Raw genomic sequence first — 72,089 nt, forward strand, 5'->3', positions numbered from 1 at the left:
TCACTGTTGATGCTACTGAAACTGAAGAATGAAGACATTTAAAGACTATAAATCAGATACCAATCAAAAATCTCTCATATTATTTAATAATAGACAATAACTGAAGGAAGCTGCTTCTATATTAAGAAGTCCAGAGCAATATGTGAAAGAGATGTCTTCACTAATCTAATTTACGTATAGCAGAAAGTGACATTGCCATAGCAGATATACTGAGTTCCATTACACTTTCATACCATCAGATTTATTTAATATAGGCATGCGACATTTTCTCTAATAGTACCACAACGATTCAAATAAAATAAATCAATTTATAAATTAACTAGAGAACTGGAAATAAGAAACCAGTATAGTTGGAAGCTTAATTATACATCTCTGAACTGTTTTTCTCCACAAATCCCTGTCTAGATGCCAAACGCTGATGAAATTTATAAGCTTCTTCAACATTCAACTGCATATAGCAGAGGAAAAAACATATTACAAAGAAGAAACAGTATTTAAAAAGTAAAGTTATAATAAAGATATAAAATATGTTGGAAAGAATAAAAGCAAATACATAAATATTCAATTATGTAAATGGAGAGAATTTTGCTATAGAGTTACTATCAGAATGTGCTGTATGAAGTTCTTAAATTTACACTTAAAATTTTGGCAAAGAAAGGTAGAAATGAGAGTGTTTGCAAATGTGTACTTTAAATCTATCCAAAAATATAAATAATAATAACAACAATAAATCAGCAAAACAGAACTGAGGTCAAAATAATAAACTAGTATGAATGTATTGGAGGTTTCTTAACATATTATAGTCATAAAGTTTTATGTAACAGACAAAACCGCAGTAAATGCATACGTCTAGAATTACAAAGATTATGCAAATAAGTAAATAATAGTGGAAAATTTGCTTGTAGCTCTCCAAGAATTTTTGAGATAAAATTAACAAAATGGAACTGAAAGTTGAGGATTAGAAAAATATAAATTACAAACTTGTATGTTTACACTAAGGAGTGTAAATTGTAAGTCTATCCTGTGATGCAATCAGCATTATAATAATATATACACACATTCATAAAACAAAATTATAAGCAATTTCAAGTACTTAAAAGAACAATCAAAAATAGATTACCTATAAATATATAAGTGATAAAATATAGGGAGAAAACAGGATACTATTTATAGATATTATAAAAGATAATTAGAAAGGCATAATTACAAGATGAAACCTGAATTTATTTTAAAAACAACTAGAAGAAAATAATGCAAAATTACAATCTCTTTGAAAGTAACATAAATTAGAATTAAATATCTATTAAATGAGGTGATTGGGAAAAAAAATGTTTGACTAGAATGGCAACATATAGCAGAAAATAATTATAAATGAAACATTATTTCAGAAGTAGTCAATACTTGATAGATTACATTGGTGATTAAATATGATGGAAAAAAGTCTTCAAGATGAAAAATAGAAAAATGTAAAAATCAAAAGGAAAAAAGAAACAAAGTACTTTCTGATAAAAATATATATACAGAAGAAAAGCAAAAGAAATGCAAAATATGGAAAAAGGATTACACAGAAATAAGCCAAATCAATGAAATAGAATCAATAACAAAATTTATTTTTGACAAAACTTTCTTTTAATTAGGTATGTGACACAGATCTTCACATTTTCTATATACCTTCACAAAACAACCTAATGGCCCAACCTGATGTATATTATGGTAAAACTTTCTGGAATTTTTAGAAACCAGACAAAATATTAAAGAATATCCATGTCCTCAGACTTTTGCGTCATAATTATGTATATCCCCCCAAAAATTAACCTAGTAAATATTTCAAGGGTATAAAATATGACAAACAGTATTGTTTGCAGCCATACTCATATATATATGTGTGTGTTTATATATATATGTATATTCATACACATATATACCTATATATATGAGGCCCACCTACATTAGGGAGACAATCTTTACTCAGACAATCTTTACCAATTCATGTGTTAATCTCAGCTAGAAACACCCTTACAGGCATACCTAGATTAGTGTTTCATCAGATGTCTAGATATCCTATGGCTCAGTCAAATGGACACAGAAAATTAACCATCTCAATAGCCAAACAAAAAAAGAAGAAATATTCATGTTATGAAACTTCCCTCAAATATCTACTTAAGAACATGCTTTAGACATAGAAAGAAGCAAAAAATAAAGAAACAACAGGATACTGACTGATGGGGAACATTAAATATAAATTATATATATTTAATATATAAATGTATTTTATATATTTTAAATATACTTAAATATATGTTTAAATATATAAATTTATATATAAAGATACATATATTTCTTATAGCATAAAGCTAAATTATATTCATGAGTTATAATGTATAGTTTTTAACAGACAAGAACTCTGGTAATGTTACTTTCAAAAGTTTCAATTCAGGCAGGTCAAATTGCTTATTATCTTGCAAAAATTATTTGGAAGCAAGTCATCTAATTATAAATTAGATGGCATGGATAAAGAAGAAAATGGGTTAGAAAAAATTATTAGCTAAGTTTTACCCTGTTCTAGTAGGCAAGCAGTAGACAATATTATTTCTCTAATCCCCCAAAAAGTAGATTAAGTGTATTAGGTAATATTATTATCACAAAAACAATTAGAGCAAAAATAATAACCTTCCTAAATAATAAAATTTGTATTAAAATTGAGAAAGGATAAAGACATGATGAAAAAGTCTAATGTAAAATATAAAGATATATCTTAAAACAATATGAAATAAGTAAAACCAAAATATCAATAATATTAATAAATATACATGAATTTATAAAGAGAAAACATTCAGATTGACTAAAACTGAAAGGTTCAAGACTTTCTGTGTAAAAGATACTTATCCCAAGGGAAGGGTGTCAGAAATTTTTTTTTAATTAAAAAAAAAATAGTTTTAAAATGCAAACTCAGGATAACCCTTTATCCCACATTTTTAGTGTTATACTTTGAAAATAAAAACACATCATAACCCTTTTTAAAATAAAAACTCATTATAACTCCTTTCTCCCACTTACTGCAACTAAAACCTCTTATCAAACTATAAAAAATAAGTTCCCTGGTGATTACGAAAATTAGATAATACCAACCGTATTGCGGTGAAATTCAAACTTAGGAAAAGAATCTCATAGATCTTTTTCCTTTTGAGTTGTGACAACAATCCACACTAGTAGATCCCCCGGGAAAGCTTCAGTGAAAGGGAAATCCTGTCTATCTGGCCAGAACAGCCAGAATATAGAGCCTTTCGGGTTGGAGAATGCAGAAAAAAATCCACAAGGGAGATACCTAAATAAAGAAAAACACTAGTTTTGTGTAGTAACTTATACAGGTCTCAGGCTCACCCCAAGCTGTACAAGAATTGGTAGTCTCAAATCAGCAGCACAAAGGTTTAGAAACTGAATTGAGATTTAAATCAACATCCTAGTCTCAAATCACTGAGTGTTTCATATGCATAACAGACCAAAAGGGTAGAGCAGTTGAGCTTTGAGAATTGAATGGCTATATGAGCCACAGGCAGAAGAAATGAGGCAAACATCTCAACCTACTTTTCTGGCTGTCACCTGAAACTAAGAAAAAAATAAAAAATTAAAAAAGAAAAAGTAACCTTTTCCAAAGGATCGTAACAAGCCTAGAGTCTACATACATGTGGTAACATTCAATTTGCTCAAGACAAAATTTAATTAAAACAAGCAAAGACCTGTTAGTATGTAATTAATTACCTTTGGATAAAACAGCAGTGGTGCACATCCAAATATGTCCAAGATGTTGACATTACCAAAGATTTTAAAGCAGCTATTGTGACTATGTTCAACATGGTAAAGAATAACACCCATGGGCCGGGCGCGGTGGCTCAAGCCTGTAATCCCAGCACTTTGGGAGGCCGAGACAGGCGGATCACGAGGTCAGGAGATGGAGACCATCCTGGATAACATGGTGAAACCCCGTCTCTACTAAAAAAAAAAAAAAAAAAAACTAGCCGGGCGAGGTGGCGGGCGCCTGTAGTCCCAGCTACACGGGAGGTTGAGGCAGGAGAATGGCGTAAACCCGGGAGGCGGAGCTTGCAGTGAGCTGAGATCCGGCCACTGCACTCCAGCCTGGGTGACAGCGAGACTCCGTCTCAAAAAAAAAAAAAAAAAAAAAAACAAACAAAAAAAGAATAACACCCATGAAGTAAACAGAAAGGTAAGATTCATAGAGATTTTTTGAAGTTAAAGAAGCATCTAATAAAATTATAATAGTGAAAAAATCTGAAACACAAAACCAGTGGATGTATACAATAGCAAAATGGAGATGTTAAAATACAAAATGAAGATGTTAAAATACAAAATGAAGATGTTAAAATACAAAATGAACTTAAAGGAGTGAACTTGAAAATAAATGAATAGAAATTATGCATTTGGAGAATAGAGAAAAATATATTGAAAAAGGAAAGCAGATCCTTCAAGATAAGTGGAATTATAGCAGAAAGCTTAACAAATGAATCATTGAAGCTTCAAAATTATTTTAGGGGGTATAAAACAGGAAGATAAAACAATAGAGCAAAAAGTATTTAAATGTATCATAAACATAGCTCTCCAGAAATTAATGATATAAATGATCAAGAACTCAGCAAATTTCAAATATAATAAAATAAAATAAAGCAATGCCTAGACATATCAAAGTAAAGCTGCTGATTACCAAAGATGAAGAAAAAAATCTTGAAAGTCACTAGAAGAAAATAAAACACTGAATATAGGGAAACAATGATTGGAAAGTTTATCAATTAATTATCAGAAATCATGATTGTCAGAAAGTGAACCGCTATCTATAAAGTGGTACTGAAGAGAATGCAAAAAAATATACAATAAGACACTAAAAACTCAGGAATTTTTCTAAGAATACAGAGTTTATTCAATAGTAAGAAACTCTAAAACATCCATAATTTTAGTTGAAGCATAAAGAAAATTAATCTCTTCAAAGATGGGGAGAATAATTTAATAAAATAGGATGCAGATTCAGGTTAAATCTTTAAAATCTTTAAATGTAATTGGGACAAGTATATAATCTCTAAATTTAATAAAATCTTCTCTGTATGATGTAATACATATTGAATACCTGTATCAATACTTCAGCCTCCAAACCAACATTTTATGTAACGGAGAAACACTTGAAACCTTTGCACTAACGTCAAAAACAGAAAAAACATGGCTACTATATCTCTTGCAGTTTACAGCTTTACTGGATATTTAAAATAATGCAATTACAAAAGAGAAAACAATAAAATATTTAAACAATGAAAAGGACAACATAAGTAAAATGTTTTCTATTTTCATTGTACATAAATATCTATCTGGAAAACTCCAAAGAGTTAACTATGAAATTATTAAAATTATCAAGAAATTTGGTAAAAGAACAGATTATAGATTTAACACATGCAAAAAAAAAAAAAAAAAATACATCCAGCATCCAAATACAAAAACAGTACATATATGTAATAATACATAACAGAAGATAAAATCCAATATTTTATAGCAAGTAAAGAAATTATATGCTTAGTCATAAGCCTGACAGGAAACCTCTAATATATATAGAAAAATCTACAAAATACTAATAAAATATACTGGATTGGACCTGAAGAAATGAAGACACACACGAGTGCTTCAATTCTCAACATCTTAGGTATGTCGGCTCTCCTAGGTACATTGAGTGCAGTGCCAAAATGAGAAGCATTAAGTATTTTTATGAAGCTTCTGTAGCTATTTATAAAGTTCATTTCAAAAAGAAGTCAAAAAGGAAAGATGGATATTTTATTAAGTGGTAATAGAATAGTCTTATTTTTAAAATGGAATTATTCTTTCGAATTATATAGCTCAAATGGAACATATATACTATTTAAGTTTTAAAGTATAAGAGGAAATATCAAAAAATATCTTATAATATCAAAACAGAAGAAAAAATATAATCACGTATCAAAACCTAGAAACATATAAATAAAATAGTTAAAAATAAAAAAAAATAGATACAACAGAGGATAAATTGTTTCCCTTTCAAAAATTCTGTAATGGCATATAGAATTTCAAATTTCAGAGGGATACTTTAGTCATCTTTGGATAATGCAAGATAATTGACTTTTTGTTATCTTCTTAGTAAAAATTTTTTTAAAAATCAGTTTGTTTTTCTACTTTTCCCAGGTGATCTCTACTTCAGAGTAACCAAAGTTTAACAGAATTAAACTTTTTCTTTACTGAAGTGGTTCAAATACAATCATGCTTAACTTAATGACAAGATTACAATCTGAAAATACCTTGTTAAACATTTTTATCATTGTGTGACTATCATAGAGTGTGCTTACACAAAGCTAGATGAGATAGCCTACGACACTTCTAGGCTATATGATGTAGGCTATTGCTCCTAGGCTACAAACCTGTACAACATGTTAATGTACTGAATAATGTAAGCAATTATAACACAATAAGTATTTATGTATCTAAAAATAGATAAGGTACAGTAAAGTATGGTATAAAATATAGAAAATGGAAGACCTGTCTAGAGCATATACCAGAAATGGAGCTTGCAGGACAGGAAGTTGCTCTGGGTGAATCAGGAAGTGGTGAGTGAATGAGAAAGACTGGGAAAACACTGTACACTGCTGTAGATTTTATGAACACCATACACATTGTCTACACTAAATGTATGTTTTCAAATTTCTTTTTTCACTGATAAATTAATCTTAGCTTACCATAATTTTTACTCTATAACTTTTCAACCATGTCTGGCTAAATTTTTATTTTTATTTTTTTTAAGATGGGGATTTCACTACATTCCTGGGCTGGTCTCAAACTCCTGGCCTCAAGTGGTGTCCCACCTCTGCCTCCCAAGTAGCTGAGATTATAGGCACAAGTCGCTATGCCTGGGTCTCTTTTTATTTTTATTTTTTTAACTTTTTTATTCTTTGGTAATAATCTTACAGTAACAGGGTTCCAACCCAGACTCCAAAAGAGGGTTCTTGGATTTCACGCAAGAAAGATTCAAGGCAAGATCACAATGCAAAGTGAAAGCAAGTTTATTAACAACGTAAAGGAATGAAAAAATGGCCACTCCATAGACAGAGCAGCCCTGAGGGCTGCTGATTGCCCATTTTTATGGTTATTTCTTGATTACATGCAAAACAAGGGGGGAATTATTCAGGTCTCTCCTTTTTAGACCATATAGGGTAACATCCTAAGGTTGCCATGGCATTTATAAACTCTCATGACACTGGTGGGAGTGTAGACGTGAGGACGACCAGAGATCACTCTTTGTCACCATTTTGGTTTTCGTGGGTTTTGGCCAGCTCCTTTACTGCAACCTGTTTTATCACCAAGGTCTTTACGACCTGTATTTTGTGCTGACCTCCTATCTCATCCAGTGACTTAGAAAGCCTTAACCATCTGGAAATACAATCCAGTAGGTTTTGCCTCGTTCTACCCAGCTCCTGTTTAAGATGGAGTTGCTCTGGTTCACATGCCTCTGGCAATAAAACCCAGCTTAAAACATGAACAGTTTACAGCTAGAGAAAAATATTTTCTTTATATACTTATTCTGTAAGTTTCTACTTTTAATTTTTTCATTTTTATTGTTTACCTTTTAAACATTTTTGTTACAAATTAAGTCACGAATACACTCATTGTTCACCTAGACCTACACAGGGTTAGAATCTTCAATATCATTGTCTTCCACCTCCACATCTTATCCCACTGGAAGGTTTGCAGGAGCAATAACACACACATGGAACTGTCATCTCTTGTTATAAAAGCATCTTCTTCCAGGCTACCTTCTGAAGGACTTGCCTGAGTCTGTTTTCCCATTCAGTTTCTTTTTTTAAAAAGGAGTATGCTCTAACATAACAATAAAAAGTATAGTAATTGCATACACTGGTATCATAGTTATTATCAAGTATTATGTACTGTACGTAACAGTATATACTTTTATAAGACTGGCGATGGCTTCAGTTTATTTATACCAGCATCACCAGAAGTATGTGAATAATGAGTTGAACTCTACCATTAAGACTGTTACAACATCACTGAGCAAATGGAATTTTTCAGCTCCATTATAAACTTATAGGACCACTGTTGTATATGTGGTTTGTCATTGGCTAAAATATGTGCATGTGGCACATAACTCTAATTGAAAAAAAAAAACAGGTTAACTAATAATGTTACCATTTTAAACTCCTAGTGAGTTCAAGAATTTAAGAAATACTCTCCAGTAGCTAACATCATTATAAAATTATAAGCAACAAGGTATCATAATATTATACTCTCTTGATGCATACACATAACATTTATGCATTTGTGTTGCCAGGACAAGATTAAACTTGAATCTGATGAACCTTCTAGATCCAACTTCACTTTATAGGAAGTACATTAATGGCTATGTTAGATGGCATGTCTTTTAGTTACAGGTTTCTAATGACACAAAGATCTATATCTAGGCAGCAGTGAGAGCTGCACATCCCCTAGAGATCCTAAGATTTGACCAGCTGCAGAATTTGTACAGAAGTTTGTCATCATCTTCCTTGAGAGATGGCTGGGTGTGTTTTAAATGTGGGAAGAAAGGTACATACGGATATTTGGAGGTTAAAGAAAAGCACTATGACAGAGAATGTTGGCTAATTTCTTAGTGATAGGAGCCCTAATTTCCTAGTGGACATATGATCACTCAATAGGTAGTACATTATGCAGATTCTTTAGTATTTGTTATGACCATGTCATTAAATTCTGGTCAACATAGGTATATGTAAATGTATTGTGTAATTATATGAGAGTGGAGATCTTAACTAGAGAAGTTGCTTTCTTACATTTCGATTTTTTTTCCGATGTGGTTAGTATCAATGGCTGCAGTTTTAATATCCATTTTGAACCATGACCTTGAAGCCACATTTAGAGGATGGTTAAGCAGGATTTCTTGATTTTCTTATTTATCTTAAAATAATAAATACATCCAGCACAATCTTCATGCTGAAACCTTTTAAAGATAGTACTGAAATAAAAATATGAAGGATATATCTTTTTTTTTTTTTTTTTTTTTTTTTTTGAGTCGGAGTCTCTCTCTGTCGTCCCGGACTGGAGTGCAGTGGCCAGATCTCAGCTCACTGCAAGCTCCGCCTCCCAGGTTTACGCCATTCTCCTGCCTCAGCCTCCCGAGTAGCTGGGACTACAGGCGCCCGCCACCTCGCCCGGCTAGTTTTTTTTGTATTTTTAGTAGAGACGGGGTTTCACCGTGTTAGCCAGGATGGTCTCGATCTCCTGACCTCGTGATCCGCCGTCTTGGCCTCCCAAAGTGCTGGGATTACAGGCTTGAGCCACCGCACCCGGCCACGGATATATCTTATATACAATGATTCAAACATCTTATTAGCACATATAACAAAAGATCTAAAAATCAGCAATTCAAATAGTGCTTATTTTAGGAATTCATAAATTCAACATTAGGAAATCTACTTATTATATTCAGAAAAATAAAAGGAAAATTATGAATACATTAAAATATGTAGCTTACTACAAATGCAAATATGATGCCACATACTTACAAAATCTTTCTCTGCCAAATTAATTATTAAATAATATGTTGCTAAAACATTTTTATTAAAATAATGTAATAAACAAGGATGACTTTTGCTTTGAGAATTATTAAAGATTTTAGAGGTTTTGGAACATAAAATATTGCAGAAAACATTATCAACTGGAAAATGAAATGGCACAATTACATTCCATTTAATTGATATTTTGATTGTGTAGCTGAATACAAGGTGATTTTTAATAATTTTTGTGATTAGTAGTAAAATGAACTACTAATTAATAACAGTTTAATAAAATAAACATAAAGTTTCATAAACGACTCTGATTGCTTGCTTTTACCAGTTATATATAGAAAGTTAATATAATACAAATATAGCATTTTTATATATTTGTGTACTTATATATATAAACACATATAATATAGGTATATAATTTACAATAGATATGAAAACTATAAAAATGTCATAAAAAGCTTAAAATAGTACACATGACATACAAAAAATTACATTTGATGTAAGGCATGAATAAATGAAAACTACCCTCTTTTGAATTAAAAAAACAGATGTCATAAAACATCAATCTTTTCCAAACTAATGTACTAATTTATTTCACTTAAATGCAAATCTCATTGAGGTCTACTTTTGGATTTTGGAAAAATGAATTTTATACTAATATGATGAAGAAGTATCTGAAATAGTCAAGACTAATGCAATAGCAGAGACTATCTGGGAGAATTTGCCTGCTCAGGTATTACATATTATGACAAATATAGTCCTTTTAAAACACTATGATTTTGACAACATAACAGAGAAGTCAATCAGTAGACTAAATAATCCATTAATATATCCAAGTATGTATGAAAACTTAATACATGACAGAAGTGGCATTTCAATTTAGTTGGAAAATAATGGCTTAACAGTTGGTGTTAGCATATAAAGTCATTCATTGGATTTAGGAGTCTCCTAAATCCGGGATGATTTCATCTTGATATCATTAACTAATTATATCTGCAAAAACCCTATTTCAAATAAGGTCAAATTCACAAGTACTATGGGCTAGTGTTTTAAAATATATTTTGGGGGACAAACTTCAACCCATAACAGTCTGTCCTCTGGCTCCCCAAATTTTTCATACATTTCTCACACACAATATGGATTCACCCAATCCCAACATCCCCCTGAATCTTTACTCATCATTAAATATAATCTAAAATCTCACCTGGATATAATCATCTGAAAATGTCCCAGGCCTCATCATCTAAATCAATTATGAATGAGCCCACCGTGGAGAAAATTTCTTCTCCATTTGTGGACCTGTAAAAAAAGAAAACAAGTTATCTGATTTTTAAATAAAAATACAATGGTGGAACAGGAATAAGAAAGACATTCTTATTCCCACAGGAAGAAATTTAATAAAAAATAAAAGGTTGTCAGTCCTAAGCAAGTCCCTAAGCCAGCAAGACAAGCTGAACCAAATATCAGTCCCTGAGAACAGTCCATTATGGTTTGATGCCCCTCCCTTTGGGACTGAAGCCAGCAGCCACCCCCACCTGGGCACTGGAAAGCAGTTCTGCCTTCTCCAACACCTACCTCTCTATGAGTAGCTGTGCCCACTAAGTCATTGTGACTAATCTTTAAATGTTAGGTGGAATATAAATGGAAATACCAGGGTGTAATATATATTGATTGAGAGTTTTATCTCAGACATATTGAACAAAGAATTGGAAGTATAAAAAAATATTAAAGAGAAGAAAGTGATCTATGTTTTAATTTGCATTGGCTTTTCCCTTGCAGTCACCTCATGCTTTTCCACATAGGTCTTTCCTGTGTTATTGTCATTATTCTCCTCAATTGTAAATTCTTTCTAACAGTGTCTACACACGTTTGAAAGAAAATCCATTTTACTCTCAATGTCTAAATTTTCAGTGCTTATAATCAAATGAAAATTATTGAATTAGGCAATATTTACTGTGATTTTGTCAAAATCGTTTGTCGAAACCATGAATCTTTGTTATAATTCCTTGTCAAACCAAATGATTAGTGTTCTCCTGACTACATTCTACATTTACTGCTGGCACTGCAGACTAGCCCTGTATAGAAATTTGGCTCTGAGCTTACTCTCTAACCATATGCTTTGCTCTTGTAAACCTCTTTTCTTTGGTTTTAGGAGCAGAGTTTGTTACAGGATCCAGTCCTTCATTTTCTCAGCCATTGGATTAGATATGTTCAATATTTTAGAACATCAGAGACTACAACACTGCTATTCACATGTTTTCAAGAGTTCTTTTGGAAATGCCCATTATTGTCACTCAGCAGATTTTTAACCTTTTAAGTAAACGTGCTTGACTTACTGCTGCAAAGACTGTCATAACTATTTAATATTTGAAATTGAATATTTAGCCCTTGCTGTTAAAGGCATAATAAGTTCTCCCATAGCTGGATCTAATTGTTTCTTTTTCAATAGACAACATGTTGAAGTTTCTAGCATTTTAAGCCAAATTGATATGGAATATAATACAGAATTATAACTGATATCTTACCATTTTCCGTTCTGTTATTTTCCTCACACTATTTCAATGTTTCTATTGACTAACAGGAAGCATGAGTTAGAAAGGAGAGACGAAAAAGAGAGAATTTCTTGCTTCATATAATTTTGACAGTTAGAAAAATTATATGAAAGCCCATTGTTGTTAGATAAATTGTCCTGCAATACATTGGTATACAAACACCAGTTTTGAGGAACAGCACAAATATGTTTTCCCTAAAATACTTAAAATATGTGCCATTGCCTTTATTTTTAATATAGCGTTAGAATGAATGTTAGCTATTCTTATAAAGACATCCTTTTCACTCAAATGTATTCCAGTGCTGTTTTGTGAGGGATAGAATGTGTTTTAGCTATGAAAGATTGTTACTCTTAGTTGATTTAATCTCTGCAACAACCTGTGAACTGGGAAATTCTATTCATCGTGTCCTTTTTAAAAATGACAACTACTGTTTTTGCAATGAGTGGGAAAAAATGTTAAGAAATTTTGCCTTTTTTAAAATATAAAAACGCTTTGATGTGAAATACATTAGTTGTAAAACTCTACAGTTAAAAAAGTATTCAAAGTAAAATGTATATAAAGTATTAGAAAATTATTGTCAAATATTTACTGTGGCTCAATCACATGTGAGGCACTCAGCGATTTTAAGCAATGTAAACACAAACACACTACAAAAAGAAAAAAAAATACCCTAAAAATTATAAGTAGTATTCACAAAATATAAGATATATAATGCTAGTACAAAAAAAAAAAAATAAGTCAAATAGCCCTATTATTATCATGGTCTGAAATTATATTCTGTATGATAAAAAATCGGTTCAGTTTTCAAAGTAAGTTCAGTAGTTATGAAGAAATAAAAATATGTTTTTAAAGTAGCATGAAAATTATTGAAACTTTATATTGGTTTGCATTGTCTGTTTTTTACCACATACATAGTGAAGTCTCTCTACTTCCACATTCATATTACTAAAAATGAATGCATAAATAGAAAGTAAAATATGAAGGTATTTGGACCAGATCAATTAAATAGGCAAGGAAAACTTTATTCAAGACTACTGCAATAGGAAAGGAAGGTTTTTTTCAACTCCATTGAATAAAAGAAAGAAAATTGTTAAACACTGGGGTAAACTAGCAGAAAAGTACTGGCGGAAATTAGAGGGCTGTTAGTCAATATGATTAGGCCATCTGTGTTTGCTAATTGGTACTCTTTGAAAGTTAGGCTCCTGCCATCCCACAGAAACTGGGAGATAGAGGTGCTATTTTACTAAATGATTACATTTCAAAGGAATGGCTCCCAGGTCCTGGAGAAAGACATTCCTGGCTTGTAGAAAATTTACATTTCAAAGGTCCAAAGAAATAATTTACAATTGCAAGTTTTCTATAGCAAATGCTCTAAGAAAAGGAAGGTCAAGACCTGTAGTCAGAAAGAAACTTTTATAAAATTTAATCAAGTCGAGGGGATCATTAAGGTCATCTTGGTTAGTCATTGAATAGAGTAAGGTATGAAGCGAATAATATTGCAATACAATTTCACTGTTTAGCTCTAAGTTTTGTTTGACCTTGATCATCCTCCAGTCAGAACAACCTTATTCTCAGGCTCCTATTTCTATATATATTTTTAATTCCAGTCAAAACTTTTCTAGTTAAGACTTTAATTTTTGTTGACAATGTTTTCCTATAAGTATCTTTTTCTTCACTAACTGGTCCAGGTGTATTAATTTGGGTTCTAATTTCATAACTATTTTTCTTATTGTTATAGTAATCAGTCATGTGAGGCACATTTTTGTAATGTGACTTAGGCCCTTAGCCCTTGTATTTGCATTATTTTATAAACCAAGTAAACATTCCAAGTAGATGTCCATCTTCAATAATTTTAACACATTAGGAACAAAATATAGAAAGCAAAAGTTTTTATGACCCAAATCCCTGGTCAGGAATGCAGGATTAGAAAATTTTTAACATCTTTATTAAAATCAAGTTTATTCATATAGAAGAGAACTTTGCCTCATTAAATTATTCAACAGGTGTTTACCAATAACCTCTTATGTGTCAGTCACTGCTATAATAATGGGTATTTATTTTAGCAGGAATAAAAACAAGCTAAGGCATAAATGAGATAAATAAGTAAATAAACTACTCATTTAATAAAATATAATTTATCAGGAAAACATAGCAAATTCGGTAATATATGCTATGGAAAAAGATAATGGAAAGAATGAGAAGAAATATGTTCTGGGAGCCCCCAGCTAAACTGGGATTCTAGTACCACAGCGGCTAGTAGTTAGCAACTCTGTCCTAATAGGAAATAAAGGGGAGCTGGACGGTGTTTACAATGCCTTTTATGGGACACTTTTTTTTTTTTTTTTTTTTTTTTTTTTTGAGACAGGATCTCACCCTCTCGCCCAGACATGTAGTGGCCCAATCTCTGATCGCTGCTCACTGCAACCTCTGCCTCTCAGACTCAAGGGATTCTCCCGCCTCAGCTTCCTGAGTAGTTGGGATTATAGGCGCACGCCACCACCACCCAGCTAATTTTTGTGTTTTTAGTACAGATGGAGTTTCACCATGTTGGCTAGGCTGGTCTCGACCTCAAATGATCCACCTACTTCAACCTTCCAAAGTGCTGGGATTACAGATGTGAGCCACCGTACCTGGCTGGGATACTTCTTTCACCTGATAGTCAGCCTGATGCCTACCTGTCAAACCTATGACCAACCGGTCAGGGGTGGGAGTGGTAAGGGAGTGTTTGTCACAGGGGAAGCATCTTTATGCAAATGTCTTATTTGAACTTGTGGTTCTTGTCTGACCAGCGTCCACTTTATGTTTGTCTAACTATTGCCCTGGTACTGGAGCCTGACCTAGCATTCCCCCAGGCATCCCACGGCAAACCTGTCCCAAGGTAACCCTTGGCTCTTTATATAGAAAGTACCAATTCAGTACACCACCGCAATAGGAAATGAGGTCAAAGATTTCTACTTACAGATTCTAGGCAAGGAGGAGATGATGATTCAGGAGGGTAATTGTCTGTTTCCAAGTCAAAGGAGGAAGGAATGACGTGTCAGGCAGAAAGGGACAGTATTGCCTAGCAAATAGCAGAGTATATGGTGAATTAGAGTGTGGGTCACTTTAAGTTTGAGGGCAAGTGCCTAAATGGTTCATTTAAAGGAAGCATTGAAAAAGTGGGAACCCAGTCTCCTAGGCCGAGGGATCACTCTAAATTCTGAGATCTGGCCACAGGCTTGAGCCATTTAGGTGTGTTGTGGAAATGGATAATCTGTCATGGGTGACTGAGTCCTGCTTCTGGTATAAAAAAATTAAACTTGCATTGAAAGTGGATGATGAGGCAACATAAAATTATGAGAAATTACTACAGGGCAGCTGAAAGGATATATTGACATTTTAATCAGTTTCGTGGGAAGATCTTGCTGATAGTTAAAATTTGGTGTAAGCCATGTGGTTATTTGAAGGATGCGAGCTCCAGACAAAGAAGCAACAAGTACAAAAAATCTGAGGTAAGAGACCTAGATGCATAAAAAGAACGTGTGGTGCAGGGTGAGGTGGCAGAGAAGAAAAAAAAAGGGAATGATGTTCTGATGATAACAGAAAACAGGAATATATAAGCCTATGTTTGGCATGGGAAAACTTTTGATTTGACTGAGATGGGCCATGAGGGCAGAGTTTTGACCTGAGATAAAATACATATCAAAAGGAATATTCTGGTGACTCTGTAAACAGGAAAGTAAGAAATTAGGTACTGTTTTTACAGTATTTTTTCAATAATTCAGGTGGGAAAGGAGAGTGGCTTTCTCATATTGATCACGGCAGTAGGAAGTGGCAGGATTCTGAATTTGGAACAGAAGATACAAGGCGAGAAAAATTCCAAAATGGCTCAAACGATTTGGACTTCTGGATCTAGAAAGAAGGAATTTATACTTACTGAGATTGGAAAATCTCTGGGAAGAGAAGATTTGAAAGAGGTTTCATATGTATTAGGTTTGGATACCTTATCAAAATCTAATCAGAGACAGTAAGTAGGTAGTAGACTATGACTCAAAAGCTTAGGAAAGACCTCCTGGCCGGGGAGATATATTTGGTATTAGTAGCATATACATGGTGTTTAAGGAAAATAAAGCATGATTTGTAAGAAATTCCATTTGTCTTCATCTCCACTATCTACCCATTTTTTAGAAAATTTCATAATATTGACATTGATAATATTGATTATCCAAAAGATGATTAGAAATTTTAGTGTTTTACATCTTTACTTTCATTAAAAGAACCGTGCTATTTATAATAACACAGTTATTTATAATAACACGGTTAAGTGTTATTTACACTTAAGCTGAAATTATAAAATCCAGACAGGTTAACTAACTGACCTGTGGGTTTCAGCAAATAGGAAACTTTTTACTGAAACATATAGTCAGATTACACACTTTGATATTTCCAAAGCAACCTATGAAACATTTTACTTCATAGCCCTGGCAGGAGAAATAAGCATTTCCTCTATTTATCTATGATTGCATGATAATTATGACACTGCTATTATGATTGTCTTGCTTAAAATTGCTAGAGATTAAGCTTCTTAAATAAAATGTATGTACATCAAAATGTGTGTATATATATGAGTGTGCCTGTATATGTACACATACATATAATCAGTGATCCAGAACAACAGTTTAAATATTGTCTGAGAAAGGAATTTTGATGTATCCAGCTATCATTGTGATTTTTTTCTATTCGTTTTTAGATATTACAGTTTTTACTTTACTTATTTTTAAGCTCAGTTGTTAGATGTATATGCATTTAGGATATTTATGTCCTTTTGGAAATCACTATATATATTCCCCTTTAAATATGAAAATATTCTGTGTTCTGATGTCACTTTGTCTGAAATTAAGAGAGTTATTTTAGTTTCCTTTTTGTTACATATATATATGATATATGGCATATATAATATATAGATATTAAACTCAAATTCATCTTCAAATTATAAATTAGCTCATGGACTACAGACATTACTTCCTCTCATAGCAACATGATGAGTACTGGCTAGCCAAACTAAATCTAGCCTTACCACTAACTATCAACCTGACTGGAAAACTATTGGTAGTTACAGAATTCTTTTCATTACCTAACTTTACCTTTCTCCTAATAGGACTTAATGTACTAATTACAGCCTTATAGAACCTCTATATATAAATAACACAATGAGGAAAATTTGCATATTACATTAATAATATAAGACCATCATTTACACAAGAAAATGCTCTTATATTTATTCAGATTCTACTCCTAATATCACTTAAATCCCAAATTATCAAAGGACTCATATATTGTAAATATATTTTAAATAAATAAACATTAGATTGTGAATCTAATAATATAACTTTAGAAACTTCTATTATTGTGAGAAACTATCTAGGAATTGCTAACTCAAGTCTCCAAATTAGCAATATGCTTTTGACAACTTTTATAGAACGGAAGAAAACCATTGGCCTTAGGAGCCAAAAAATTGGGTGCAATTCCAAATAACAATAATAAATTTATTATTTTCATCTATCGCAATGTCACTGGCCATTTTAATCTAACCAATTGCCGTAACTATTAACAATGTACAAAAATACTACTTATCTACACTACATAAAGCCTTCTGTATTATAAGTTTTCTTTCTGGTGCCCACAATTTCATCAGGTTCTAAGGATGGTATTTAAATAGAGACTGTTATCTTTTGTTGTAACTTGTTATCTTGTTCAGGACTCTTTTCTCTCCTATCTTCCATGTGGATGATGTCAAAACATATGTCCAGGCCCTCCTCCCAACTCTCCTTTATTTTTTATTTATTTATTTTTGAGAGGGAGTCTTGCTCTCTCGCCCAGGCTGGAGTGCAGTGGCCAGATCTCAGCTCACTGCAAGCTCCACCTCCCGGGTTTACTCCATTCTCCTTCCTCAGCCTCCCGAATAGCTGGGACTACAGGGGCCTGCCACCTCGCCCTACTACCAACTCTCCTTCAATCTAGCAGCTTTCAGATAAGAAAGAAGGACATGGTTTTTGTAAGTAGGCCAGTTCTGTCTTGTGGGGAAAAACAGTATTTTTCCTTGAGTTATGGGAAATATTGTTATTATTACTATTGTTGCAATCAGAGGTTCTAGAAGGGACATGGAACCAGTGAAAATATGACAAAGAGGCCATTTGTCCTGATTCATTTTGTTTCATTTAACCCACTTTGTTACTCTAGGAGATACAGATTAACTACCCGTGTCCTAGTGATGGAATATTTTTTACTTCTTAGCTAGGTCAGGGTTCTTGTCTCATGACCTGGAAGAAACAGGAAGGCAGACATCGAAGAGTGAGTGGAGAAGCTCTCAGGGGAGAGAGGGGTCCTGACAGCAGGTTCCCGGTTGCCCCCTTCACAGTGAATTCCAGGGCTTTTACATACAAGGCCGATGGGACTGGTTTCCATTTTTGTACAATGCGTGAATTCCTGGTGGCATGACCTCATCCGCCAGTGCGCATGGGAGCCCTTAGTCAGCTGCGGACACATTTAAGCAACCCCCGCTGTGCAAGTTCCCTTATCTGCACAAAACGTCTGGTGTAAGCGCTTGTGGGGTAGGTCCAGGGTTCTCCAGGGGACCCTTCCCTTACTGTCTGCCTAAAGCAAGCTGGCTAACTGCTTTCACTAGCAAACAACAAGGTATGGATTTCCTTGATTTTACTGTGACTGTACATATTTCTCAGGGAGAATGTTAATAAAAGCAATACAGAAATTCTCTCATGGCAACATAATTATAATGATTGCTAAAGTATAGTTAACCTATAATATGTCCCATGCTCAGTGCTAAGAACTTTGCGTGAATTATGTGGTTTATTCTTCACTCCAAACCTAGGAAATGGGTATTAGTAGACACATAGAAAGGAAGAAACTGAGCCTTGGAAGAAATAAATATGTTGTCCATGTTTACACAAATAAGAAGCTGTGGATCTGGGATTCAAATCTATAAAGCTTGATTATGGAAAGCGTATTTTTAGCTCATTTATAAAATACATACATCTGTACAAATACCTACACATATATTTGTGTCAACATCTTTCAACAGCTAGATAGACAAATACGTATATGTGTATTTATGTGACATAACATAAAGACAACTGTTTGTTAGTAATGTCCTTTGTACCATTATGCAAGTTATCTTGTGAGGAAAATAAAATTCTAATATTTAGTTTTTAAAAGAAAAGAGTACAGTGAAATGAAATTCCAGAATTAAATAAATGAAGTTTTCAGAATTTCACACAAAGTTACAGAAAACCATAACTTTGCTTTTGAAGGGAAATCAGTTTCAATCACTTCATTTGAAATATGCTATTGTTGTGACTGCAACAATTACATGATTCATCTAGTTTTGAACCCTTAATTAGTGATAATTAATTGCTAGTTTTCTGAGCCATGTTTCAAACCGTTTTGATTATTAGTAGTAGGCCATTTTTATCTTGTTTTATCACAAAGGTAACTACATTTTCTAATAAATTTTACTGGGAATATTGAATTACAGATGGACAAGCTGTAACTAAGCTACTAGTAGTTGAGCACACTGTTTAAACTGCATTGTAATCAAACACAAACAATACGAGGAAATGGTTTGATTCTACACCTAATAGTCATGAAGAAAAATTTTTCCTCACTAAAGGACCAGTGCTAAAATATACAGGAGTGATAAGCTTTGAAGAAATAAATGATGAAATGTAAGTGACTGATCTAAACCATGTCTTTATGTGTGCATATCATTTCAGATAGCTTTCCAAGTAAAATAAGGTTTTGTTTTTTTTTGTTTTTTTTTTTAGACAGGTAAGTATTAAAGTAATAAAACCATTAATAGGAATGGGATATAAAACATGTGATTTTGTATTTTTACATACAATTAATTAACATGTTTTCTAGATTGTACAAAGAAGTTTTAGAATAAAATATATGTCTAATTTTTGATGGTTGATTTTTAAATGGTAACATCTGCTAACATTCCCTTACAATCACCCTTTTCAAACTGCTAAAGAAAAAATTAATTTGAAATTGAACTGCAAAGAAAATATCTAAATAACACAGCTATGACATATTTAGGAAAGTCTTCTCAGTCAATAAGGTACTCTGTAACGGTATGAGCTATTTAGACAAAAGGAATTAATTCTTTCATGACATTAGGGAACCAATAATTAATTAATGCTTGATTTAATAATTGACTTTGAGATTGTTAAAAGGTCCATAATATGTTTGATTTTAACAAACATATCTGTTGTCTAAGAATAAACTTCAACCATCTTAAAAAATAATGTGGCCTAAAAAGGTGAAAATTTTAGTCAGACAGAAAAACAATACATTTCACACTTCCTTAAGATTTTATAGCAAGAGAAGACGTACATGCAGCCAACAATCACATGAAAATAAAAGCTCAACATCACTGATCATTAGAGAAATGCAAATCAAAACCACAATGATATACCACCTCACACCAGTCAGAATACCTAGTATTCTTTCAAAGTCCAAAAATAACAGATGCTGGAGAAGTTGTGGAGAAACAAAATGCTAATACATTGTCAGTGTCAATAGTCCCAACTATTGTGGAAGAGAGTGTAGCAATTCCTCAAAGAGCTAAAAGCAGAACTACCATTCAATCTAGCAATCCCATTACTGGGTATATATCCAAAGGAATATAAATCATTCTATTATGAAGACACATGCATGCATGTTTATTGTAGTGCTATTCACAATAGCAAAGACATAGAATCAACCTAAATGCTCATCAGTGTTAAACTGGATAAAGAAAATGCAGTATATCTATACCATAGAATACTATGCAGCCATAAAAAAAGAACAAGGTCATGTCCTTCACAGCAACTTGGATGGAACTGGAAGCAATTATCATTAGCAAACTAACATAGGAACAGAAAACTAAACACCACATATTCTTACTTGTAAGCGGGAGCTAAATGATGAGAGCTCATGGACACATAGAGAAGAAAAACACACACTGGGGCCTACCAGAGGATGGAGGGTTAGAGGAGGAAGAGTATCAGGAAAATAACTAATGGATACTAGGCTTAACACTTGGATGATGAAATAACCTGTACAATAAGTCCCCATTACACAAGTTTATCTATATAACAAACCTGCACATGTACCCCTGAACATAAAATAAAAGTTTTTTAAAAAAGATTTTATAGCAAGAAATTAAATTGCAAACAAGATGGAATGAGTCCATCCATGGTAATCTAACGTGTTTGGATAAACTTAATTTTGATTCTATTTCTTCATATAACTCAACAAATAATGGGAGGGCTCTGCTGTTCAATGTCTTCCTTCCAAGCTATATGGAGGTAGAGGTTGAAGGGTGTCTATAAAAGCAGAGGGATGTACAGACACATCCTACTGTATCTGTGTGTTATTTCAAGTTATGTATTAGTTCTTGGTTCAGGTTGACATCAGAAGGATGTGTGCAAGTAAAGAAAAAAAATGATAAACAATATAGCCAACATTTGCTCTAAAAAGTAATAATGTTTATGTAAATGGTATATGAGAAGTAAAAAATAATATAAGAGTACCATAATTGCTTTGCACGTTTCCTTTCACCATAAATATTTTCTTGGGCTCAAGAACACAACTAGACTACTTTCCTCACTGTCTGTCACAACTGTTTACTTAAGTTATGTCTTATTGAATTTGTTTTTGTATTGATTATAAATTATCTTAATTTTCTTATTTCCTAAATCCTGTGTGGAATTCAAGAGAAACCTCAAGAGAATTGTGACTCTGATTTTTGTTAAATTCACTAGGTCCTCAATAATTTTTTTTGTTTAATCTTGTGAAAACTTAAGAGTTGTATAACTGAAAATTATTGTATTTTTAGTGCATTTATATTTTATTTATTTTCAGCTTTATTGAGGTATAATTGACAAAAATAATCTGTATACATCTAAGATATACAACTTGATTATTCTATATATATATGTAGAATACCACTATCAAGTTAATACACCTATTACCTCACATGGTAAATTAGTGTAACTCTTTTGGCAAATTTCAAGTACATAATACAATATTATTAACTATAGTTACCTTGCTGTTTATTAGATCCCCACAAGTTATTCATCTCATAACTAAAAATTTAACTTTAACCACCCTCTCTTCATGTCTCTAGTCATGGCAAGTACCATTGTATACTCTATTTCTATGAGTTCAAATTTTTTAGATTTTACATATAATGATATCACACAGTATTTTTCTCTGTGTATCTCACTTATTTCACTTAGTATAATGTCCTTTGGGTTCTTCAAAGTTGTGTAAATGGCAAGACTTCCCTCTTTTTTATGACTGAATAATATTCCATTGTATGTGTATGCCACATTTTTGTTATCTATTCCTCTATTGATGCACCCATAGATTTTTTTTTTTTTTTTTCATATCTTGGCTATTGTGAATAAATTCTGCAGTGAAGTCAAGTGTACAGCTGTGTCTTTGAGATAGGGATTTTATTTCTTTAGATATATATTCAGTAATGGAATTGTTGGATCATATGGTAGATCTATATTTTTGATAAATGTCCTTCATACTGTTTTTCATAATAGATTATCAATCAACATTCCTGCCAACAGTGTGCAAAGATTTCCTATTTCTTTTTTTTTTTTCTAAACTCTGGCCAAGACTTGCTATCTTTTTAATAAATAATATCATTTCTTACCCTGTGAGGTATTATCTCACAGTGGTTTTTATTTGCATTTAATTGATGATTAATGAATATGAAAACTTTTCATGTACCTACTGGCTAATTGTATGTCTACTTTGCAAAAATATCTATTCAGATATTTTGCCCATTTAAAATTTGGGTTATTTATTTTCTAGCTATTGAATTATCTGACTTTGTAAAATACATTTTGCATATAACCCTTTATCAGCTGTATGGTTTGCCAGTAGTTTCTTGTATCCTCTAGATTGCCTTTTAATCTTGTTCATTGTTTCATCTGCCATGTGGATACTTTTTAGTTTCATGTAGTCCCACTTGTTTACATTTAAATCTTTAATCCATTGTGAGTTAATTTTTGTGTGTGATGCATGATAAGAATCCATTTTTATTCTCTTGCATGTGATATGCATTTCCCTTAATGCAATTTACTGAAGAGACTATCTTTTTTCCCATTATTCATACTTGGTGCCATTTTCAAAAGTTAGTTGACCATATATGCGTGGGTTTTTTTCTGCGCTCTGTATTTTGTTTCATTGGTCTATGGTCTGTTTTATGCAAATAACATATTGTTTTGATTACTACAGTTTTGCAATATAGTTTGAAATCAGGAAGTTTGATATCTCCAGTTTTGTTCCTAAACAAGATTTCTGTGGTTATTCAGGGTCTATTTTGTTCTACACAAATTTTAAGATTTTTTTTTTTTTTTATTTCTGTAAAAGATGCCATTGGAATTTTGTAGGAATTGGATTGAATCTGTAGATTGCTTTGGGTAGTATAAATATTTAAATAAGTATAATTGTTTTAATTCATGAACATGTGATATCTTTTCATTCGTGTCATTTTTTCATCAATGCTTTACAGTTTTCAGTGTGCTAATCATTAATTTCCTTGATTAAATTTATTCCTCATTATCTGTTTTTTCTAGTGCAATTGTAAATGATATATTTATAACATTTTGTTTTCAATAGTCTGTCCTAAATGAAACTGTTTTCTTAAAGATTGATTTTGCATCTTACACCTTTAATGAATATTGTAATAGTGTTTACAGTTGTTTTTTGGTGCAGTCTTTCAATTTTACTATACATGGGATTATTTTGTATGCAAGCAGGGACAATTTCATTTTTTCTTTCCAATTTGGATGCCTTTATTTCTTTCTCTTGTTTAATTATTCTTGCTGCTACTTCCAGTACTATGTTGAATAGAAATCATGAGAGTGTGCACGTTTTTCTTCTTCATTATCTTAGAGGAAAAGCTTTCAGCTTGAGCAAGAGGTAAGCTGCGAGATTGACATGTATGGCCTTTATTGTGTTGAGGTACATTCCTTCAATACTTAATTTTTTCAGAGTTTCACCATGAGAAGATATTAGATGATTTTTCTGCATCTGTTGAGATTATTGTATGACTTTTTTATTCTTTATCCTGTTAACATAGTGGATCACATTTATTGATTTGCATATGCTGAAGCGTTCTTTCACTTCAGGAACAAATCCTAGTGTATGATACTTTAAAAATGCTGTTGAATTCAGTTTGCTAATATTTTGTTGAAGATTTTTGCATCTATGCTCATCAAAGATATTCAGGTGTATTTTGTTTTCTTGTAGTGTCCTTGTCTGGTTTTAGCATAAGGATAATACCGACCTCATTAAATTAGTTTAGAAGTGTTTCTTTCTCACAATTTTTAAAGAAAAGTCCTAGAAGGATTAGCATGAATTCTTTCAATGCTTGGCACAATCAATCTCTGAAGCCAACTGGTTCTAGATTTTTCTTTGTAGATATTTTGATTACTACTTGAATATTCTTATTATTGGACTGGTTATATTTTCAACTTCTTCAAGATTCAGTTTTAGTAGGTTGTTTGTTTCCAGGAATTTATTCATTTCTGTTAAGTTATTCAATTTGATGGTGTGTAATTGTTCACACTAGTCTTGAGATTCTTTGCATTTCTGTGGTATCATTTGTAATATCTCATCTTTCAGATCTATTTTTATTTATCTGAGTGCTCCCTTGTTTTCTTGGTTACTGTAACTAAATTTTTTTTTTTTAGTTTTACTCATTTTTAAAAAAACTTACTTTTTTATCTTTTCTATTGTCTTTGTAGTATCTATTACACATTACTGCTCTGATTATTATTATTATTATTATTATTATTATTATTATTATTTTCTTATTATTAACTTTGGGCTTAGTTTGTTCTTCTAACTGGCTACTTTTAAATATATCTGTCTTTAAGTTAACTCATTATTTTTTCTGTTTTATTAATTTTGCAAATAAACTCTCTATTGAATTTTTCATTTATTGTATTCTTCAGCTCCAAGGTAACTGTTTGTTTCTTTTTCATGGTTTTAATTTTCTTAGTAAATTATTCATTTTGCTTGTAGCTGTTTAAAAATATTTCATCTAATTTTCTGTGTTTCATTGAGCTTCTTTAAGGTTTATTTTGAATTCTTATTCAGACAATCCGTAGATCTCCATTATTTGGAGGGAGTGATTACTGTGACTTTATTGGTGTCCATTCATGGTGTTGTGTTTTCCTGATTCTGAGTGATACATGGAGGCTTTTGTTGAGACCTGTGCATCTGTGCATTGGAAGGAGCTAACACTTCTTTCAGTCTTTAAATAGTAATTTCAATAGGTAAAGGTCTTCTCTTGCTGAGTCCAAAGGCTTATGGACTTGTCTCCAGCATTACAGTTAAGCAGGGTTGTGGATTGATTACATGGTTGCTGTTGGGTCCACAGTGAGATCCACATATGGGGTAGCCTGTTATCATGGGCTTAGGCCAGCATGAATTCTTTTTGTCCCTGAGCACACAAAATTGACTCTAGAACCCTGGTCACTAGGGTTGACAACAGGACAATGTTCTGTTTCAGAGTCTCTAGTTAGGTTTGCAGACTGTATGCTTGTTACCAGGTGCATGCATGGGTTTGGCTTCTGCTGCGACCATGGAAGGACTCCTGCTGGGTCACTGGATGGGTCTGTGAGAAGGCTGACTGACCCTAGAATGCAAATGAGAAGGGTTGGAACTAAGTCACAAGGCTGCTTCAGGTCCCTCAGCCAAGAGAGCAGTCTGCATGCCTGCCTCTGTTGCATGGACAGGCACGCCTAGTACTGGTTCCTGAGCAGAAAAGACTGCTTCTGGCTCATAGCTCAAAGGGCTTGTTGTGGGTTATAGGGCTGCTTCAAGCTCCAGCTCCACAGTTGGACCCAGGTTAGCATGCTTGCCTCTGGGGGAATGATTTCAATTTTCAAGATCACCAATAGAAATATTTAGCCTAAAAACTGTAACAGATCAGAATTTCAAATGCTTAAATATACAAAGATTGTTTTCAAATGTAAATATTTTTGTATTTATGCCATTTACATTTTTAGCCAATCAATTTTATTGTTATTTAATAATTATTTTACATTTATAGGGTTTTGATCACATTATTATTGACTACAAATAATATTAGAATGCAGACTTTTGCCTTTCTAATATATAGGCAGATTTTGTGAGCTATTACATAAAATATATTTTATTTGTTGGTAATAGAAAATGATGTATAATAACCAATTATTGCCTGGGATGAAATTCTGAAATTTTTGCTTTATATGCTATAAGAAAAATTCATTGATTGTACTGTGCTTTGGCATTTTTTTAATCTTTTGTTAAATTTTTTCTCTTTAAAAATAATCACTATTGGCCTAAAATATTCTTTCTATGAGTTCACTTTTTAAACTTTATTTAAAAATTTTTGTGTATACCAATAGTTAAGTATTTGTCAAAGTTATTCCATCCCATAAACTTTCTTTAAGTTTTGAATTTGTTTCTTGTAAACAGATATAAATAATGTTGTTATCTAATGCAAGATTACAACCTCTTCATTTAACCTAACATATTCATCTCTATCCATTTTTCTGCATTAGTGATATATTTGCATTTGTTGCTACATCTAATTTTGTGCTTTTTACTCATCATATTTTCTTTTTAGTGTTGCTGTGTCTACTTTTCTACATGCAATTCAATACACAATGTGAATATCCCAAATTTCAATACAATTTAATTGATACTCATAGGACTGGGACTTCTGGGAATGTAGTGGCTTATAAAAACTTTATTCAACATATTCAAATGTCTATACATAAAAGGAAATGTCTACTATAACCTACATACAGCTATTTATGAAAGAAGGCTCTTGTGTTTCTTCAAGAGAACTTGTGCATCTTTTTAAACATTCTTCATATATATGCAAACATTTGAGAAACTCAGGAACGATTTGGAAATAGGCTGACACTTAGATGTATGGGACATGAAAATAGGAATTATAAACTTGGATGTGCCTGAGTAAAGAGTTGTTTGAAACACAAAAGACTAAGAATAAACAGAACATGTTGTCCAAATAATTCTCCATTCAGATATTATTAAAGCAAAAAAAGATGAGGAAGAAATCTTCTAATGGGTTCCAATTTATTGACAAAAATCTAATTAATTGACAATGGATGATTTTTTATTACCTGAGTTATGAAATAATTTGTACACCAAATCCCTGCAACATACTATTTACATATATAACAAACCTATACATGTGTCCCTGAAACTAAAATAAAAGTTTCTTTTAAAAAATACACTTTAAGTAATGAAGAAAATCTTAAGATTAAATTTGCTTTTATATCTAAAAATTAAAGAAATTGACAGAAGATATATATATATATATATATGAATATGAATATGTTATATACATTTCTCAGGGAAGCAGTCACATTTGTGGCAGCATATAATATATAAAGACTTATTTTATTATAGTATAGAAAACATTTATTTTATTATATTATTAGCATAAAATTTACCACTAGGACAATTACAACAATAAAATTACCAAAAGAAATACCAAAGAAAAGAGATACCTCTATTTTCAGGGATTTTTTGGAATCCACTTAAACTGTTAGCATCTAGAAGTGAACTTTTGCACTAAACTAGAAAGTCTTTGATCTATAATTGGTGTAAAACGCAGTGAGAAATTGAACTCTTCCAAAGGGGAGATTCTAAAATGTATATCTGATGTCTATTTTTCCTAAAGAGGAACTGTTCAAGAAGGTAGCTTGAATTGCTTCATTTGAAGTGGCTAGTAATTTGGCTAAATGACTGGAGGTTTAGAGAAAACAAGACTAGAGGGTTGCATAAGCGTGCATCTTGGTAAATGAAATACGTAAGTGATCAGTGTCCCATCTGGGTGTTCACTCAACAACTATGAGGCCATCGATAATCAGGTGAGAAAGATGACTTATTCTGTGGAAGTCAGTTAGCCTCTTTCTCTGTAACCTAGCATATGCTCAGTAAACTCAAAACCAAAGTCAATATGTTGTTAGGAGTGGAAATATTTGTATAGATTCAACTGAATACATTTTTCTTCTCAAAGCCTGAAGTGATCCCAGTATCCAAAAGCAGAGATCAATGCTGAAGGTCCAAAATGGAGTCATTTCTCAGAGGAGCAGCCATATAGGTGGCAGGGACTTACTTATATGGCTTTCATCATAGATGATTTTGTTTCACTGAAAAAGACACTTACATTGGACATAGATGTGTGTCCTTTGTGAAAGTGGTCTGATAACCCTTCCTTCTGCTGACTTATGAAAGCTTTATTTATATGGAGACCATAGGGAGAGGCATGGAAAAAATTCTCCTTCACAGCTTTCAGAAGGAAACAAGTGTGATGAGCCTCGATCTTGAAATTTTAGCCTCCAGAACTAGGAAACAATGAACTTCTGTTGTTTAAGCAACCCAGTTTGTGATACTTTGTTACAGGAGCCCCAGGAACCCAGTACAATAAGCAAAGATTTGAGGCACTACTAATCTTCTTTTACATTTAATTATGAGTGGAAGGGTATTTAGAAATGCTGAGTGGCAGGTTATTGCCTCTTGGTGCTCATGACAATTTCCTCCCTTATAAGCATTTCACTATATTACAGGGACTGGAAAGCTCTTTTGCTTGAAAGTTTCCAGTTTAAATTCTGCCATTAAAAGACACTTGTGTAAAGAATTGGAAAGTGAAATAGAAGCCAGGTTTGCCCCTGCAGCCGTAGTGAGTAAGCACATATGCTTTGACAGATGACAGATGTGAGGTTTTGCTGGTAGCTTATGGGCATCTTCTTCAAATCCCCCAGCTGGAGACTGCAGGCAGCTCATCCTATTCAGCGACTCCTGGTGATATCTGCACTTCCTGATTACTTGAACAGTGGTTATGGATTCCTTGACCTTCTTACCCCAACGTTTCTGATATTATTTTAAGACTGTAAAATATATTACATCCCTGACAGTTTGAAATACCTAAAACCTTATCAGTTTTCCTAAACCAAATACACATACCTTCAAACTTTATAAAATAAATTAGAATTTAGAAATAGGAATCCTCACATAATCCAAAAATAATGAAAAACTTTACAGAATATTACTATGAAGGCAAAATTGTATGACCTTTAGGATGAAACACCTATTTTATTCTCCAAAGACAAATAACTAATTGATGCTTTGATTATTTTAGCTTCACATTGTACTATACAATTTTGTGAAATGACACATATCATAAAGTATCAATGTGAGTGTCTTGTCAACTATGGGTTGATAGTTCACAGAGTCCCATTAATTAAGCGCAGTGGCAGGTTTTTATGTCTCCAAAGTGATGCTGACTTATAAGTGACAAAAGTTAAAAGCAGAACCCTAGCTGGCTAGAAAATATTTTACATGTTAGATTATTTCATGCGAAACAAACTGAGACTGCTGTCAAACTGATTTTATCTTCTAGAAAATTATGCTACATTTTCTATCACAATACAGACATCTATTATAGAAGCAAAGTGAATCGAGTACATAGTTGTCATAAGATAATAACTACTCATGGGAATTAGAGATACTCGGTTAAGTTTAGTATCTCTTCCTGCCTTAGGGATGGGGTTATATTATGACAAACATAGCCCTCATCATTTCTTTTTAAAATATATTATTAGTATAGTATTTTAACACTGTTGTATTGTAGGTTGAAATTTCCACAATGGAGAATTCTAGCTATTCAAACATTTTAAAATGATTCCTAAGCCGTTTATTTCTGCATTACTACTATGCTTTTCATAAATTGAGCATTACAGGGGCATTTTTGTTAGCCTATACTCTCGCCCAGGTGGCTATGTTTTCCTTGAACTTCAGGATGTTAACGTTGAAATTTATTTGGATAATTATGTTCAGGATAAATCCTTAGGCAGTGCATATATTCAGGATTAGAAATAGCTGCTATTAAAAATTCATTTCCAAATAATTCCAAATTGATGATGCCAGGACATACCTGAGTGAGCCTGGGTGCTGCATTGTTCAGACCCCCATTAAGTCTATATTCTCTCACGAACAAGTACTCAGTTATCTTTAGGGCTTCGTATAATGTAGAATATGTAGAATAAGTCCATGGGTTGGCATATTTATAATTAAGACTGTTTTGTTTTAATCTCTGGCACAGAGACTCCGGTATCAAACTAGCATGCTTAGTGATGCTGTAAAAATATACTAATTAGGTAGGTTCTAAGTTAAGAAACCTTTAAGATCAAGTAAACACAGTACATCCCTTCTCTCCCACTGAATGCAGAGAAAAATACTAAACACAGCACGTGGGGGAGCTACTTAAGGACTGAAAAACAGAGTGGCAGGCTGTTTGAAAAGATCAGAATCTGAAATATCATGGGCCAGGCACCATGACTCATACCTGCAATCCCAGCACTTTGGGAGGCCGAGGCGGGTGGATCCCCTGAGGTCAGGAGTTTGAGACCAGTCTGACCAACATGGAGAAATGCCATCTCTACCAAAAACACAAAATTAGACAGACATGGTGGCACCTGCCTGTAATCCCAGCTACTCGGGAGGCTGAGGCAGGAGAATTGCTTGAACCCAGGAGGCAGAGGTTGTAATGAGGTGAGGTCATGCCATTGCACTCCAGCTTGGGCAACAAGAGTAAAACTCTGTCTCAAAAAGAAAACAAAAAGAAATATCACTATCACTATATAGCAGTGAGTTTCCTCCCCAGCCAACCACCCTCACCAGTATTTCTGAACATGATGTCAAGGCAATCCAAAATCTTGGAATTGGACATCACAGCAGTCAGAGAGAGTGCCAGAAGTAAGCTCTGGTTCAAGCTCTTGGTTGGAGAAAAGGATTCTTCTGGCAATGGTGAAAGTGGCAATAAGAATGTGTAGAACAGAAAACTGTGAGTTAGAGGGAAAATCCTCCTCCGCTGAAAATGCTGTACTGCCTGAAATTAGTACAAAACCTATTGAAGTTTTTCTCTTTGTGTCTTCCTGCCGTTTGCTCCAGGATGAAGATGTGATAAAGAAAATTGTGTGTTAATTGAAGAGGGGCTGAATAGGGCCACACCTTTTTAGCTGAAGGACCTAAAAAAGGATTTAAATAGTATCAGGGAGATGACAGACAGAGAGGACCTAAGGAGAATAAACTCTTGGATTCACTCCCAACGGAGCATGTATAAATCCACTTCTAAAAAAGCACAAAAGCACTTAAGAGACAAACCAGTGCTCAGTCCCCAAAGTAGCTACTGACTGATGCACATGTGGAGGTCAGAATAGCACTTCAAAGTATTTGAAACTTAAACATTGAAACCAAACATCAGAAAATCCTGGAAAGAAAGTGCCAGCTAAATTTAACTATGTAGACTGCCTGATAAAACAAAAATGTTAACATTTTCCACAGAAACTAAACAAGGATCAGAATCTTATATCACAGTATTCTAAGTGGACATGGTAAAACCAAAAATGCATACCAAAACTAGAACCAATCTTTACAAATATCACAAAAGACAATCAGCAGACATGAATGACAAGATGACACTGATGTTGGAATTTTATAAATAGCTTAAACATAGCTATTTATAAAAATGTCCAAATATTACTGGAGAAGACTCTTGAAGTAAATACAGAGGAAAATTATCTCAGCACAAAAAAATATATCTATGTATATTTATTGAATATATTGAAAAATAATTAGAGCATTAGAGACCTGTGGGGCAATAACAAAATATCTAACTTTAGTGTCACTGAACTCCAAGAAGGAAAGGAGAAAAAAATGTGTTGCAAAAGAAAGGTTAAGAAATTAAGGGCTAAAAACACCCCATATTTGGTGAGAGACACAAACTTATTCATAAATGACATTCAGGAAAGACAAAAATAAGCTCATTAGTTGGAATGATATAACACACTTCTGAATTGTTCAAAAAGGAACATTTCTAAGGCAAATTAGAAAATATTTTGGATGGGACGAAAATACAAACCCAGCATATTAAACTGTAGAATGCTGCTAAACTATGATTTTGAGGAAAATACATACCATTAAGTGATTATAAAAGAAAAGATAGAAGGTCTCCTAAGAGTTATGTTATATTCAATCTAAATCAATACCAAAAAAAGAAAAGAGGAAGACAAACAAGATGTAGAAATGATGAAATTGAAAACAGAAAGCAATAGAGAAAAATGAATGAAACTAAATGCTTATTTAATGGATAAATTGGATAAACTTTTAGGAAGGCTGACTGAAAAAGAAATATACATATAACCAGTATCAAGAATGACAGTGGGGATGCCACTACAGACATCACAAGAGTTAAAAGCATTATAAGGAATCGGGAGTGGCAACGCATTCCTGTAATCCCAACTATTTGGGGGATTGAGGCAGGAGGAGAATTGCTTGAGTCCAGGAATTCTGGCCTGTAATGCTGCATGCTGATCCAATGTCTGTGCTAAATTTGACAATATACTGCCAGGTTGCCTAACAAGGAGTGAAGGCTCAGATTGAAAGCAGCACAAGTCAAAACTCTCATAATGATCCGTAGTGGTATTGTTCCTGTGAAGAGCCACTGCACTTCAGCCTGGGCAACATAGTGAGACCCCATCTTAAAAAACATAGAAGAGAAGGAATGTTACAGACAACTCTATGCAAATTTATTTGATGACTTAGATTAAATGAACCAATTCCTCACATCAATACTATTCAATATTATACTGATATACTGAAACTTCAGGTGTATAAAATAACAAGAAAAATAAGTAAATCACGTAACAGTTGGAATGGAAGAATAAAACTGTCTCTATTTATAGAAAATATTATCTACAAAGAAAACACTAGAAATATACAAAGAAACTCCCAGAACTAATAAGTTCATTAAACTTATAGAAAACCAGTTCAACAATTTAACGTACATATATTCATCATATTCCTATATACTAGCAGTGACCAATGAGAATCCAGCCTAAATACATCATTTGAGCCAACCAGCTTAGTTTAAAAGTTTTAATGTTAAACATACTTAAGTACATTTTTTAAATAATAAAATAAATAAACAAATGATATAAATTAATAGAGAGTCTGAGCGTATTGATTGATTCAAACATTCAACATAGTAAAGAGGTCAGTCCTCTCAAATTGGTCTACAGACTGAAATACAATATCAACCAAAATCCAAGCAGGATTGCATTGTAAGTACAGGTAAGCTGATTCTAACTTATTTAATAGAAAAACAGAGATACTAAGATAGCAAAGTAGTTTTAAAATACAAGAATTTGGAACTATTTGAATTTATATTGCAATATAATGTTACACTAAACAAGATAGCATGGTATTGATGAAGGGAGAGACACATAGATCAATAGAACAAAACGAAGATTTCTGAGACTGCCACTCAAAGATGACTAATTGATTTATGACCAAGGTTTGAAAACAAAAGACTACCGAGGTGGTCATCTTTGTAACAGCATGATGTTGGAACAAGTGGACATCTATGTGTATGCATTTGAAACTTAATAGCACTCTCATATTTTTTACAAAAATCAACCACAAAAATAATGGCTACAAAGATAAAACATAAAATTATAAAAATATTAGAAGAAATCATAGGAGACATTTTTTATGATCAGAAGTTAGGCAAAGAATTCATAAATATGACACCAATAGACAAATTATGAAAATTATATAAATTAAAATTCACCAAAAATTTAAACCTTTTTATGTGAAGAATCTATTAAAAGAATGAAGAGATAAGCTTTAGAGTGGATAAAAAGTATTTTTCTGTTACGTATCTGAAAAGGAACTTGCACCTGCCAAAAATTGGGACGACTCAAAAATAAATGCTGAAGAGATAACTAGCAATCCAATGGGAAAATGCTGGGAGGAGTCGAGGCAAAGCATGTGAACAGACTTTAATCAACGAAGGTGTGTGTATATGTGGAAGGTAAAGAAATGCATTTCTCCACTAGGGAAGTAAATTCACAGTGCGATTCTACAACACAGTTATTAGAAGGGCTTAAAAGTAAGAACTGAGCCGGGCGCGATGGCTCAAGCCTGTAATCCCAGCACTTTGGGAGGCTGAGACGGGCGGATCACAAGGTCAGGAGATCGAGACCATCCTGGCTAACATGGTGAAACCCCGTCTCTACTAAAAATACAAAAAACTAGCCGGGCGAGGTGGCGGGCGTCTGTAGTCCCAGCTACTCGGGAGGCTGAGGCAGGAGAATGGCCTAAAACCCGGGAGGCGGAGCTTGCAGTGAGCTGAGATCCGGCCACTGCACTCCAGCCCCAGCGACAGAGCAAGACTCCGTCTCAAAAAAAAAAAAAAAAAAAAAAAAGTAAGAACTGTGATAATAACAAGTGCTAATGAGGATGCACAGGAAATGGAACTTACACACAGAGCTTACTGGGTGGCAACACTTACAGCCACTCAGGAAAATGGTTTGTCAATTTTTAATAAAGTTATACATACACATATCATGTGACTCAGCAATTCTACTTGTTAGATTCACCCTAGAGAAGTGAAAAGTTGTGTTTACAGAAAAACTTGTACACAAATGTTTTCAGAAGTTCTATTTACAAGATTGAAAAGTTGGAAACTACTTAAGTGTCCCTCAGATGAGTGAATTTATACAATTAAATAATAAGATCAAAAAAGATATGCACCAAGACACTTGCCCTAAGACAGGTTCTGGTGATGTAGACAACAGCTTGGATGGACCTTAAAGGCTACGTATCAGAAGCTAGTTCCAAAAGGTTACTTATTGTTGTAACATTTATATGACTTTCTGAAACAGAGAAAACTATAATGACATAGCGGATCAGTGCCTGTCAGGAACTAGGAATAGGGCAAGTGTGTGGCTACTAAAGGATAACAAGAGAACATCTTTCAGATGAGTAAACTGTTCTTTCTCTATCTCGATTATGGTGGTGCTTAATGAAATTACACATATGTAAAAATTTATAAAATTATATCATAAAGTCAATTTTACTGTATGTTAATTAGAAAAATAATATTAACTATAGTGTTCTAAATAGTAATATGATTTTATTACTTAAGTAACATAAAGGCTGTCTGTCTCCAAATTCCTCCGAGATACAGTTTCTAAATTCCATACCTGAATAACAAATTACCTGTTGAACATCTCTGGGTGTTACAGGACTGAGGTGTCTCATAATCATTCAAATAGAACATACGAACTCCCAATTTTCAATCTACACTCCCCATTTATGAACTTGCTCCTCTCTTCTCTCATTCAAAAAAGAACACTATCTACTACCCAAAGTTACATTGCAGAAACAGTAATTTCATCTTCAAATCTCTCTCTCATCGAACATTGAACCAATCACCACATCACATTAGCTGTGTTTTCATCACACACACACACACACACACACAGAGAGAGAGAGAGAGACAGAGAGAGAGACATTTAATTTCTTTTCAACCACCAGTACTTACTTTAAGCTACGGCACTTGACTAATGCCTTGTAAGAAGCATTTTAACAGATTTTTGTTTGGATTGGGTTTGGAATTTTTTTTTTTTTTTAATCTGCTAATCTCTTTAAATCTACTTAGTAACCAATAGGCTGATGAATGACTTCATGTTTTTACTTGGCTCTCAGCACCTAACTGCTTAAAGCCTTTTAATAAATTTGTAGTGGATTTGTAAGAAAATGCAAAAACAACAAAGGAAGCTGTGAGCCTTTATATGATCTGATTCCTGCCCACTCATTTTGCGCAGCTCTCTTGGTAACTACTTACTACACTCTCTCTTTAATTACCTTCTTTCATTTTCCTGATTAAGGGAAGCTCTTACTCTCTATTAACCCAAGTGTCCCCACCATGTTGATCTCTGCCCATTATACTCCTCCACACCTACCCCATGACTCTAATGACTATTTATCACACAGATTGTTGCCTAGATAATATCTTCAGGAAAAAGCCTTGATTCCCATCTTCCAGAGAAGCAACTAATTATGTTCTTTATGTTACCAGTCTTTCCTTTAAAGCACTATGACATTACATAATTACATGTAATGTTGTTGGTTTTTAAATATCTGAATTATTAGTGGCTAGTGAGTTCCAATAAGACAAGAACTAATGTCTGTTTTACTCATAGGTGGCCACAGTGCCTAAAACTACCTGCATATAATAAGCTCTAGTATTAATAATAATTCATATTTGTATCTTAAAACATCTGACTCTTTTTGTTCAGATTATTAATAGCGTGTTTCTCTGAGAATGGCAAATTGGATGGGGGTATAGTTTGGCATTTACTTAATGTAATTTTGTTGACAAGCTGATTTTATACATAAATTAAAGCATGCATTTAATTATGTTAATACTCTTGCCAATAGTAGAGTTGCTGAGTGGCCATACCAATTTGCAATGAGTAAAATGTTTTGTGCCTGCAGTTTATTTAAATAAAATAATCTAACTGCATTATAATCTAAAAATATTCTTAGAAGGTAGTCATTTTGAAATAATGTTAGTCGAGTGTTCAATTATATGTATTCTTGGTTTGTTTGTATACAGCATGTCATGATGACATATGGTATACAAATAGTCTAAGAGATTTTTTAGATTTTAAATTGGAGAATTTAATCAATAGTTAAGAAGAATCATATATTAGTGAGGATTATACATTTTAAATAACACAAAACCTAACTCAAATGACATTAAATAAGTAGAATTTAATGGCACATGTTGCTAAAACACTTAGAATTAAGATATTTGAAAAGCTTAAAAACTTTCCAGGCTTCTGAAATGTTCTGAATGATTCAATGTTTTCATTTTCCAGGCTGTTACTATTTTCTATCTGAACTTTGTAAATATGGCAGCTTTTTTCAGTAGAGCGCCCATACTTGTTAAAAGATATAACCAAGACAGTGGCATTACTTCTTTGCTCATCCATGAAAACAGGGGTCAGGATATGAAGGACAATACTTTTATCCAATCAGTAATTTTTAAAAATAATGAATACCAGAAGTCCTGGTATTTGCTGAAATGGCATCAAATAGGTACAGGCATTCTTACCTGATCCAGTTGCTCTGTTCAGGAACAAACCGTGGACTTCCTGGGTGACAAGGATTGTGGATTAACATTTATTATCGTAGGCTAATGAGGGACCCCCTTAGATCTGAAATGGGATGAATTTAATTCAGACTATGTAAGTACTACACAATATGAAGGATATCTCAAAGAAAGAAAAATTGAAGTCTATAGGAAGGATGAAAGAAATATATAAATGTTTGAAAGTCATATCTGGCTACCTATAATAAATCACATGCAATTATTTGAAAATTTTATCAATTATCTAATAAAATACTGCATGTAAAATTCTTATTTATTTATATTTAATAAGAACCTTTTTATAGATGCAGACGCTGCTTGTCAGCAAAAAGAGCTTTCATTAAGAGAGAAGCTATATTATTCAAATATAGTTGGTTTCCAAAGTCCATCAGTTTTGACTCAAAAGCACAGACACTCACCAAGACTGCTTATTACTACAAAGTTGGATTTTTTTTCTCCTAAAAGTGTATCAATATAAAAATTATATATTTAACATTTTAACCACAATTATGTATAAAAGTAAGAGAAATTAGAAATATTATATTACATAAAATGGCAATGATACTAATTTTCTTCTCTACAAATATGCTAGAGAATTTCTATTGTGTGATATTACAATAGACTATTATTTATACATGTAACTGCATCACATAAAATGAATCATATAACAGACATTCTTGCTTCAATTAATTTTATATACTGCATACCTAAAAACTAAAAAAGCCCAAATCATCATAAAATAAAAGTAAAATTTGAATTACTCGATTTTGCTACAGTAAGCTTTTTATAAGAGAATTCCTTACTTAAAAAGTCCTGTCTACAAAATCTCATTAACTCTGGAGAGAAGGTTTTATTGTACTCAGTTATATGGAAGAAATACTATCCCCAGCAATGACTTGCATGATGCACATTATTAAAGATATTTCCAAGATCATCCACTTTTAAAACAATCAGAGATCTATTCTGTGTACGTTAAACTAGACCTTTTGTGGAACTAATCATTCAACATTTTGGGTGGCTGTCCTTTCATGCTAAAAATTGCAAGTGTAGTGTATCAACTGTTTGCCTTAAAAGTTTGTAGATTTTGTCCTCACATACAATTTAATTTTGTTGCTATAGCGATTGCTACAGGGAAAGAAAATTAATCTGCCTTATAGTTTAGGCTCCAGGAGTGCACCCCCTGTGTGTGAGTGCAGTAATTAAGTCTTGCTTACTGTGTTTTCTTTAAAACATTTGATGTATCTGATGATATCATCACGGCTTGATTGATTTTTCAGGTAAGAGAAACAACCAAAATTAATTGTCCTAATCCTCACTCAAGGACAACACATACATTTTGAGCTGAAGCAAACTGTTTCTTTTTGGTTTTTAAACAGCTAGACATTTTGAATTTCATTTTCATTTCCTTTTCTGTGTTATAAGAAAACATTCTCAGGGAGGGGAAAATCACTGTAATCCACAAGTTGAGATTTTGGATGTGGAGCATGAAATGGACAGAACAAAAGGATTTGCTCTTAAATTAATGTACCTCCCCTCCTAATACAAAATGACAGCAGTAAAGAAAATGCTTTCAAATGGAGATGCTATGTTTAAAGGCAGATAGATGCAGCTTAAATTGGATCTAATCTATTATATTCTAACAGTAGACAATTTTTTAAAAATAACTATTTTTTCTCAGATCTGAATGCAAAACAATTAATACCTATATTAAAAATGTACAAGTATTATAGGGGACCATTCCAACATAACAAAAAGATAAACATAATTTTAAAATTGTATTCACGTTTTTACAACTTTTTAACAATTGCCGTATAACACAGATGGATATAAAATTTATTCACATATTACTTCAGGAGCATGAGGTTTTATTGACTAATCAAGAAAAATGATTTCTGCTTTTAGGAAAATAATCAACTCTATGTAGCCAGTCTGAAAGCATGCTAATATTTACTGTAGTTATCTAAAACCAACATAAAAGTTTCTTTCAATCCACGCATAAATTGGTTTACTTGTTCTCAACTGCCAGTTTCCTTTTGTACCCTTGAACAATTATTCCTATTTTTGCCACTATCTTATTAAACTTACGTCCTTTCATTAAAACAGAACGTCTGGCTTCTCATTTTCTAGATAAAATAGAAAACATTACCTACGTAAATTTCTTAAAACCCACTGCGTTGCAATTATACAATTTATGTAACTATGTCTGTTCTCTCATCCTTTTCTCCGTGTCACAGTAGGAAGGCGCTCTCCTTCTGTTTGGAGGCAATCTTTACACCTAATTGTATTAATTTTTTTTTTTTTTTTCTCAGAAGGCTACAGACACGTTCAAACCTATTTTACTCTATCGTATTTAATTTTAATACCGTCTACCTTTATTTTTCCACCAGTATGTTATTTTATCAACCACATTTCTGATAAGATAATGTCTTCTACTAAGTCCCTGAAGAAAGATGCATGCCCCAGATTTTTTTTCTTTTCCCTAACAATGTTAAACTTACTTCACATAGGCCGGGCGCGGTGGCTCACGCCTGTAATCCCAGCGCTTTGGGAGGCGGGGCGGATGGATCACGAGACCAGGAGCTGGCGACCATCCTGGCTAACACGGTGAAACCGCATCTCTACTAAAAATACAAAAAATTACCCCAGCGTGGTGGCGGGCGCCTGTCGCCCCAGCTACTCGAGAGGCTGAGGCAGGAGAATGGCGTGAACCCGGGAGGCAGAGCTTGCAGTGAGCTGAGATCGCGCCACTGCACTCCAGACTGGGCGACAGAGCGACACTCCATCTCAAAACAAAACAAAACAAAACAAAACAAAACAAAAAAAACTTTACTTCACATAATACAATATAATTTCTAGTCCTTCCTTAAATATTCTTTGGAAAGCTTTGTAACCATTTGTGGACTCCTCAATTTGACTAAATATAAAGGTGAATTAAAAGTTTATCAAAATGATTTTTAAAAAAATTCCAACATTCATTTTAACCAGAGATCATTTTCACTGACTGTTTTTATCCAACTCTTGTCTCTCCTACTATAATCTCCTTTAATACAGATCCTTCAAGTAAGAAGAAAAAAATTATAATTGTAGAATGAAAATTGCTCTCTAAATACAGGAAAACTTAATCTCTGAAATAAGTGTCTGGATATTAGAACAGTAGACATAGTACATTATGAGGCTAACTACTATTAATTTTGTTATCCAGAAATTGGTGATAACAGCTGTGAAAGGAAAATAAACCTTTGACCCTCAAATCACTAAGCCACGGAAAAGTCAAGCTGCCAGCTATGTCAGGCAAACTTGGCTCCTATTTTATTCCTAAACAAGATAGCTACAAAGATAAGCTACATACCTCCCTCACAATTCACCGACAAGGAAATTCCTTGTGGACAAAGGACAGACGGAATTCAAATTCATCACTCTGAGGCTCACCTGAGACAAATGCGTAGCTGATTCCTTCCTCTGTCCTATGGTGTATGTAAAAATGCAGACTCCCTGTGTCACACGAAATTGCGTATTCAGTGGAAGGCTCATCAATAACTCAAAAGAATGCAACCTTTTGTCTTTTATGTACTTCTAACCTGGAAGCCCCCAGTTTGATTTGTCCTGCCCTACCAGACCAAGCCAATACACTTTTTATACATATAGATTGATGTCTCATGTCACCCTAAAATGTATAAAAGCAAGTTGTACCCTGACCACCTTCAGCACATGCCATCAGGACCTTCTGAGGATGTATCACGGGCACATCATTAACCTTGGCAAAGTAAACTTTCTAAATTGACTGAGACCCGTCTCAGATACTTTGGATTCACAGACTATTTAGGAGAATCACAGAACATGTCTTTCAAACTAGCACACTTTTGAAAGTAAAAGAGACTCTTCTAATAATTATGCCTAGACAAAAAAAGAGAAAAGATTAACACTATGAAGCATGATCATTCTACATCCGTAGCCAATTTTAATTTCTTTGTAGATTTAATCGTTGTCCCTGTGAACCCTCAAAGAGCAAATTGTTGAAGATAGATCCTAAGTGATTAACTGAGCCTAAATGAACAAAGCAATCATGTGTTGACTAGAGGTCACACACTATTCTGCATTTCTGGAAACCCCCCGCCACTTGGTTCACTTGGGGATTTTTATAACTGTCCTTTTCTGTTTATGTCCCTGAATTAGCCAATAGACTTTGACCTGAATCAGCCACTCAGAAATCAGCAAGTTTTGATCAATCAGAACTCAGAAAGTTTTAACCAAAGATAATTAAGCAGGTTGCATCCTGTATTTACATAAGTGAACCAGAGTGAAAACTAGGGTGGAACGTTTCTCTGTAAAAGGTAACCCCTCTCTTGTAACCGCTCTCTTTGTTTTCTCAGGATGCATCTTTGTTTTGTATAGAGGCTGCTTCTCCCTAGCTTGTAACTGTTTATCTGAGTAAAGTCTCTGGATTTTCTTAAAAGAAAATCATTTTCAGTGGATTTGTTGACATATCATTTGCTCTGCATTTTCTTGGCCAATGACATTTGTACTGAGATTATCAGTGTTGTTTCATTGTACCTATTACATTTGCTTCTTTTTTTAAAAAAGAAATCTTATATATTTTTCAAAGTGTAGTGATCTTAATACTTTGAGTTCAGTGTAAAAACAAATTCCAAAGCCAAAGGCACATACATTATGACATTCAATATACAAACTCAATAACCTTGCTTATAGTATAGCATGGGAGTCACTGTGCATAACAACATATCTTATGTACAAGATCATATGGTACTGAATAAAATGGCTACTTTTAATAGTAGTTTCCATCATTCTAAATGAAAGTAAGAAAAAGAGAAATTCCAGTCACTTTAATTATTATTCTAATTGGCACAATTTTCAGTGGATTATTCCTTTCTTTCAAGAAGTTTGAAGGCATATAAAGATCCCCTCAAAGGGTTTTCTCATATTTATTTATTAAGGAATATTTAATATGTCCTCTGAGTGGCATCCCACATGACTATAGTTGGCTAATGCAAATATAAGTTTGCATGCAGCACACACACATAGGCACTCAAATACAGATATTCTAATATATTGATTTATATATGTAAACTGATATAAAACACAAACCCCTGCATATGCATTAATATTTCCAAACATGTGATAATTATCCATGTTTTCAAGTGAACAAATGTTGCTAAAATAATATTATAATTAAAATGATTAAATCTTGAAGTATGGTTGCCCTACTTCCCAATAAGTAGAAGTTAGATTTTGTTTGTTAAAGCATGCCAATCACCATCATGATGAATCCAAATCTTATACTGAAGCATACTCTCATGTTTCATTTTCTGTTTACAAATCAAGTAGGACAATAAAATGTAATTTAATAAATACACATTTCTTTTACATTTCTTTTTATGTAGCTGATCTTCAGTGATCTAAAACTTTTTAAGAGCAATAAAACAACACCATATTTTAAATTAGTAAGAATTCATAAATGCATAAAGTGCAAATATGAAATGGCTTGTTTCAAACTTTATTAAATCACTATCAAATTAAATTACTCATAAGTATTCAGAAATTGTATTAAAACATGAACAATTTTTGTATTTCTTAATTTTAAAAAAAGTAATAACATAAGTTTCTGTTAAAAAAAATCAATATGTATTAAAATAGAAGAAAATCACATTTATGCTAAAAAGATAGCTAGTTAGAGGCCATACATTTAAAGGTGATAAGTTGATGTTTGTGCAGACCATATTAGTCATAAAATGCTATTTTGAAAAATATACTGTACCCTAAAAAATATTGATTCAATTCTTTAAAATATTGCCATCTGCAATCAAAGGATAAATGCTTGAGGGGATGGATAACCCATTCTCCATGATGTCCTTATTTCGTATTTCATGACTGTATCAAAACATCTCATGTACCCCCAAAATATATACCCCTACTATGTATATATTATAGTATATACACAAAAAAATTTTAAAAATTGCCATCTGAAGAAATACCTGAACAGTGATGCTCACTCATCTATTTAATTTCTGAAGTGTGGTGTTGTGTTTAACTTGAAAATAAATTATCTTTGATAACATGAATTCACTGAGTTTTAAAGAAAAAATGGAAACAAATATCAGGACTGTGTCTACATGAGGGCAATCCGTGGATTACGCAGATTATATTCACACTGTGGCTAGAATAATATTAACTAATTCCCTAGCAAATATGTATTCATCAGCATTATGAAAGTCCTTATTAATTCCCCACACACCTTACATTAATTCCTAATTAGTAACTAAAAATGTCAGAGCCAAATGGGAAAAGCTGAACAAATTAAAAATAAATGAATTATTAACATTAGTCACCAAATGGAAAGGAAAACCAAAATTGTTTCTCGTTACATGGCATAGGATACTGCTAACATTCATAATGACTTTAATTACGTTTAGATTAGTAAATTTATAATAATTTTCCTAATGGTAAATTTTAATTATGCATGAATTGGTCTTAAAAATAAAAAAGATGATTTCTTATGAGAAAATATATCAATCTGCATATGTACATATCTATATACATATATGTTAATTTTTTAATGAAAAACCTAGGAAATTGAGAAACATCTTAGATGCAGAACATAATTTTGATCAAAGAATAAATTGAGGAAACATCTAAGGAGGGAATCAGTCTATGTATTTTTGTTCAATGTGTCTAAACATTATAAATCCACATTTTAGATGTACTGTATTTGCCCACCCAGGTAAATTTAATGATTTAACTAATTGAAGTACTATACCAGAATAGGCGGATAAGTGAATTGACCAGAGCCAGTCAATAAATTACACTAGGAATAAAAAAGCAGGGTGATAGAGGAGAGAGGCAAGCAAGGAATGAAAACCAAAAGCAAAGCAGTAAATCTTGAAAATATTAATATGTCTGTAAATTCCAAATCTAGTAAAAATGTAATGTGTTAAATACAAACATATTAATATTAAGAAAAAACATAATGTATACTTTCAAGTTTGATCTAGGAAAGTCTTTGGTACTTGACATAAAATACAGATATTTTAAACAAAAAGATTGGTAAAATGGAATGCAAGTAAATCTGGAAAATATGTGTGTCTAATAAAACCCAAATGTGCTTATAAAGCCAGTAATAATCAGTCTGAGAAAAAATGTTGCAACAAATTGCCAAGAGTTTACTTCCTTAAAATATAGTGAAGTCATTTATGAACATGTATATGCATGTTCATAAAGATACTATGCCCAATAGAAATAATATATTGATACAGATACATATACATGAGGCCAACATAGAAAAATTGCAAAACCCAAAGTGCATGCAATCAACAAAACAGATAAAATGTCTAAAAAACAAAACATAATTATTCACATATACATTATTTGTATTATACAAATTTTAATTTTTGACATTTAAATATTTGTACTGTATTAATGGCTGAAACCAGTAATTAACAATGTTCCTTTATTAGCCTTTTAAATTTTTGTATATCTTCTCTTTACATTTCTGATTTTGGCAATTTTTGAATTTTTGTTTTCTTTCTTTATCTACATGGTCAGTTTAGCTAAAGATTTACCTGCTTTTAAAAAATAATTTCAAAGAACTATATTTGCATTCACTGTTTTCTCTTTATATTTAACGTTTTCTACTTTATTAATTTTTGTTCTAATTTTTGTTACTACTTCTGCTTATTTTGGGTTTAGTTTGCCCCTTTTCAGATTTCTTTTATTTATTTTTTAATTGACAAATAGAAATTATATATTTTTATTCTGTATAATATGATGTTATTAAATATGTATACATTGTGAGATGGCTAATTTATGTATGCATTACCTCACATATTTATCACTATTTTAAGAGGAGAATATTTAAAATTTAATGTCTTATCAATTTTCAAATATACAATCCAATCTCATTAACTATATGTAATATGTTTTATAATAGATCACTTGGACTTATTCCTCCTATCTAATGTCAATTCATTATTCCTTAATCAACACCTCTCTAATATTCCTGTACCCACTAATGACCCCTGAAAATCACCGTTCTATTCTCTACTTTTATAGGTTTGACTCTTTGCCTTATTTCACATAGCATAACTTCCTCCAGGTTAATTTATGTTGCTGCAAATGACAGGCATCTCTTCTTTTTTAGGGCTAAATAGTATTACTTTGCGTCTGTATACTACATTTTTAAAAACTCATTCATCCCTTGATGGACACTTATGTTGTTTCCACACCTTGGCTATTGTAAATAGTGCTGTAATGAAGATAGCAGTGCAAATATCTCTTCAACTTACTGATTTAATTTCCTTTGAATATATACCTGATAGTGGAATTGCTGGATTAAATGGTACAGTAGTTCCCCCATCTATGATCATGCTTTCCACAGTTGTTGGTCTGAAATATGATTTTCAGAGAAAGAGAGAGAGGAAGAGAGAGATAAATCACATTCACATAAATTTTATTATAGTATGCTCTTATAATTGTTTTATTTTAGTATAAATTATTGTTGTTAATCTCTTACTGTACCTAAGTGTCAATTAAACTTTATCGTAGGTATGTGTATAGGAAAAAATCCAAATATATGTAGGGTTTAGGACTTATCATGATTTTGATCCCTTCCATTGTTGATTTCTAATTCCACATATGCCAGACAGTTTGTTTTGTATTATTTCAAACTTTTAAAATGTATAAAGACTTGTTTTATGGTCCAGTATATAACTGATACTGGAGAGTCTCCCATGTGTGCTCAGAAAATTGTTTAGTCAGTTTTTAATATGTTGAGTTTTCTTCACATGTCTGTTAAATCAGGTTGGCTAATAGTGTTGCTTAAGTCTCCGAGACCCTTGCTAAATTTCTATCTAGCCGTCCTATCCATTACTGAGAATGGAATATTGAAATGTTTATTATTGTTAAATTGTCTCTTTGTCCCTTTAATTCTGTTAGTATTACTTCATGTGCTTTGTGACTCTGCTGTACATTGAGTAAATGTTTATACTTCCTATAACTTTCTGATAAATTTATGATTTTATCATTATAAAGCATCCTTCTTTGTCCGTAATAATATTCTTTTCTTAAAATCTATTTTTTTTTTCCTGAGCATAGTATAGTCATTGTTACTCTTCTATTGTTTGCATGTATATATTTCTCTATCCTTTTGATTTTAATCTATTTGTGTCTTTTATTTTATTTATTATTTATTTTTGAGATGAAGTCTCGCTGTGTCACCCAGGCTGGAGTGCAGCGGCATGATCTCGGCTCACTGCAATCTCCACCTCCTGGGTTCCAGAGATTCTCCTGCCTCAGCCTCTCAAGCCTGGGACTACAGGCACCCACCATCACACGTGGCTAATTTTTGTATTTTCAGTAGAGATGGGGTTTCACTATGTTGGCCAGGCTGGTCTCGAACTCCTGACCTTTGGTGATCCACCCATCTTGGCCTCCCCAAGTGCTGAGATTACAGGTGTGAGCAACCGTGCCTGGCCTATTTGTGTCTTTTAGTCTAAATTATATCTCTTCTAGATCTCAAAAACTTGGAACTTGTTTTTGTTTTTGCATAATTTAGCATGGTTCTCTCTGTCTTGTGAGTGAAATATTCATAGTCACATTTTGAATATATCTTATTATACCTTTAGGCCTTCATTATTTCAAAAATAAAAAATCACTTATCAATCTTATTGTTGTGTTGTTTTGCTAGATGTGTCCATTTTTTTCTTTCATAGTATAAAATATTATTTTGTTAAGAGTTTCCAGAAATTTGACTCTGATGTGTCTAGTCTTGATGTATATTACTTCCTGTTTATCCTACTTAGAGTTTCTTAAGTTTCTTGGACTTATAGACTAATGTTCTTCGTCAAATTTCAGAATTTGGGGCCATTGTTTATTAAAATATTTTTCTCTCTTTTCTCATCTCCTGATTATCTCATTACTTTTATGTTGGCATACAATTCTCTAGTCTCAATTCTCTAGGCATCTTGGTTTTATTTTTCTGTTCTTCAGATATAAAAAATTATATTCATCAATCATTAGACTCACTGATTTTTCTGTCATTTCAAAAATGCTTTAACTTTTTAAATATATTTTGCTTTTCAACGATGTAACTTTCATTGGTTCATTTAAAAAATTTCTTTTCTTAAAAATTCCCATTTTCATTGTTATTCTATTATATTATATTTAAATCCATTATATCCCTTATTTCCTCAGGCATATTTATAACAGCCACTTAGGTCCTCCCTGCCTTGGCAGTTTCCGTTATCTTTTTTTTTTTTTTTTCTTTGAGTATGTTACAAATCTCCTGTTTCTTTGCACATCCAATATCTTTGTTCTTGTTGAAAAGTGAGTATTTTTGATAACATATATTAAAACTATGGATTCTGATTCCCAGTAGGTGATGCTGCTGTTGCTGTTCCTATTTTGTTTGCTTCCTTATTTAGCAATTTGTCAGAACAATTCTATAAAGGCTGTCTGCACCGTGATAGCCACTGATACCTATTTTAGTTTTGATGTGTGTCTGTGTGTGTCTTTCTTTTTTTTTTTTGAGACGGAGTCTGGCTCTGTCGCCCAGGCTGCAGTGCAGTGGTGCGATCTCGGCTCACTGTAAGCTCCGCCTCCCAGGTTCGCCATTCTCCCGCCTCTGCCTCCCAAGTAGCTGGGACTACAGGCGCCTGTCACCACACCCTGCTAATTTTTAAAATATTTTTAGTAGAGACCGGGTTTCACCATTTTAGCCAGGATGGTCTCAATCTCCTGACCTCATCATCCGCCTGCTTCGGCCTCCCAAATTGCTGGGATTACAGGCGTGAGCCATTGCGCACAGCCTATGTGTCTATTTTAATCCTGCTCTTTCCTAAGCATAGCTTCTGGTCTGCATCACCTAGGGATCATTTTGAGTAAGGCCTCTGTCTTTTGTCCATGTATCTGTGTAGTAGTTGATGACTACAAAAACTCCAAAAACCAAACAACCTTAGGTGGTTTACAGTTCTGCCCTAGATTCACTTTCTCCCGGGTTCACTCCATCCTTCCTGTGCTTGTGCATAAAACCTAGTATTTGAAAGCATGTGTTAATTGCTAGGTCATTTTTGGTTCTTTTCTGAGTTTGCATGCAGACAGCTAGTGTACGCATAAGCTCAACAAGGCTGCCGTGGCTGTTTCATTGCCCTCATTTTCCTGCTAAAATTCTGATAAGTCTGTCAGCCTATTGCTTGCCCCAACAAATATTGCAACCTCAAGCTTTCTTAGACTTTAGCCTTCCAAATTAATTTGACACTGATATTGCAACAGTTTCTGACAAAGCCCAGGGGCATCTGGTTTTTCCACTCTCTGTTCCAAATCAAGCCATTTTTTACTGGTAGGAAAACTGATGAATATTGCAGCTGGTCCAACTCTGCAACAACTACCAAACTGACAGAGCGAGGGAAATGGGAACATCCCTCTGCTCTTGTTTTCATCAAATAATGTATCTCACTGATAGTATTGCAAATTCAACTAAATTATCACCAGATATTAATTTCCTTGAGAGTAACCCCAGTGTACTATCATAATCATGAGTATGTGGTAGACATAAGAATTAAAGGGAAATTATTCCAGTAACTATCAAATGTATTATGGTAATATCACTAATAAATTTAATTAAAGGAAGATTCAATATTAAAATATATAGTAAAAATAAATGTATTAATTTCTGAATAATTTTTAAAATCCAGAATTTCAATTATATTTTAATATCTGCCTCATTATTACAAACTCTCCTTGAAAAATAATAATCAAAATAAATTTTAAATCCACCTTTTGCCAATTTTCTTCATATAAAAAGGTTTATAAATATAGATATTTCATTAGTGCTGTAATATTGATAAACTTCATCTTACATTGAAGGTTTTAGATACACTGAATCATCAAAAGATGTTTGTATTATGATCAGTAAATTTTATTTTTTAGTGGTTCCTATTGTACACATATTGAAACTGATGAGAAATTGTATTTTAACTCCATGCCAAACATCATTTTGTCTGGTTAATCGAAACACCCAAATTGTAAAATATGTTGGATACTGTTTTATAGATAATTTCAATATTAAATTTAACATTTTGTAACAAGTAATTATTTTTGAGTCTAGGTTTCGGTTATCACAATAATAATTTTATACCACATTTAGTTTCTTGAATTATTTGGTGGAACACAGTCATCTTAGGTATCATCTATGAGTTTCTCTGCTTGAATGAGTTAATGAGTTATAATCCAGTTTCACACAACATGCACTGTGGAGAATTGTGCAATTGTGCCCTGGTAAGGATTAACTCCTTAGGTTAAAGCCTCTTTTATTTTAGAATGAGTGCTAGAACAGGAGTCTGTTAATGCTAGTATGTATTGTTTTTTACATTTACTATTATTTCTAAATGTAACAGGAACAAAATGTACATTAAGTAGGAAGAATCATGTTATATGGAATGGTCTCCATATTACTCCCTTTTTTCCCCAGTGCATTAGGGGCTTCACTTATGCACATTTTGTATAGTCCTTGAGAATAACCAAATTACTTAGCATAAAAAACAGAAAAGAATTTGTTTTCTCCAGGAAGGCGTGTCCAGGGAAAAGTAAAACCAGACACTGAATTAAAAACTAGAAAGTAGCCAAAACAAGTTCCAAGTTCAGTTTCTAAAGTCATTGTATTAGTCCATGCTCACGCTGCTATAAGGATATTCCCGAGACTGTGTAATTTATAAAGGAAAGAGGTTTAATTGAGTCACAGTTCTGCAGGGGTGGGGAAGCCTCAGGAAACTTACAGTTATGGCAGAAGGGGAAGCAAACACATCCTTCTTCACATGGCAACAGCAAGGAGAAGTGCAGAGCAAAATGGGGGTAAAGCCCCTTATAAAAACATCAGATCTCGTAAAAACTCACTCAGTACCACATGAACAGCATGAAGGTAACCGCCCGCATGGTTCAATTACCTCCCACAGGGTCCCCTCATGATATGTGCGGATTATGGGAACTACAATTCAAGTTGAGATTTGAGTGGGGACACAGCCAAACCATATCCGTCATCATTGTAAACATTACTGGGAAGAGAGACCATGTTTTACTTTTTACTTTTGTTTTGGCTTGTTCTGGTGTTACTTTTGCTACATGTGATATGACATGAATTTCTCAAATGCTAACCTCCAATTCCTTTAACAATATTCACTAACTAATAAAATCAGTTCTTTGTGAAAGTAAACACTTATTTTCATTCAGTTGATTGTTATGAAGGGCATTTTGTTAGCATATGTGTATGAGTAATTTCAGGGGAAGTTCTAATACATGGAGGATAGCAACTCATGACTCAGAGAAGCCTAGGTTCATAGGAAATCAGGCCAAAATGTAACTTTATGAAGAGAAAAAAGAAAAGAAAGGAAAGGAAAGGAGAGGAGAGAGGAGGGGAGGTAAGGGGAAAAAATACTCCACAGATATGATGACTTTATTTTTTTCTCTTTAACATGAATAAAACCATAGTTCTCTACCCCAATACACAATAGAAAATGCAGACAATTATTAAACGAATGTCTCACTTTGCTAGCGTAAGTTGACTGATTTCTTCAGTTAACACCACATCTGCTGAAGATGGTTGACTTCCTTTTATGGCTAACCATCAATAATAACCAGACATAGTTATTAGCTCTCCTCAAAGCTTAGGACTTTTGTCTTCACAAAGATTTGGTAGGATGAGCTGTGTTTTGTCCCAGGTAAAGTAATTCTGTGATTATGATAAACACAATGGTTCTATCTGTTCCATTCCAGAAACTTAAAAAAAAAAAAAAATCAAAGAATAGGTTAATGCTCCTCCTTTTCTAATGAAGATTTCCAGCCTGCTTTATCTGCTAGCATCCCAGCTCCCTCCTGACTTGTTTGTTCCACCAGTAGCCTGGGCTGGAGTCTAATTTGCTTTATTGCTTCTGTTTCTTATTGTATCTAAATATAAAAACCGGAAACACTGTTCTCTTCTGAAGAGATATTCTTTTGCTCTCTTCAAATGTGTTGATATATTTTCACCATTCCTTACCTTTCAAAGAGAAATAATCAAAAACAGCACTTAATTACTTTATAAAAGATTTGCCTGATGATTTGATTGAATAAATTGTGTACTATAATAACAATCATACTGCTGTAGTATAATTATTTATCATGAAACGTCTGGAAATTTGGATGATATAAAGGAAGGTATTTTACATTATAGAAGTATTTCAAGTTATTAACTTATTTAAACCAGTCCTTCCTTGTAAATTTCTTTAAGCTTTTTCTGTTCCTAGATTTGTAAGATAACCTTTTGTGATTTCTAGCTTTATTTATCCTTTAGCATTCATCCACTTTAGGAAACTGTATAAAGCATATGAGCCAAATTCTTTTATTAAAAGATTAATGTGAGTATCAAGACTCCAGGAAAGCGTATTTAAAGTGTTTGTTAAAATTTACTTTCTTGAATGATATAGGTGTACTTTGACTTTTAACAATAGTCATTTGGCACTGTCTATACATTTAATATAATAATGAGTTAATGATATATTTCAAGGATAAAAGACAACTCAATTGGTTTAATGGCCTTTCATTACTGATATATTTTTTCCAAGCATCACAGGAACCATTTCATCCCACTGCTAATTTTTTTTACATATGAAGAACATGAGACTCTGAAAGACTGACTTCTACAAAATGCGGAACTCTGATTACAACCCAATTTTCCTGATTTATTTCAAAGTACCCTTACATGTCAGTGTGTGTGATTTATAATCCTGTTTTTCAAAGAAAATGAGATAACAGCAGAAATCTGTAAGGCTTGTAACTGCTATCAGAGCTACGAAACAAAGGTAGGTGCAGCATTTGCTGGTTAAGAAAGTGTCAAATTCTCCAAACAGCTTGCACTTTAGGCTCCCCTAAATATGCTTTTAAATATGCTTTAGTGTATTTAAAATATACTGTAGCATAATCCTCCAACAGAATAATGAAGTTAAATTTTTGAGAGTAGGTTTAGCATTTGCATTTTTTATGTACCTCAGATGAGTCCGATACGTATCCAAATTTAAAAACAAGGTTCTTTTATTTTATTATTATTTTTTTAACTACTGTTAAGGCAACCTGGATTTAAATACTGTTTAAAAATGCAAATTCCTAAATCCAACAACAAATTACTGGATCAGAATCATCATTTAATTGGCATGATTTCCAGGCTATATTAAAGCAAATGGTATTTTAAAATAATGAACATACCTGGTGATTTTTCATTTTGTCTTGGGGTGTATTTACATACCTGCCAACTTTGGGAATATTCTGCTCCAGCCCTATAGCCTGTATTGGTCATGAGGTGCCTTACTGGTAATTCTTGGTCAAGGCCTTAAAACAATGGAGACGTAGATGTTTACTGGAAGACTGTGAGAGGGGAATTAGTAATTGCCATGTGCTTTGTGCCCACATTTTCAAACTGTAACTGTATATAAAACTGATTAATTTATAGAATCCAAGAGATAGAAATATGTTGCCTGCTAGTAGATTGCTTTCAGTGTCTGAGATTCCTAATCCATATTTTATCTGTCCAAAAATATTAGGGATTTTCATAGAGATCTGATTTAATCGAGCTTCTAACATATAGCATATTGTAATAATATGATAAAGATGTCCTTTGAAGATGTTCATACATATCGACATCTGCTGAAGATGGTCGACTTCCTTTTATGTCTAACTATTAGTAATAACCAGACATAGTTATTAGTTCTCCTCAAAGCTTAGTACTTTTGCCTTCACAAAGATTTGGTAGGATGAGCTGTGTTTTGTCCCAGGTAAAGTACTGTCCTAATCAAACAGTATTAGCCAACCAGCAAATGTAAACAAAAATCATATATTCCACATGAAAAATAGTTATACTTTCTCTGATTCTGAAGGGAATTCTGTGATAGACAAACATGTTTTAAAAACTTTTCTACTTGAATGTTTAAGAACAGGACATAAAGTGGCCTTACCACAGTAATCTTTGTGAATGTAGACTTTGTTACAAATACTTGGATATTAGAGAGAAAAAAAAATCCTTATATTTAAGGTATTCAGTAAATTAATATTTAAACCTCCATATTAAAATGTATTTGTTGGGTAATGTTAGGCATGTGATTACTTCTAATACTTTCATCTTTGCATCAAAAAAAGAAGAGTTATATGTATATTGTAACATTGAATGTATAACCCTAACCAGAAGAAAGGAAATTCTAGAGATACCTTCTTTTCTCTGTAATATCAGTTAATATCTGCATTGCTGTTCAGAAATTTCTATCTCTCCAAAAATAAATATGTTTCTTCATAAGGACAGAATATTTACCTTGCATGATTTACACTGCATCAAAAAAATTCTAATGCAATGTCTAAAGTAGAGAATTTCTAGTGCTGAATGTTAAACTAAAAGTATATTGACAAACTAGAAATGAGTAGTTGTCTGAAAGATTATAATAATCTTCCATTAAAAAATATACATTCCATACCTCCACCCAGTCATTGAATAAAGGTTTTGTGATGGTGGTATTGTGGGATCTGCACCTTTGCTAAGCACTTTTGATTCATATGTACATTCATTTTAAGAACTACTGAGTTGGAGTCACTAAAATAAAAGATTTCAACCAGTTTTATGCCATCTCAAAATCAATAACAATGAAGCATATCCCTGACTCCAGTTTTAACATCGTGTATGTTTCAAGAAGATACTAAGCTTAGCACACTGAGATAATTATAGTGGTGCTTCATAAAATACTGATTGTAGTCAATTAAGGTATGTTTCTGGTTTTGGTTCTTTAGGTCACAGAAAAATAAAAGAAACACCTGTACCATAAAACTTTTCCCTATTTTCTGAGAAAGATAAACTTATGTGTAAGTTAATGTAATTAAATTTTCAAAAGCTCTGTCATGTCAATAAGAATAATTATACTTCATAAAATGGAAACATCATATCTGTTTTCTAACAAAGGTATTTTTCAGATTTATAATGTAAACTGTAATCTATTTTAGTATAAAAATACTATGTCCAGCATAATTAGAGACAATGATAAATCTGAACAACAAAAGTTATGTAATTTTAATGGAGAAAGATGTCATTGAATACAAAAGACAATTATAAGTCTTGATACAATGACATTTTGTGGATATTTAAAACTGAGTTAACAAGTGGTTTTTTACACCATAATGATGACTATAATGTGTCAATTAAAATGATTTAAAATATTAAAGTCTACAAGAACTACGTGGAATTTCTTTATACAGTATGCTAGGGGTTTTTAATGTGATCCACTTCCAAACTGAAAGTGAATAAATTTATGTTCAAAACAAATTTTAAAAAGTACTATTATGGAATGGATACATAACATAAATTAACAAATATATCGCAATTTTTGCATTATAAAAATGTTTTTACATGCCAACATACCCTTCCTAGTTATTATTCCTTGTAGTTAATAAAAATTGAATAATAAGGTAACCAATACTTGACTTGAGATATATCAATGAGAGTTTTTTCCTCTATCATTATGGAAGATAAATGCTCTAAGGGTCAACCTGACTAAACGAATAAATCTAGATTTTGGATATGACACATCTTTGTGGTTTTTCTTTTGTCATAAAATACTGGAAAATACTCCTCTAAAATCCACTTGAAGGATCAGTATTGTTCAGATGATAGAATTTTGCAACACTATCATTAAATACTGGATTATATGTTTATGTGGTACAATTTCAGCCGAACTTGATATTGCAGGCTAGGTTTTAAAGGAGAAAGCGCTAGATTGGTGATATTTGCTAGCTACTGACTCATTTAGAAGAAGAAGCAACTCTTTTCTAGAGTAAACCTTCTCTAGTGAAGGACTAATTCTACTGCATTAAAATAGAAAGTAACATGCTCAAAAACACACTGTAAGAAGATACATCAACATTAGTGACAGTTAACCATATAGCACAAAACAGATTTAGACTCCAAACTACAGGCATTTAGTTTTAAGAAGTAAAGTGTATGTGTGAAATATTTTTAGAAATAATGATTCAATGTAAAAAACAATTTAAAAACTCCCAAGAGATAAAACAGTCATGATATAGTTTGGAGAAAAGAAAAAATATACTTATTGAAACTAAAGAAAAACGTAATAAATGTTTTAACCAGCAGGTTAGATATGTCTTGAAAAAAATAATTATGGACTCAAGGGGAGGTATTCAGAAATTATGGATAAATCAAGAAATGGAAATGGGTACTCTGAAAGACAGAAAACATACTGAGAACAATAAAATGTTTATACATCTGGTCAGAATGTCAGAAGAAGAGAATGAAGAGAATAAAAAATGTGTTAAGAAATAATAGCTGTAAATAATTCAGAGCTAGCAAAAAAATTTAACACAGCAGAATACAATGACATATGTAAAAATTAATCTAAATCTTAGTTGTCAAGTGATTGGCATTATTTAACTAAATCATAATTTGAACCTTGAGGAAATGTGTAAAGTAAGAATTGTCTAAAGTAAGCAAAAGCGGATAGTATCGAAATTCGGTGTATCTATAAATGCCTTTTAGTTTTTGACACTACTATTTTATTAATTGACAGAACAAGTAGACAGAAAATCAGCAAAGATATAAAAGGCTTGAACAACACTAACAAGCAAATTGACCTGATTTATATTTGTATCATTCCACATAACAATAGCAGAATACTGTAAAGTTCCCATAGAACTTAACAATCATAGACCATATGTAGTACATACAATATGTCTTACATTTTTAAATATTCAAATCTACAATAGGATTAAATGGAAATAGATAACAGAAACAACCAAATATTTGGAAACCAAATAACACATATATTAAATAAAGAAATTGAAAGGAAGTTTAAATAGCATATTGAACTGAATAAAAAATGAAAACACAACATTAAAAATTGTGTGGGATGCAGCTGAAGCAGTAATTTGTGTCCTAAGTTTCTGTATAAGAATTAAAGAAGACTGAAAATAAAAGACATAAGCATCCAGTTTAAGAAACTAGGAGAAAGTAATTCTCATGAGCAATAGAGAAACAAAGAAGAGATACTCTTCCAAAGTTAGTAAAGCTATGAGCAGAAATCAATGTACTAGAAAGCAGAAATCAATAAAGAAAAGTTATTAAAACCAAAAGTTACTTCCTTGAAAAAATATAAAGTGTTATAATTTTCTGTTTAAATTTATTAGGAATAAATAACTTAGCAGAAATAAAATTTTATATCACTAGACTTGCCTAGATGTTAAAAGGATATTGAAGAAATATTGGGAAAATTTATGGAAATACATTTTATCATTTAGATAAAATAAAATTATTAAATTTATTTAAAGATACAAACTACATTCATAGAGTTACGATTAAATAAGGTGGTTTTATGTCTATTAAAAAATAAAATTCTACATAAAAGACAAAAGAATTCTGTGCAAACTCCATCAGAATATTAAAACGATGGATTTTGGGGGTTCTTACTATGAAATCAAAATTATGCTTATAAGAAAGCCAAAGACACCATTTTCAAAAAAGTATCTCTCTCATGAGTGTATATGTAAATATTTTAAATGAAATTTTAGTAAATAAAATGTAACAAAAACTGAAAACTTTTAATGAATATGTGGTATTTATTCCAGTAATGTAAGCCTGCTTTAACACTGGAAATCAATCTATATAACTCATCATATCAACAAGCTAAAAAGAAAAGAAAGAATTAAACAAGCTACATATAAAAGGAACTTAACCTCCCTGTTAAAAGGAATACACAAAAATCTTACAGTTAATAGCTTACTTAATTAATAAAAGAGAATGTTTTTCCTTAAAGTTAAAGAGTATGACAAGGATATCTCTCTTTGCTACTTCTGTTTAATATGGTACTGAGTTTTAGCCAATTCAATAGTTGAAGAAAAAAAAAAAATTGCCTTCAGATTGCAAAGGAAGTAACAAGAATCTTTATGTGCAACTGACCTTATCTAATACAGAGAAATTATCTAATACATAGAAATATCTAATTATCTAATACACAGGAATGTAATCTATAAAAAAGTTTCTCCAACTAATAACTGAGTTCAATAAGGTTACATGAGACAAAATTAACATAAATAAATGATTTGCATACCATATCAGGCATTAGTGAGGATGTTGCGGAATTGGAACTTTCATATACAGCTGATAGGAATGTAAAATATTCCAAAGACTTTTAAAACATTTTGACAGTTTTTTTTTTTTTTTTTTAACAATCTGAACCACCTACTTCTAATATATCCTAGTCTTTCCACTCCTATTAGAGAAATAAATGCAACTACAGTGACCTGCACATGACTATTAATGTCTCTTTTTAATAATAACAACTGGAAATAAAGCCAAAATGACAATAAACAGGATAATGAAGAAACAATTATATATCCATAAAATGAAATACTACACATGGATAATTTTGATAATTTTGAAATATTTTTGAAAATATTTATGATGGGTGACAGAAGTTGGACAGAAAAGGAGTTACTACTGTAGGATATCATTTATATAAATTTATATTAAAAATGGGGGCCAGGCATGGTGGCTCACACCTGTAATCTCAGCACTTTGGGAGGTTGAGGCCAGTGGATCATCTGAGGTCCGGAGTTTCGAGACCACCCTGGGCCAACATGGCGAAACCCTGTCTCTACTAATAATGCAAAAATTAGCTGCGTGTGGTGGCTCGCGAATGTATTCCCAGCTACTCAGGAGGCTGATGCAGGAGAATCATTTGAACCAGGGAGGTGGAGGTTGCAGTGACAAGATCACCCCACTGCACTCCAGCCTGGGTGACAAAGCAAGACTCTGTCACTAAAATAAAATAAAATAAAATAAAATAAAATAAAATAAAATAATACTAAAAATATAAGCTATAGTGTCAGAAGGCCTATCAGTCAAGGAAATTATCACAATATGGCACTAGGAAACATTTATCAATTATAAATACACTTTATCCTCTTGATTGAGTTGATGATTTTGTAGCTATACACATGTGTGAAAAGTTATCAAACTTTTAACTTTAGAAATAAAGATATTAATAGCTCAATTGCTTTTTTAATAATGTTTCTTAAAAATAAATTTTAGCCAACTTAAGGTAATTCTAAGAAAGATGTGCTTTATGAAGAATGATCACAAAGTTTATTTTTGATAAAAAAAGAATGGGAAACCTATAAAATTGTAAAATAAATGTAAATTCAAGATCAGCTGTACAACTGAGGGATTATAGATAATGTACAACATTAAACACTGAGCCGCAATGATATTCAGTTTTGATGGGTAGTGCTTGGATTAATATGTTCTAAAATTTGTATATTATCTTAAAATAATTATCAAGTCACTGTTTAAACTTTAAATTAATTCTACATAATACATTTGTTTTTGTAACCACTATGGAGAGTGGGAAGTAGAAATAAGGAGAAAAATATAAAATGTGGTGGTAAATAGGGCAAGAAATACAAAAATTCAAATATGCATTACGAGATAAAAATAAAATTTTTAAAATAATAATTTGAAATCAAAAGGAAGATGGTAAAATAAATCATTATACATACAATTTTAGTATGTATGAATGTGTAACCATTAAAAAGCAGAGATCTTCTCATTGCAAACAAAGATTCAGCTAAATTGTGTTTTCAAAGAGAAACCTAAAGTATAAAAAGACAGAAACTTTAAAATTAAGCAATGAAAAACATATGCAGGCCAATACCAAATAAAATACACCTGTAGTAACAATATTGATATCAGACTAAACAGATTGTAATACAGATAACATCATTACAGATACAGTCAATAAAATGTATACTACTGAATGACAAAACCCAAACACCTCAATTGTTTTTTAAATGTACTAGGACATAGTAGCACATGAATATAGAAGTGAGAGCTAAAAATAATAATCCTGAAAATCTTAAATTTTAAAAAACGCATGATGCAATAATTTATAAGAACATATTTTATGAGTATAAGCTATTTAATATTTGTAGTAGTTTATTTTATGAGTACAGTATATTTTAACATTTTTTATTTCATCAATTTTATCACATTAATATGTGGCTTCTTCTCAAACAAAAGTATACTTAAAGTAAGCCTGAAGTATAAAATCAAAAGGTGAACAATGCAAGACTGTTTTATATTAGTATAACCATTAATATTATGGGTGGGAATTAAAATGGATTAAAAGAGAAAAAATATATAATCAACCATTTCTAAAGACAGAAGCTACATAATTGATGACATTTAGTTTCTGTTACTGATAATCATAAAATAGGGATGCTAAACTATATTTTCTATTAAATTTTTGCATCATGATACATAAGAAACATTAGAAAAATACTATAAATCACAAGAAGCTCCTTTTCATATATCATGTTTTGTTTCTTTTTAAGTAATAGCCAATGAAATTAACCTAAGTGAATTATAAGGATATCATTTTTGATATTTTAAGACAAAATGATTATTTTTAAATGATATAATTGAATATGGATAAAGAAAATCAATAGAAAAATATACAATAGAGAGTAAGAAAATTCCATTGGAATATATCATGAAAGTAAAAACAAGCAAACAAATTAAAGTAACAACTTTTATATCATAGTAAGCAAAGTACAATATCTTGGCTTAAGAATAATGAAAATAAATATATGTCTATAATTATAGCTCTTTTAACATTGATTGGCTCACATTAGTCAATAAATGACTTCTCATTGAATACATGAGTTGTACCAACTCCCAGTTAAGTCTGCATACTCATAGAAGCTGCTTCTGGCTCCTCGAAGGTTACAGTAGTGAAAACAAAAGAGGAGATATGCAACAAAGACCATTTACTCAGCTTCTACTATTTTACAATTCCAGTTTATCTCAAAAGCCTTCATCTCTAAACATTCTTTCAAGGCAGAAGCTTCCCTTCTGCCTCAGGATATGTGTAGAAGTGCCATCTGGGAGCTAGGGCCTGCAATAGGGGCCTCATGACTAACCAACACCCTATCCTGCTGTGACTGAGCTGATATCCAAGACAGAAGACAAAGTGCTCCCCACTCTGTCTCTTCTCCTCAAGCAAAATAAAGGGGTCTCATTTGTACAGCCTGAGACTAAGGGAGGGATGTTGCTAGCACTAGGTCGGCTGCCCCAGTCCGGTGTCTCAGTATGCTGCATGTCCCTTCTGCCCTAGATCTTGCCTGAGAGTTAGCAGTTTTTATGGACTAGACGGCCTTTCAAGTTTTCCTAGAAACTGAGAGCACTTTGGTTCTTGGTGGCGAACTTTGTTTTTTTTTTTTTTTTTTTTTTGAGACGGAGTCTCACTCTGTCGCCCAGGCTGGAGTGCAGTGGCCGGATCTCAGCTCACTGCAAGCTCCCGGTGACAGACTTTGTGGGTACTCAAGTTCAGATCCCTGGGATCAGCAATTCCCCTCTTGCTACGGGTGGTTTAAATGCTCCCTCTGTGGGTGGACAACATCTGAGTTTGGTCTGGTTTTCCTCTCTGCTCTAACCTAACAGTGCTGAGTTCAATGATTCACAATTGCTGTGTTCCCCGGGCAGCAGCAACCAGATAAGCTCTCCACATCACACTGCTGCTGTCCAGGGTGAGGGCTGGGGAGGGGAGGCGCTAGCGATTCAGGGCTGTTTTTCTCTATCTCTTCCGTGTCTCTTTCAGCAATATGAAGTTAAAACCCAGTACTATGAGTGCTCACCTGGTATTTGGTTCTTATGATGGTGTTTTATTTTTGTGTAGAGAGTTGTTAACTTGGTGTCCTTGTGGTGGTGAGGGTGGAGGACAATCGATGAAAGAGGGAGGACAAGCCCTCTGTTCCACCAACTTGCTCTCCCTCTTTCAGCTTATCAATTCTCTCTTTCATGGATTATGCCTTTGGTGTTGTATCTAAAAAGTGATTACCAACCCCAAGGTCACTTAGATTTTCTCCTGTATTTTCTCCAAGCATGTTATAGTTTTGTGTTATATACTTAGGTCTATAATTGATTTTGGATTAATTTTTATAAGGGGTATATAATCTTATGTATCTAATTTTTGCTTGTGGCTATCTAGTTGTTCCAGTACTGTTTTTTGAAAGAGTGCTTTTTCTCCATTATATTGCCTTTGCACCTTTGTGTAAGATCAGCTGAATATTTTTATGTGGGTCTATTTCTGGCGTTCCAATCCTGTTCCATTGATCTACTAGGTTGGTGCAAAAGTAATTGTGGTTCTTGACATTGTTTAAAGGCAAGAATCACAATTACTTTTGCACCAATGTAATATTTGTCTATTCTTTCATGAATACTACATCATTTTGATTGTAATAATTTTTAAAAATCTAGCATAAATTCGGGAGCTGAAAAATACAGTTGGTGTACTGAAGAATGCATCAGAGTTGTTCAATAGCAGATAAAGCAGAAGAAAGTGTTGGTGAACTTAAAGTCAGGCTATTTGAAAATACACAGTCAGAGAGACAAAAGAAAATAAGAATAAAAAAATGAAGAATAAAAATCAACGCCTACAGTATATAGAAAATAGCCTCAAAAGGGCAAAACTATGTTATTGGCTTTAAAGAGGAGGTAGGGAAAGATATAGGTGTAGAAAGTTTATATAAAGGGATACTAACAGAGAACGTTCAGAAAAAGATACCTAAGTACAAGAAGGTTATAGAATATCAAGCAGATTTAACCCAAAGAAGATCTCAAGGTATTTAATAATCAAACTTCCAAAAGTCAAGAATAAAGAAAAGATTATGAAGGTAGCAAGTGTATTAACTTGTTTTCACACTGCTGTAAAGAACTCATTATCACAAGAACAGCATGGGGGAAACAACCTTCATGACCCAATTACCTTCCACCAGGTCCTACCCTCAACATGTGAGGATTATGGGGTTTACAATTCAAGATGAGATTGGGTGGGAACACAGAGCCATGCCATATCATTCTGTCACTGGCTCCTCCAAATCATATGTCTTTTCACATTTCAAAACCAATCATGCCTTCACAACAACAGCTTCCCAAAGCCTTTTTTTTTTTTTGAGACAGTCTTGCTTTGTTGCCCAGGTTGGAGTACAGTGGTATCATCTTGGCTCACTGCAAGCTCTGCCTCCTGCGTTCATGCTATTCTCCTGCCTCAGTCTCCCGAGTAGCTGGGACTAGAGGCACCAGCCACCATGCCCGGCTAATTTTTTTTTTTTTTTTTTTTTTTTTTAGTAAAGACGAGTTTTCACTGTGTTATCGATGATGGTCTTGATATCCTGACCTTGTGACCCACCCGCCTCCGCCTCCCAAAGTGCTGGGATTACAGGCATGAGCCACCATGCCTGGCCTCCAAAGTCTTAACTCATTCCAGCATTAGCCCAAAAGTCCAAGTCCAAAGTATCATCTGAGACATGGCAAGTCCTTTCTGCCTAGGAGCCTATAAAATCTAAAGCAAGTTAGTTCCAAGATACAGTCGTGCTACAGACATTGAATAAATGCCTGAAATTGGCCAAAGTGACTACAGTCCCCATGGAAGTCCAACTCTGGCAGGACAGTCTCTAATCTTAAAACTCCAAAATAATCCCGTTTGACTTGTGAACTCTGAATATTGGAGACAAGTCTCAGTTAATTTAGAAAGTTTATTTTGCCAAAATTGAGGATGTGCACCCATAACAGAGCCTCAGGAGATCCTGATGACACACATGTGCTCAAGGTGTCTGGGACACAGCTTACATTTTAGGGATACATGAGACATCAATAAATGTATGTAAGATGTACATTGGCTCCATCCTGAAAGGTGGTACAACCCAAGCAGAGAGGGGGCTTACAGTTCACAGGGAGGTGAGAGACAAATGGTGGCATTCTTTTGAGTTTCTGATTAGCCTTTCCAAAGGAAGCAATCAATATACATTTATCTCAGTGAGTAGAGGGATGACTTTGAATAGAATGGGAGGCAGGTTTGTACTAAGCAGTTCCCAGATTCACTTTTTCCATTAGCTTAGCAATTAGGGGGCCCAAAGATTTATTTTTCTTTCACATTTCCCCCTTTTCTTGTTTAAATTCATATGGAGAAAGCATTTTAGGAGAAAATGAGTCTCAGTTCACAGGGCTTTAAGAAAGCACACCTTAGTTTTCAGTGATTTCAAAACAGGAAAAATGAGGGAAAAAAGGAAAAGAAAGAAAAAAAGTTGAAAATATTATTTTGAAGACTTGTAGCCAAGAAAAAATAGAATTCAGTCCAAACTGTAGAAACTAATAAAAATTGAAAAACATTAGACAAGACTACAATCTAACAACAGGTGTACTATAGTTTTTGAAATGTAATTTTTTTCTCTCCAGTTTCCCATTTTTAATGAAGACAAATTATGGTAGGACTGATTTGCTTTATTATACTTGGTTAGATTATTTGTATAAAGCACAGCAAGAATAATCATTTTGCACATAGTGTTTTAAAATTGGCTTTGATGGAACTTTGTTCCATAGAAGTAATCTCAGGAAAGACTTTTTTAAAACCAAGCCCAGTCATAGATTTGTACCATCAAATACCAAAGAGTTGGGAGAATTCCTCTCTTCTTGAGGTCCCAAGATGATTTTGGGGCTCCTGGGCCTGTCAAAAAGTGACACTCTTTATTGACCACAGGTGAGGAACCCTGTACAGGGACTATGTCAATGAAGTATGAGGCCAGTTTTCCCAAGGGGCTTTTATTTGCTCCATAAGTAAAGTTAAATTCCTTAAAGGAAAGAATATCATTCTAGCCAAAGCTTGGGTAAAATAACCAGTTTCTCCAATTGTGTTCTGTTACAATGAAAACAGATTCTTATTGCATTTATGCCAAAAACTGTATAGCCATAAATTAAGAACAGTCACAGTAGTTTCCAAATTCTGGAGAAATCAGGTAGAGAGAAACAAATGTTCCAAATTTTGTTCACAGGAGTATACTAAATTGTTAAAAGCTGTCAATAGCTCAAAAGAGAAGTTTTATTGACTCCAAAAAATGAAACAAAGGATCAGCAAAGTTTTAAGCAAAAAGAAACTGCATTCCTGAGACTTGGAAAAAGTCAAAAGATTCCTTCAATCTTCTATTTGTTCATTCCATGCAGTTCATTCTTATTCTGCTCGATATTCAAGAACATTTCAGCTCCCATAACTCCTGAAAGTATTTTCTCTATTCTGATGCCACAATATCCAAAGTTATCAGAAACCTGCATTCAAGAATACCTGTTAGAGTTTCACAGCTGATTATAAAACCACTTTCTGAAGAGGGCCAAAACAATACAACAATTGTACTTCAAGAAAATCTTGTTAATCTGACACAGCTACTGATACGCTGGCTGATATCAGCATGCCTTTGACATTAGTGATTAATTTATAGAGAAACTGAACTTATTTTATCTCTTGATATCAGCTCTTACAATCTCACACGCCCACCTCTTCTGCCATAGTGCCTGAGCCTTGAGTTGAATAGCTTTCAATGCTGCCCCTGTGTCTCAGGAATGCAGTTTCTTTTGATTGGCATCTTCTACTCTGCCTGAAGACGAGACCTTAATTGCTGTCAGTGTTTAAGATTTAGCAGGATATTAGGTTCCCTAAAGTCCAAAATGACATATTAGACTTATTAGGTCACAGAGGGGTGAGAGTGAGGGGAGGTGAGGATGATTCATGGGTACAAAAAATAGGAATAATAATAAGAACTATGATTTGATAGCACAACAGGATGACTATAGTCAATAATAACTGTACATTTTAAAATAAAGATTGTGATTGGACTGTTTGCGGCTCAATGGATAAATGCTTGAGGGGAAGGATACTCCATTCTTCATGCTGTATTTACTTCACATTTCATGCGTGCATCAAAATATTTCATGTACCCCATAAATACATACACTATTATTACATATACTTAAAAAATAAAAATTTTAAAAAAATTAAACAGAAAGAAATAGGGCCAGGCACAGTGGCTCACGTCTGTAATCACAGTACTTTAGGAGGTTGAGGCTCTGGATCACTTGAGGTCAGAGTTTGAGACCAGCCTGGCCAGCAACTCTGTCTCTAATAAAATATAAAATGTAACTGGCCATGGTGGCACATGCCTGTGATCCCAGCTATGTAGGAGTTTGAGGTTCGAACCTAGGAGACAAGGGTTGCAGTGAGTGGAGATCATGCCACTGCACTTAATTCTGGGTGACAGAGTGAGACTTTGTCTCAAAAATAATAATAATTGATAAGCTAAATTTCATTGAAATTAAATAATTTTCTTCTGTTGAAAACACAAGACTCTCAATCAAGTCAAAAATATGCACACAGTAAAAAATTATGTAGTTGCCAGGAGTTTGTGGGAGGGAGAGATGAATAGGCTGAACACAGGGGATTTTTAGGGCAGTCATACAGAAAATATTCTGTAAGACTATAATGGTAGATACATGTTATCATATGTTTGTTAAAAAAAACAGAGAATGTAGACCAATGGTAAATCCTAATGTAAACTATGAACTTTGGATAATACTGATGTCAACCGTAGCTTCATTGGTTATAACAAATGTACCACTCTGGTAAGAGATGTTGCTAGCCAGGGAGGCTATCCATGCATGACAGGAGCAGTAGGTATATGAGATCTCTCCATACTTCCTGCTCAGTTTTGCTTTGACTCTAAAACTGCTCCAAAATATACAAAAAATGCCTTTTAAAAATGATTTCCCCTATTAAAATATTTTAAAAACCACTGAGGTAATCATGATCAGCATCTACCAGCAACAAAGTGGTAGGTTAAAAACTAGAACATAGGTTTCTGATTCTTGGGGCTAGATTTCTTACACTCTAGTTAAACGACAGATTATTATTATTAGTATTATTATTAGTATTATTATTATTTACAACAGTTACCAACATTGACAAAAATCAAGAGTTCTATTTTAAACCTACTTATTCATTAACATATAAATATAAATGAAAATTGCATCTCTAGAAAATAATTACAGGTACATTTCTTTACAATGCATTTGTATTTGAGTTAGGTAACAGCCTTCCATTATTTATCTTCAAGTCACGGCCAGTGAACCAAATTCTGTAATGATATTATTTTCTCTGATCATGAAGTTTTTTCTTTAGTAGAATAATAAAATAGCTATTAAGAATATCTCCAGCTTGAGGGAAAGACAATAATAAAACTTGCTTCTCAGAAACTTTATACATATATATCATTTGATTCTGGAAAATGAATTGTTTCCTTCAGGCTCCCAGGTTATTCTTTAAAGATGTATTTTAAAAACTCATTACATTATTCAACACATATTTATTGATTGCCCATCGTTTGTGTGTCAGTGCAAATCACTGGAGATACAAAACCATTCCACATAGCCACAGTACTTGCTTTCCTCAACCTCTCAGTTTGCTTGGGAATTGCAATTTAATCTGATAAGTTCCTTGTAAGATAAATGATATTGTGATGACCACAGAGAGGGGTAAACTGAACTGAGTTTTGGAGGTCACACTTCAGGTCCAGAAGAACATTCTTGGAGGAAATAGCTAAACTTGGACATGAACAAGTCTATCTTTGAGCAGAATGTGTTAAGATCACAAAAAAGATAATTTTCATAAAACACTATGAAGTAATTGTTGCCAATATATCCTCCATTTACACCTAAAGCACAGAGGCTGAGTGACATGACTGAGTTCTTATAGCTCTTAAGTGATGGGCTGGGGGCGGAACATAGACAATAGAGTTCTGGAGTCCTTACTTTTTGCCAGTTTCAAGCTACTGCAACAAAGCACTAGAAAAGAAGAGTGATACAGTATAACACATCTATTATGCTAATTAAGTTATATATAGATAATATTGTAACACTTAATTTTCATATTCATTACCATTTTCATTACAAATATTCACATTCTATTAAATTGCTTAATCCTTTAGTTATTTTCAACTGATTTTAAAAGGATGGATCAGAAACAACCCATTGTCTCATAAATTTTGTGTGGCATTTTGCTGTTCAAAAATTGTTTTATCGCCGGGCACGGTGGCTCAAGCCTGTAATCCCAGCACTTTGGGAGGCCGAGATGGGCGGATCACGAGGTCAAGAGATCGAGACCATCCTGGCTAACACCGTGAAACCCCGTCTCTACTAAAAAATACAAAAACTAGCCGGGCGTGGTGGCCGGTGCCTGTAGTCCCAGCTACTCGGGAGGCTGAGGCAGGAGAATGGCGTGAACCCGGGAGGCGGAGCTTGCAGTGAGCTGAGATCCGGCCACTGTACTCCAGCCTGGGTGACAGTGAGGCTCCGTCTCAAAAAAAAAAAAAAAAAAAAAAAAAAAATTGTTTTATCCACATTAAGAATTGCTTATAAGTGTTCAAGTTTCTCAATGGGAGATTTAAAGATAAGTATGACAGATGACTTATGCTTGTTTTAACAGAGGGGAGTTTATAAACTAACAATTGTGTAAGCTACTTATCCCTGTATTCTTGGCTCTTATATGACTGCCGGAGCCACTGTTCTTGAGGTATTTTTGACCTCTGTAAGGATTCTCTGAATCCTGAACTTTCTATCTACTCTGAAAGAAGTCCTTTATTAACCTTTCTAAAAACCTAGATTGTAGGTTAGGAAATATAAATTTCAGCCTTATTTATTAACACTATATTTACCTTACTACAATAATTGAAAATTAGTTATAATTTCCCAGAAAATATGAAATATTTGTAATTTTCTCTAGACTCTTCTATCAGTCTTGCAGTATTTGTATTTTTCATTTATAGTAGAATTCCTAGTGGACTTTTACATTCTGCTCCTATTCCTAGAATTAAACTAAAAGTTTCTCCCTTTCTGACTTTCTAAACTCAGTCTTAGTTTTCCCACTCTGACAGGTTGTTAGGCGTAAAGCACTCTTTCAAATCTTTTTGCTCTAAGTAGCAATGTTTTGCTCAATAAGTAATTTAATTTCAGCCTTACATACAGGATGATAAGCCAATGTTGGTTTTCACAGGTGTCTACCCGCCTCCCCCTAAATTCATATGTGGAAATCCAATCCTCAGAAGTCCTTAAGAGCTAATTAAGGTAAAATGGGGTCATTAGGTTAGGGACCTCCTCCAATATGACTGAGGTCCTTATAAGAAGAGGAGAATAGGATGTAGACACATGCAGAGGGAAGACTGTTTGAAGGCACATGGAAAAGATGGTCATCTTGCAAGCCAGTGATAGAGGTTTCCGAAAGAACCACCTCCACTGACAACTTGGTCTGGGATTTATGCCCTCCGGATTAGTGAGGAAATACATTTCTGTAGACTAAGCCACACAGTCTGTGGTACTTTGTTATGGCAACCCCACACATATGAATCCTGTGGCCATCCCTCTCCTCAGCCTTCATGCCAAATGGTAACATCTATAGTAGCATCAACATTACTGGTTCTTACTAATTTTCTCACAAAGCTAACACCTTTTTACAAAGAAAAGCTGAAAATGGAAATACAGAAGAAATTAAAATGATCTCACTCATAATTATTTCTGCTAATCTCTTGACAATACCACCAACAATGACTGCACATCTAAATTATGAAAAGCAATGGACTTAAAATGCTTGTCTTCATGCAATGCAGGATGATGATAAACTAGTGGTTTAGGTATATTCACTTTGATGTGACCATATTTCTAGAGTCCCATGACACCTGCAAAACAAGCAAAAACTCTCTATATATATAGCTCAATATTTGTGTTATATTTGTGGTGTTTGGATACTTTTCACAAGTTTCTTGTAAATGTCATAGTCTAGGGTAGGCATGAAGTCAGGGAAAAGGGGAAGTAGAAAGGAAAATTAGGCCCAAAGGGACATTGGTTCCAAAATTTCACATTGAGTCTATAACTTTTAGGGTTCTGTAATTCTTACGGTCACACTACATGTAAGAAAAGCTACTGTCATTTATACACCTATGTGATGGAGTAAAAATAGAAAGATCTCAATGCACCTAAATATATGACAAGTTTAATTACTACCATTGCATTTCCCTGAAGTTGCTATATAATATAATAATTAATGACAAGTAATATTATACAATATATTATAAATCTGGAAGATGATAAAATGTCTTATAAAGAGTTCAAATATTTATGTCTTATTGATTTTAAGACAAAAAAGCAGAAATTTTAAAAACAGGCAAATATAGTTTTATATTCTTAAGTTAAATAGTTTCATAGTTAAAATTACATGATGGCAGAACACATTAATAGAATACTAATATAAATGACTATTATGACATTTTGTAAACACGCTATTTAAGAAGAAAGAAATACTTATCTATTTTATAAAATGTATAGGTTTTGAATATATTGCTATTAGAAAATGTATAGGTTTTGAATATATTGCTAAGAGATATTAGGATTTGGAAATTATTATATGCTAGCACACATAAATATTTCTAACACTGTCTACATATTATTTAGTTTTTAAAACATAAGCTAATTATAAATAGATGGTTTTATTGTTTCATATAATGGGAAGCAACAAAAAAATTCTTATTTATTATATAAACAGAAATTAGTTAAGGCATCATGTAAGCCAAATATTGATATTACTGATTACATTCAACATATGAAAAAGACTAAACTAGTACTAAAATCATATGTATTAAATAGGTTTTATTTGGCAGTCAGTTTACTAAGAACTAATGTGGTATAGCTCAATTACTTCTCAGAACAAATACTGTGGTAAGTCATTATTATCATCTTCATCTTTTTGGATGAGAAAATGGAGACAACGAATAGATATAATGCCTTGTCCAAGGCCCTACAGAAAGTGTCAAAGTTAGGAATCAAGCATCACAATGTATCCTTTATTATTTATGCTATACTTTTCTTGTTGTAATAATTACAAACACACACACATCACCTAGTAAATATCTTTTTTGACAAATATTTATTTTACCTTATTGATAATTGACAAATAATAATTGTATATATTTATGGGATGCTATATAGTGGCATATGCATATATGTAAAATATGAATATAAATCATATATTAACAACTATACACACATACATATGCACAAATGCAACTTTGTATGTTAAAGGAATATACACATTATTGTTGCATGTATAGAAACACTTATGTATATGAATTTATAGGCATTTATATTCATGTCTCGATTTATGGGCATAAAAGTATATTAGTTTGCTCATTAAATTAACTGAAATGGAAATATATAAGGATGTGAAATAAGGAGAAATATATGAATATGCATCGTTTATTACACAAAAAAATAATGTCAGTTGACCTAGTTCTGATAATTACTTTTATTTTTGATCTCACTGTTAAAAATTATTTTATATAAGATAAGCAGATTGTTTTTGTTAGTACATTTAATATTAGGAATGAAGGTCAATCCTGATATTTGGGATATGCAAAACATATTTTCTGGTATTCATTTATCTGTTTAGGGTAACTATTCCAGGCAGTAAATATTTCATAATGATTTTTTAAATATCATCATTTTCTTCACAGTTTTTATACTGCAAGATCCCTGGACCAAAAATGAAAGCTTAATAAAGCTCATTCCATCCACTGATTACCCCTAAAAATGAACTCATACCTTCTATAATCTCTTCTGACATCAACCTAAATTAGCAGAAAAGTATCATTTTGACTATACAGTTTTGCAAACATTCTCTTTTTAAAAAATATATATTTAATGGGAATACCTTAAATAATTTTTAAAAACTTTACTATCTTGTTGGACATCCAGAGGCATCTATCTTTGATTAAATATCATATTTAGAAAACTTCATAGCAAATATATTTAAAGTGTTATTACATTTATTAACTAATTGCTAGTCATTAACAATAATTTCTTTTTATTTTCTATATATAGCTAGTTATTATTTACCTTAAAGTATTAATAGTTATTTAGCATAATAATTATTAAGTAGCAAAAGTCCTAGAAATCACATTTTGATGTTGAATGACAGTTCTTAATTCCTGTTGCTATAATATGGGTGGTTAATAGTACCAGATGAAAAATAACCATAGCTAGCATAATAATTGAATATTGGAGAAAACAATTTTCTATTCAGGCCTTTGACATGACACTGTTCTCCTTTAAAAATAAATAGCACTCACTCTTCAATGGGTATAGAATCTCAGTGTTCTAAGATGAAACATTTCAGGAGGTCTGTTTTACATCATGTGCATATAGTTAACATTACTGCATTGTACATTTAAAATGTTTAAATGCTAAATTCCATGCTCTGTGTTTACCACAACAAAAAAATTAGCATGCATTGGATTAAGCAAGGACAGCAAGAGAGTACAACTACTTTGGAAAAGACTCATGACTTCCCCATTTTCAACATCACGTAGAATTATATAATGTCATTAAGACTGAAATATTTAAATTAATAGAAATGCTATTAACTATGAGTTTTTTCTGTATATCATTATGTATACTTTATGGAAGTGTTGATGTTCAACAATTTCCACAAAGACATGGATTGAGGAATTGTTCGTGAGTCAATTCAACAACCTTTACTGTCATCGGTTGGCATCTGAATATTCTGATAATAATTCCTTCAATACATTTCAACAAAATGAACAACATGTATTCAACATATTTCAATAAAATACACAATTCATGTTAGATATAATTAACAAAATTCCTCAGATGCACATATGGAATAAAACGTACGCATGCAAAAATATTAGCAATTATTTCACAGACTGGAGGATTAAGACATTTTTAGTACTTCTGGGTAATTACAGACCAAGCAAGCTGGGCATAACACTGTGCAATATTATTTCAGATAATGTGTTTAAAATTCCGTTGTTCAATATTTACTTGTTCACCATGAACCAAACACTCAAAAGGTACTCTGAATATGGAGATGAGTAAGACCCAGC

This window comes from Piliocolobus tephrosceles, chromosome X (genome assembly GCF_002776525.5).
Source record: "Piliocolobus tephrosceles isolate RC106 chromosome X, ASM277652v3, whole genome shotgun sequence".
Classification (NCBI taxonomy): domain Eukaryota; kingdom Metazoa; phylum Chordata; class Mammalia; order Primates; family Cercopithecidae; genus Piliocolobus; species Piliocolobus tephrosceles.